The following is a 71,874-nucleotide window of genomic DNA, read 5'->3' on the forward strand; positions in this document are numbered from 1 at the left end:
AATCCAGCAACCTGGAAACACCAAGGAAATGGACAAAAAGCCCCTCAAAAGCCTGCTTTCTCTAGCCAGAGGATCAGAAAAGGGGCATCTTAGCAAGACAGAAATCTTCTAAATAATGATTGCTCTATTTTAGTCAAACAACACAGAAAAGACCATAGCCAAATCCCCACCCAGGTCAGCAGAGGCCAAGTGGGGTGCCTAAACTTCCACTTTAATGAGGGTATAACAATATTCCCACTAAACCCTTGCCAGGGACGTGTCTGAGATGGGTAAGAGGCCAGGAATTTTATCCCCTCTGGCTCATAACAGGTCCCCCACTCTGTGGTGTCAGTGAAGACCATGGGGGGAGTTTGGACTCCACCCTGCCAGGAAATAACTCTATCTGCCTCCCTGTTCAGTAATGTAAGAGGAAGCCTAGTAGAAAGTTAAGACTTTCACTACTATCCAATGGTAATGAGGCCATCCCCACTGCAATGTCAGTGGAGACTGATGGAGCCTTACCCCTCCCAGCAGTCATGAGAAACACCCCCTCCCCACACTGGGTGTCAGTGGAGGCCCTGGGGAGAATTTGGACTTCCACATCTACCAGGCAGTAATGAGGTGGTAGCCCTCCTCTTCCTGCTGGAGTTGAATGATGTCAGAGACACACGGCAAAAAGAGAAGGTTTGAATAAGATGGAGTCTCAGAATCTGATATGAAAATGTACGTTTCAATAGAAAACCACTTGTCATACCAAGAACTAAGAAGATCTGAAAGTGAATGAAAAAAGACAGTGAATAGATGCCAATGCCAAAATGACAGAGATGCTCCAACAAGCAAAAAAGAACACACTTAAAACAAATGAAAACATAAAAAGTCTCAGGGAAGAAATAAAAGAGATAAAGAAAAACCAAATAATCTTAGAACTGGGAAATATAATAATTGAAAGAAAAAGCTTAGTGGGTTGGGATTAGCAGTAGGATGGAGGAGACAAACGAAAGACTGAGTGACCTTGAAGATAGAATAATATAAATCTGAACAACAGAGAGAAAATAGATTGGAAAAAAAAATGAACAAAGCCTCAGGAACTTGTGGTACTATAACAAAAGATCTAAAATTTGTGTCATTGGAGTTCCAGAAGGAGAGAAGACAAAGGGCAGGGCTGAAAAGCTTTAGAAGAAATAATGGCTGAAAACCTCCCAAATATGGAGAAAGACAAATTTATGGATTCAAGAAGCTGAGCAAATTCCCAACAGGATAAACCCAAAGTTATTCATACTAAGACACATCAAAGTTAAACTCTGAAATTACTAAGAAGTACCTTAAAAACAACCAGAAAGAACACCTTACCTATAAGAGGAAAATAATTTGAAGGAGAGTGGATTTTGTATCAGAAACCATGGACCAGGAGAAGATAGTGCTGAAACAAAAGAATCGTCAACCCAGAATCCAATACCCAATGGAAACGTCCTTCAGGGATGAAGAGGACATCAAAACATTCTTAGATGAAGGAAAAGGAAGAGAATTCATCACTAGCAGACTTACCCTAAAAGAATTGCTAAAGAGAGTTCTCTAAAAGAAAGGTAACAATAAAAAAAGGAACCTTGGAACATCAGGAAGTAGGAAAGAGCATGGTAAGCAGACATATGGACAAATACAATTGGCTTTCATTTTTGTGAGCTTTCTAAATTGTGTTTGATGGTTGAAAAAAAATACATCAGATGTGGTTCTAAATGTAGGTAGAGGAAATAGTTAAGATAATATAAATGGGAGAGATTAAAGGGATAGATAGGTAGGGAGGTAAAGTTGCTGCACTTCACTTTAACTGGTAAAATGATGACACCAGTAGACTATGATAAGATATATAAAAGGGGTCTTTGAAAAGTTTATGCAAAAATTCATTTTATCTTTCAATTCCATTTTTCCATAAACTTTTTGAAGTATCCTCATATAATGTAATACCTAGAGCAACCAATCAAAAAGACAGACAAAGCAATATACTCAAAAATACTATAGATGGATAAAAATGGAACTCTAAAATATGTTTAAATAACTCATAAAAGATAGAAAAAATGAAATACAGAAAAAAGAGAAGAGAAAAAGATGCAGGCTCAAGTCCTAACCTATTAATAATTATAATGATATAAATATACTGATTAAAAACAGAGGTTGGTAGAGTAGATTAAAAAGACAATACAAAAAAAGTAAACTACAGACAAATTTCTTTTGTAAATATAGTTGCAAAGATCTTTAACAAAGTATGAGGAAATAGAATTCAGCAGTATATAAAAAGAATTATACAACATGACTAGGTGGAGCTTATTCCAGGGATGCAAAGCTGGTTCAAAATTTGATTTGGAAATCAATCAATGTCTAGTATATTGACAGTCTAAAGAAGAAAAATCACATAATCATGTCAATCAATGCAGAAAAAGCATTTGAAAATATTCAACATCCATTTATACAGAAATATAGAAATAGGAGAGAACTTCTGCAACTTGATAAAGAGCATCTACAAAAACATCTACAGCTAACGTAACACTTAACGGTGAAAGAATAATGTTTCCCCCCTAAGATTAGGAATAAGGTGAGAATGTCTGCACTCACTGCTCTTATCACTCTTATTTGATCTTGTACTAGAAATTCTAGCCAGTGCAATAAGACAAGAAAAGGAAAGAAAGGCATGCAAATTGTAAATGAAGAAATAAAACTGTCCCTATTTGTGGATTACATGATTGTCAACACAGAAAATTCTAAGGAATCTACAAAAAACTCCTAGAATAAGTGAGTTTAGCAAGTTCACAGTATACAAGATGAGCATACTAAAATCAATTGTATTTATATATGCTAGCAACAAACATGTGACACAAAAATTAAGAATACAGTATCATTTACATCTCTCAAAACCAGAAATAATTAGTTGTGAATCTAACAAAACTTGTAAAGAATTTGTATGCTAAAAACTATACAACATTGGTAAAAGAAATCAAAGATCTAAATAAATTGAGAGATGTACTGTGTTATGGATTGAAAGATTCAGCATAGGAGATTTGTCAATTTTTCCCAAGTTGATATACAGGTTTAACACAATTCCTATCAAAATACCAGCAAGATTTTTTTTGTGTGTAGATATGGACAAGATTATTCTAAAATTTATATGGAAAGGTAAAGGACTAGAAGGGGTAAAACAATTTTGAAAAAGAATAAAGACAGAGGAACCAGTGTATTCAATTTCAAGATTTATTACATAGCTACAGTAATGAAGGTTCTGTAGTATTGGTGGAGGGATAGACATATAGATCAACAGAACAGAACATAGAACTCAAAAATGGTCCAACACAAATATGTCCAAATTTTTGAGAAAGGTATAAAGGCAATTGAATGGAGGAAAGATAGTCTTTTTAGCAAATGGTGCTGGGGCAATTAGGCATTCATAGGCAAATTATAAATCTTGACCTATGTATTATATCTTAAACAAAACTTAATATTAAGTTACTCATGGACTTAAGTGTAGAATGCAAAACTATAAAACTTCCAGAAAAAAAAAAAAAAACAGGAGAAAATATTGGGATCTGTGGGTAGGCAAAGAATCTTAGACTTGACACCAAAAGCGAGATCCATAAAAGGGACAAGAATAAATTGAATTTTATCAAATTAATAACTACTGCTTTGCAAAAACCCTGTTAGGAGGATGAAAAGACAAGCTATAGCATAGGGGAAAATATTTCTGATCCATATATTTGTGGAAGGACTAGTATGTATAGTATATAAAGAACTGTCAAAACTCAATAATAAAAAAGCAAACAGTTCAATTAGAACATGGCCAAAAGAGATTAAAGAAATGTTGTTGAAGAAGATATACAGATGGCAAATAAGCACATGAAAAGATATTCCTTGTTAGGTACTAGGGAAATGCAAATTAAAACCACAAGGAGATATCACTACACACTTATCATGATGGCTAAAATTAAATGTTTTGATGACGCCAAATATTGATGAGGATGCAAAGGAACTGGATCATGGGTATATTGCTGGCAGGACTGTAAAATAGGCAGCCACTGTGGAAAACATCTTGACAATTTATTTAAAAACTGAACGTGTAACCCAGCCATTGCAATCCTGAGCATTCATTTCAGAGAGATGAGGAGTTGTGTTCATACAGAAACCTGTATTAAAATATTTATAGCATCATTATTCATAATAGGCACAGACTGGAACCAACTCAGATGTTTGTCAGTAGGTGAGTGATTAGAGAAACCATGACACAGCCATACATGGAACAGTACTCAGTAATAAAAAGTAACAAGCTATTGATACACGCAATGACTTGATGGATCTCAAAAGGCTTATGCTGAGTAAACAGAGCCAGTGCTAAAAGGTTACATACTGCATGATTCCATTTATACAAAGTATTGAAAGGACAAGATTACAAAAATGCAGAACAGATAGTGGTTGCCAGGGGTTGAGGACGAGGTAAGAGTGGGAAGGATGTGGGTATGGCTATAAAAGGGCAACAAGAGTGATCCATGTGTTTTGGGAAATGTTGCATATCTTGACTGTGTCAGTGTCAGTACCCTGGTTGTGACAGTGTACTATAATTTTGCCAGATGTTCCCATTGGAGAAAACTGGATAAAGGGTACGTGGGATCTCTTTATGTTTTTTCTCACATCTATGTATGAATATATGACTATGTCCAAATAAAAAGTTTAGTCAACAAAACCATAATCTATTCCAAAAATTTTAATTTCAAATGGCTGTAACTAAACAGTGAGTGTTTGTAGCCTTATGGGAGGTGACTCTGGAGAGGTGTTCTGAGGAGCAGATCACAAAAGATTGGGGATTCCAGACCTTTTGCCTGGATATCCCAGCAACTGGTGCTGGATATAAGTGTCCAAGGGACACTGAAAGTTTTTTAGCACCAGTGTTTTTGGATGCTCACTCTAGCAGTGCTGTGGAGAGGGAATGAGTGGGTGGTTCTGTTGGAGTGAGCAGGACTGAAGCCATCTTGGGACCTAAAACCGCATGGCTATAGGCAAATTTTAAAAAGACACTTTTTTTTTTTTTGCCTCTTGGCATGCATTTCTCTGAGTTCCCTCTTTTCACATGGTTATTTGATATTTTGGACCTTGGTTATGGGGCAAGATGACATTATTTACATGAATGTAAAGTTGTTTTCCAACCAGCCTGAAGTTGCTAACTTGCACGTTCTATCTAGACCCTGAGATAAGGATGGGAGTAGAAACCAGACGAGGCCTCGGCGAGACCTTGTACCTGACACACAGACACAGACCCTTTGCTGTTCACGTGTCCCTCCTCCATGCTTTTCATTTTCCCAAGTTCCATTCCCTCAACCCCCTTTTTAAAAACCCTTTAGTAAACCTGAGGCTTTGAGATGGCTTAACCTGGCCTTTCCCCTTCAGGTTTACCGGAGATATGGGTTAGTCCAACATCTCTCCTCAGGTCACTGGTATTCCTGAATGAAAGCTGACTTCCATTTTCACTAACATTTGACTTTTCTTCTGTTTGGTTTTTTTGTCTGGGGGCAAGCAGCTGGACCTGTGAGTTTGGTATCAATTTTGGGGAGCTTCAGCTGGAGCTGAGTGTGCTCTGGAACAGTTCTGGAAGCAGAGGACTGGCTGTGAAGCTGGAGATGATGAACGCTGAAGCCAGGTGGGGGCAGATGTCCAGGAAGGAAGTCCTTCCAGGTGGCACACACAGGTTCTTTTCTTTTAAAGGCCTCTCTCCAAAAATCTTCACTGGGATCCACCTTAGAAGAAAGGAGATTGACAATCCTTTTCTCTTCCAGTGCAGCGGAGCAAAGAGGAGGGACCCTCTGGATGTAGCAGGAGGCACCCTCTGTGAGCTCCGTGTGCCAGCTCCTTCAGAGACCAACTGCAGAGATGGAAACGGCTTTGTCCTTCCCCTGGGGCACACTTGGGGAGAGCACAGGGTCACCGTGCTTGGTGCTTGCGGTGTGGGGTTGAGGAGTGAGAGAGAGATGGTAACTTTACCTGTCCACAGCACCTCTGCAGTCTCTGCAGCGAACACATGGTCCTTTCGTCATATAAAAAATTTCAATAGAATAAATAAAAGGAGACAGGGGTGGGGAGGGGAGGATTTTATTCTAGTCCTTCTGACACCACCGTGTGACCCTGAGCTGGGCCCTGTGCGCTTCTCTCTCCTCTTCCTCCGTAAATCAAGGAGTCTGCACGAGGGGTCTGTAAGGGCAATTATTCCCCATAGCATCATTCATCAAAGTGCTCCTGGAGCGTGCTGAGTCCCAGGAGTGCCCTGGAGGAGGCAGGGCTCACATGTATCACCCCTTTGTGCGATCTTGTCCAGCTTTCCTCACCTGGCCGGTATGACCATGAGCCAGAGGGACCCTGAAGGAGATGCCTGTGAGGAGGGCTAAGGCTTCCTGCAAGGGTCAGCGCCTGTGGTTGAACATAGCCCTAGGCCTCCTGCACCTCTTGGCCCTGTTGGCTGAGGGCGCCTGGACATCCTGCCCTGAGGGAAGGGGTCCTTTTCACAAGCGATTGACAGCTGTGGCAAGCCATGCCAAGAGGCTGTGGGCTCTGATCCTGAGTGGGACCACCTGTCTGACCAAGCAAAGCCAGAAATGACACCAGGCAGCACCACTTGTAGGCGGAACCTCCCTGGGGAGTCATTCATAGAGTGGTTTTGATGTGATACACAAGGCCTCAAGAGAGGGACTATCCAATCTTCCCTTCTCATTCTACAAATGGGGACACAGAGGGCCAGGGCCACGGGAGCCTCTGTCCAGAATGCATTCAGCAGGTGAGAAAAGCGCAAACTAGAATCCAGAATCTCCCCATTGCTAGCCCAGGGTCCCCTTGACTCTGCCTGGGATGCATCTTCTCAGAGGGCTTTGGAAACAGCTGGAGACTGAGCTGGGGATGGTAACACAGCAAAGTGACTAAGCGGTTGTCCCCACATGCGACCTGAAACGTGTGACTGTCCTGCCCCTAGTGTGCATCAAAGCGGTAAAACATCACCCAAAATTTCCTTGGAGGACAGTGTGCTGGAAGATCCGGGTGGGATGATTTAGGGAGGATGGGCTCATCGCATGTGGTGGGACAATCGTTCATTCTGCTTTTAAACTCATCGGAAGTGTTCTTGAGCAGCATTTCCCGCTGCTATGGAAGGGAATATGATCGCATCTCCAGAAAATGGTCCACATCAGAGGAGTCTGTGAGCTGTGCTCACCGCTGCTGGGGAGCTCTGCTGATGCAGCCGACCCTGGCTCTGGGTGTGCTTTTTCAGCATGTCAGCGCTGGAGGGGCTACAGAAGCCTCCCTCTGACGGGCTGCAAAGAGATGAGTTTACCGTGCTCTTCCAAAAGGTGGGCGAGCAGAGGAACTCTGGGGAAAATTAGCTCCAGAGGTCATGCCGTGGGCGGTGGCTAGCACAGGGCTACTGTAATTTCTTCCAGCATGAAGGAGGCTGGCATGGAGGCAGGGCAGAAGAGCTGGGAGATGCTGGGCCTGCGGTTGAGCCACAGAGATAGGTAAAGGGCTTCGGTGGTCTCCAGGGACTGGAAGCCACCAGTGAGGAGGAACAGGCCTGTAGGGTGGGGCTCTTACCTTCTTCAAACTATGGCATTTTTTGGCAGTGTGGTGAAAATGATGGGCCCTTTCTCTGAATGATGCTTTTTAAACTGATGAAATAAAAGTCAGCAGATTTCAAAGGTAACCAATTCTATTGAAATTCAGCTATCAAAATAAAAAACATTTGTAATACTGTAGCACAAGTGGGTTTTTATTAACACAGAAAATATTTTGAGATATCTGCAACCACTGTAAAGAGAGGAAGATATCTGCAGTGACAAAGGCATAGGTACCCGTAAGACTACCGTGTAATTTGTTGTCTGCATTCACAGTGGAAGAAAATGGTGTGTGGAAATACAAATGCACACGCCTAAGGCTTGTGGGTGTATAATAAGGAAATAGTCGAATCCAAAAGCTCCAAACAGGTTAGTGCTTTGAATAAATTGATTGCAGTGAAGGTTAAATGAAAAGGTATTAAATAATACCTTTGTTTACTTTACAAATCTTTTTTTTTCTTTTTTCTGAATGCTTTTCTAACATTTTTAACATAGTAAATGTGTTAAATATATGTTTTATAATGAAGATAACTTTTTTTTTCAACATAGGAGGAAGTATATACTTATTTCTCCCTCTGTTAAGCCACAGTTAAGGTATAAGGATACTCTGGTTCTCAGGACCAGGCCGAGGCATATTAAACCTGGGCATATTATATGCCAGGTGCAAGCAACACCCCTAGAAGGAAATGATGTCTTGGAGGTTAGATGCCCTGTCCCCCCGGGCCCCTGAGGGAAGAAAAGCCCTTTGGAATATGAAGCTCTGCCATTTACTATGGTGACCATAGACTTTTACTTGAGTCTCATTATTCACATTCTATACAGTGGGGATTACAATCCACCTCCTCGTGACATGATGAGGGTGAAAGGAGTAGGGTGAACTCAACAGCAGCTCCCTCAAGTTCTGTAGGTAGTGCATGGCCCGTAGGCGATGGCCCCATCTACTCTTCTCCATTGATTGCAAGACTCCATTATTTCATGCTTTGGAGGTAGGGTCTGTACATCAGGCCATTGATTCGATTGTACAATTCCCTGTGGAGACTCTACAAATTGGGAGCTCTGAAAGTGGGGCTGGGAGAGAGCACAAAGAGTGCAGAGAATATTTTATTTACCTCTCCTAGGAACATGTTGATCTAAGCATACAGCAGCTGTGATGTATGTAGCATCGACTATGTAATAGACATGTCACGTGACTCTCTGTGCCTCAGTTTCCCATCTACGAATTAGGACTACTGATAGTATTCCTAATATCCTGGGGCTGCTCAGAGGATTCAATGAGCACTATTTATAAAGTGCTTAGAATGGCACATAATGCTGCACCTGGGCTTGCCACATAAGTGGTAAGTATATGGTCACTTATCCATGCAGCATCTTTGCAGAGTAGACTTATGACTTCCTATTGTCAGATGAGGAAACTGAGGCCTGAGCCTAAGACTGTTGGTGATATTATTTCTCAAGGAAAAGGGACTCTGCGATCTTATCCAGCTCAGCCAAGGGAGTCACTCTTGGAACAATAAAAGGCCATTCTTCAAACATGCCGTAATTATCAACATTTCAGAGGCGCTGCCGTGGCTGAACCGTATGCCTGGGGCACTGCCCGAGATCTTCTCAGGGCTGTCTTCTTCCTATCACTTAGGTATGCCTTGACCTCACAGAGGCTTTGCTTGGACACTATAACTAATTAGACCCTTTCCCATCACTCACATCTTTAAAAATCTTTATAGTTCTCTGAAATTATTGTGTTTATTTTTGTGTATCTGGTTCTTGTCTATTTCTTTCTCCTCCCCACCCGAATATAAGCTCCAGTACAGCAGAGACTTTCTCTGAATGGCCGTCACTGTTTTTCTACCTTCATCTTGTGCTTCGAACAATATAGATTCCCAAATACTTACTAAATGACTGAATACTACACTCCTAAGTGGCTGTTCAGCTTTGGCTCATGCACACGTACTGTCAGGGAGCTCGTTACCTCCTAAGGCCATCTGTTCCACTGTCTGCTGCTTTGACTGTTAGAAATTCTCTTCTATTACTAGAACAATTCTGCCCCTTTGATGCCCACAGAAAAAATTTCTTCCCATCACCTTTGGAGGTGAGCGTCATCTCTTCATCCATTGGTGGCCCCATTTCTGGTTTGCCAAAAGATTCTCTTTTGGAAGCCATTTCTGCCTTCCTTGGTCCTCTCAGATCAGACATAAAAATAAGGGTCATCCCTCTTATCTTCCAAAGGTACCCACAGATGATGGGAGACTACCCACAGATGGGAGACTACCCACCACTGGGTGCAAATACCCGCCCTAACCAGGGGCACATATTGTCATGAAACAGAAACCCACCCAGTCTAGCTTCAGCCAAGAGCAGAAAGAAATCGTAAGAAACAGACCCTCATTTCCCAGGCTTTGTGGTGCTATTAGTAGTTTTCTTGTGGGAATGAAAAGGCTCAGTGGTCAAAGTCTGAGGCGCACTGGGTTTCTCTGAGCTCAACTTTCCTGTGGAGCCTGGATTCTTTCCTGTGGACCTTCCCAGAACCTTGGACACGCGATGGGCTTGGAGATTCTGTAAGAAGAGCCATGGTTTCCGCATTTCCCAAACTGATTCAGCCTCAGAACACTTTTCACCAAACACCTATGAACATCGCACATCCACAGATGTCCAGGGGTACTAATCTGAGAAATGTTGGAGGAGATGTTCCTTCAGCCTTTCTAGTTCTGAGATTCTGTGATTCTGGAGAGGAACTTCATAGGGATCGGACATTTTTCTCCTACTGAATCTGCAGCGAGGGGCCTGCCTCGTCCACGTTTGATGAAGGAAGCAGGAAAATGTCTCCTCTTCCCCATCCCTGTGGGCAGCCGTGTTTCTTCCTTGTCTTCTCTGCCTATTTCCCACTCCCAAGTAGGTTCCCAGTTTATGACCCCTTCAAATTACATCTCAGGGTAATTGTTTGGGAGCCGTAAATGACTTAAATTGGTTAGGATTCTAATTACCTCAAAATGACTTTATTGCTGCCTGGTGATAACAGGGCTGTAACCTTCCTGCCCTGGGGAATACAGGTCCCCACCCCCAAGGGTCACACAGCGGTCAGGGCCCTGGCAGCTGGGGAAGAGGTGAGAAGCCTTCCTCTCCCAAACCTTGGGAGCACCTGGAAGCAGCCTGGGCTGGTGGAGGCGACCACACTGGAGAGCTCCCAGGCTCCGCTCCCCCATCACTCCATCTAATTCCTGGTGACCCTCGCAGGCCCTTGCTGCTCTCTGTCTCGACACCCGCCTTTGGGACTGCTCTGCCATCCCTGTGGAATCCTGGAGCCTAGTCCCATTTGTCTATTCTAGCTGTTCAGAGGTTTATAGTAGTGGGGGGGGGGAGTGTGGGGGGAGGCATGAAGATAAGTGGTCAGTTATGGAGTTATTTATTCATCTAATGTTATTGAGCATTTACCAGTGCTGGACAGTGTGCTAGAAAGGAGAACAGACACAGTGAGTAAGGGGAGACCATCTGTACATGTGCATGTGCACACACAGACACATACATACATACCCGTACCATATATACCTTTGTGTTTCACATATATGAGGGGACTGCAAAAAGTTCATGGGAAAATTGAATTAAAAGATAGTGCAAATCATTCTGTGAACTTTTTGCAGACCCCTCGTGTGTGTATATGTGTATATATATGTATGGTGGTCAAAAGCCTTGGTGGCAGGCAAACCTGAATTCAAATTAGAACTCTGCAGTGTGACACTGGGTAAGTTGCAGCCCCTCTCTGACACTTAGGATGCCTATGTCATAGGATTGGTGTGGAAATTAAAGCATTTGGCACATGGTAGGACCTCAACACATGGGGGCCACCGTTACTATCTTAAAGGTACACAGTGCTGTGGGAGTGAAAGGGAAAAATCATTGCAAAAAAAATACATAACTTATCTACAGTATCTACAAAGAGAATATAATACTTTTTCTAGGCTATGAAGTCATATGGTGTATAACAGCACCAGCACATTTGAAGCCCTTGCGTTATATAAAGGATATTCTTATTTCAAAGGAGAGATAGAGGACAGTGGGGGGAGGGGGAGGGGTGGAGAACAGCCTTTGAGTTGGGCCTTGAAGGCTCGTGAATTATAATAGCTGGGAGACTGGAGGGTATTCCTGGCCCAGGAAAGTGCAGGGCAAAGGGCGTGAAATAGGAGTGTGTCTGATGTGTTCCATGTGTTCCGGGAGCCTCAAAGGATTTAGACTGGTTGGATCAGGGCTCAGGGAGGGCTGTGGCAGAGGAGGGGTTGGACAGGTGGAGGGAGCAGGGATCTTTGGGAAACCTCGTCTGCTAGTTCTTTGTATTGAACTTAAACATGTCTTCCTATACTTTCCATATTGCTTCTGATTTTTCCCCGTGGGGCTGCACAGAGCCAGGCTTCCCTTTTCCTCCAGACAAGCCATTTTGACATTTGAACGTGGGGCTGTATCTCGGAATCCCTCCCCTGCATCCTGCACACCCCAGGTTCATTCATGTGACCCTCAGGAGACCAGGCTTTGAGAACGTGTGCTTTCCAGATTATTATTTTCTGTTCTTTTCTTCTTCTTCTTCTTTGAAATCAATGATTTCTGGCTTAAAATTTTTTTATTATGGCAAATTTCTAGCATATACAAAAGTAGAGAGAATTGCTTAATGAACCCCCATATGCCCATCAGCAAGTTTCAACAACTACTAATATTTGTTTGTCATGTTTTCTCCATTTCCTCCACCCCTCTTTCTTGTGTGTGTGTGTTTGCTCGCATATGTTAAAGTAAATCCCAAACATTTTGTTCTCTTGCCCATGAGATTTTAGTATATGTCTCTAACAAAGAGGGACATTAAAAAGCCAGACCGTGTTATCAGGACAATTAACACAATTAACAGAAAATTTTAATATCCTCGGTTACCCAGTTCATATGCAGAGTTCCTTGATTGCATCTAAGAGGTTTTCTCTCAGTGGTTGTCTTTTAAAAATCAGGATTCCTCCCCCACACCCCGCAAAAATCCACATATTTATTGCATTTGCTTGCTAGGTCTCCAAAGTTTCTTTTATTCTGTAACAGTTCATCTCCATTTTTCCATGCCATGGATTTGTTGGCAAAACAGAATCATTTGTCCTGTTTGAGTATCCCATATTCTGAATATGGTTGATTGCTTCTTCACGGTGTTTAATTTGTTCTATCCTCTATACTTCATGTAAATAGGTAGTTCAGTCTAGAGAATGATTAGAGTCAAGGTCAATTTTTTTCAGTTAAGAACCCTTTGCAGGTGGTCCTGTATATTCCCCACTGCCTTACACCAGAATTCACATAATGGCAGCCTATTGAAATCTTGGTGAGACTAAGACTGCTTGGGGGTTCAGATGGTGCCATAGCACATCTGAATGTGTCCCCCAAAATTCATGTGTTGGAAACTTAATCCCTAATGCAAGAGTTTTGGAGGTGGGGCCTGATGGGAGGTATTTAGGTCATCAGGGTTCCACCCTAATGAATGGATTAATGCTGCTACAAAAAGGGCTTCAAGAGTGGGTCTTCTACCTTCTGCCAGGTGAGTATGCAGCAAAAAAGTCCCTCATCAGATGCTGGCACCCTGATCTTGGACTCTTCAGCATCTGGAACTGGGAGAATTAAATTTCTGTTCATAAATTGCCCATTCTCAGGTATTCTGTTATAGCAGCACAGAATAGACTAAGACGGATGGTGTCAGCCTCATCTCTCCACAGATCATCTCTTTTGAACACAATCCAGTTTGTCTACACTTCTTTCTTAAGAGGAATCACCAAGAAGGAAATGCATCACTCCAGCTGGGTTGGCATTGTAAGAGCATCACCTCCCTTAGTCTATATCTAATGCTTCTGTTCATGTAGCTGATAGAGTTTGGATGTGTTGTCCCCCCAAAACTCATATGGAAATCTGATCCCTAATGTGGCAGCAATGGGAGCTGTTTGAGTCATGGGGGCGGATCCCTCATGAATTGATTAATGCTCTCCCTGGGGGAGGAGGGGTAGTGAGTGAGTTCTCGCTCTGTTACTTCCCGCAAGAGCTGGTTGCTTAAAAGACCCTGGCACCTCCTCTCTCTCTCTTGCTTCCTCTCACCATGTGATCTGCTTGTACACGTTGGCTGCCTGCTGCTTTCCACCATGAGTAGAAGCAGCCTGAGGCCTGTACCATATGCAGCTGTCCCAGAATCATAAGCCAAATAAACCTCTGTTATTTATAAATTACCCAGTCTCAGGTATTCTGTTATAGCAACACAAAAACAGACTACTACTGTAGCTGAAGGCCCCATTAACTCATTCAGGTGCTACAGCACACTGCTAACTTCCACTAAGCTCACCTTTGAATAGATCACTTAAGCCTTTTTCCCATGGGCTATTGCTAAGCCATCACTCTTTGCTCATGAACTTTCCTGGTTGGTTTTCTAATCCCAAGTGAAGGGCCTTGTATCTATCAAAGTGAAGTTTCATCTTGTTTCAGCCAACTCTTTAAGTTTCATTTCCATTGTGATTTTGGCAGTACAGGAAGGCTGGTAGGAGAAGGGACCTCAGGGAGCATTGATTTTAGCCCCCTCATTTTGTATATGAGGAAAATGAAGTTCAGACAGATTGCCTGTTTTGAACTAAGTTGCTCAAGGTCATGCACCATGTGGTAGACTGTTGTGCTGGTAACCCCCAGTGAACCACACTTCTGGGTCTTCACCTGCTTGTGTAGGCCCCTCCCACATGGACTCTGGTTGTGTCCATGTGACATTCATTGGCCAATGGGACCTTAGCAATCAATGTAAGCAGAGGCGTTACATACCAGGGCTTGTCTCCTTGGAACACTCAGTCTGAGTCACCACACTGAGAAAAAGGCCAGGTTAGACTACATGGACAGAGGCCTGCCTGGAATCTGAGAGGTCTCAGCCAGGTTGTCCCAGTCCCTGCTGCATGAGTGACCTCACCTCACACTATGTGAGCAGAAGAACAGCCAGCCACAGAGTCATAAGAGATAGTCATTTCTGGCTAAGCTGCTACTTTTGGGGTGGTTTGTTATATAGCGATAGATAACTGAAACAAAGCAGTCTATGGAGGCTGATAAGAATCCATACCTGACTCAGAATGCCACCCAATCTCTACTAGGCCAGTCTGCCTCCTGCAGCCATGCCTCTTTAAGGTGGGCCTTCACATTTTAGTCTTTGCTCAAGTTGAAGCTTCTCTACGAGGCTTCCCTGGCTGCCCCATTCAATATGGAAACCTGCAGCCCACCTGCAGTGATCCTCATCCTCTTGCCCCAGCTACATATTTTCTTTTATTCTATGTCCCTTATTGCCTCTTACCATCATATATGATTTACTTGTTTATTATAATTTTGTTTTGTCTTCCCCTCCTACAGGGGAAGGATCTGGGATTTGATCTGTTTTCACTGCATATCCTGGCACTTGGAACAGCACCTGGCACATAGTAGGGACTCATTATTGGTTGGATAGGTGAATGAAGCCACCCTTTCTCTTAGTTCTTGGTTCTTCTCCAATGTTTGAGTCATTTCTTCCATACCCTTATCTGAGTAAGTAAAAGTATTGAACATAATTGCCAGATGCCTTTCTTAAGGCTGACAACCATCTGTTAATGAATTCAGTCATTTCACAAATATTTATTGAGTTATCACTGTGTGCCAGGCACCATTCTAGATGCTTGGGACACAGCAGTGAACAAAGCGGTGAAGAATCTGGAAGCTTCCTTGTGGAGCTTGCATTCTACAGAAGATACAGGGAGTCAACAAATAGATATGCAAGTCATAGGATGTTTTGGGTGTTCTGGAGGACAAGAGAGCAGAGAAGGGGACTAGGGGCTTTGAAGAGGCAGGGGTCAGGGAGTTTCAATTTTGAACAGTCTAGTCAGGGAAGGTCTCCCTGAGGAAGTGATGCTAGAACAAAGACTTGAGAAGGTGAAGGAGGGAGCCATGTGGGATTGTGGGGAAAGGGTGTTGCAGGCAGAGGAAACAGCCAGCACAAAGCCCCTCAGGCAAGAGTGTGTCTTTTGAACACAGTCCTTTAGTCTCTTTAACTCATCCACTTGGACCTGCATCTAGCAATATCTCCCTGATTTTTCCATGAAAATAAAAGGCTGTCAAATGCCTCAGTGGAACTCCTTTGTCAGTTACAGTTAGTGTGACCAAGTTCCTAGTTTGTCTGGGATAGTCCTGGTTTATGTCTGTTGTCCTAATCTGATTACTAGTAGCAAAAGAGCAAAAGTACATTCTCAGAGGTGTCCTGAGATTTTATTTACCTCATTAATTAATGATGGGAACCTCAAGATGTTACAACTGTTTTAAATGAGAATTGGACTTAGGGGAGATTTATATTCTCTACCAGACAAAATTTGTTGGTGCTGCCATGGACAGAAACAACTTGCAGTGCTGTGAACAGGGAACATCTGGATTTTGGGAGCCCTCTACAAGCTAACTCCTGTCTCTATGGAGCTGCAGAAGAGTCCAGCCCAAACAATCCCTGGTGCAGACACTACAGAGTCAGCTTGCCCCTGAAAGGTCCCCTGTGGGGCCAGCACCATGGGCACGTGGTCACCCAGGGCTGCGTGCTTAGAAGGGCTTGGTGCATGGTTAAATGCTCTGCTGTTGCTGTCTTGTAATTCTTCATCATTTTTTAACAGGGGCCCCTCATTTTCATCTGCACTGGGTCCTAAAAAGTGGATAGCCAGTACTGGCACCCAGTCATCTCCTTTGCCTGATGTTCACTAACTTTCCTTACTTGGCTCCTGATTACAGCCCCTTCTACCCTTTCTTGGTGTTTAGCTCCAGATCAAGACACCAAACAATTGAAGAATGAGTCAGCCCTGAGGGGTCCATTTTGTGAACCCTGACCCTAGAGAAAGATTAGTAATAGATTCCATTTAGAACCTTTCCTCACAGACTCTGAAACTCTTGGCAAACCACACTCATTAATCTTGATCTCCACATTTCTGGGGAGGAGTCAGTGCTAATCAAAGTTTCCAACAGGACCTTGCAGCCTAGAGAGAACTTAATGTCTCCTAGGAACTCAGGCAATGAGTCTGGGCTCAGACCCTGGCTTTCTGCAGAATGAAGGGAGTTCTAGAATATCAGAACTGGAAGAGATCTCAGAGGTTGTCTTGACCAGTGGTATTTTACAGATGAGGAAACTGAGTTGCAGAGAGGGGGGAAATTGGCCACTGCTATGCAGGGTGGAGATGTGACCAGAACTCAGGCTTTGTGAATCCCAGGTCAGAAGTTTATTTTATACCAGTCTGCATAAAGGTCACCTAGAGACCCATTGTGGAAGAGTTTACATCTGACCAGGGCCCTGGGAGGGGAGAAGCAGGGATTGGAGCTGGAACTGGAAGTAGACTCTGATTTGAGTAGGTGGAGATAGGATGGGCATGGTGTGAACAGCAGAAACAGAGACTAGAGGGTGGGAAAGTCATGGATGGTGGCCAAATGGTGAGGGATCTAGTGCATTTCAACACAACATATGTGGGTAGAGGTAGTGGGATCTGGGATGGAGGCTTTGGACTGAGTGTACACAAGCAATTCATTCATTCACTCATCAGTTCATCCATGCATCTGTTTATTTGTTCATTCATTTGCAAATTTGTTTGTTCCTTCATCCAACAAACATTTCCTTTAAGTATTGGAACAATGGAACACAGGTCCTGGACCTGAGGAGGGATCACTCTAGCTACTTTCCTTCAAAGGCCACCCACAATGACTTCTGGAGTGGACCACACTCCCAGGACAGGCAACCTTAAATGGCCACAGGGTCCAAGCATGTTCGTAGCTGCTTGGGGTGTTGAAGGTGAGCAAGACAGGGCATGCGGGAGATTGCAGCTGGCAGGGGGCACCACCGCTCAGCTCTAAACAATTATTGCCAGGCAAGATGTGATGCTGGCTTGCCAAGCCTGATTTTTTAAGAGAAGAAGAAATATGTATTTTTTAAACACGCAATCTATTTATTTTGGAATGTGGGTTTGACATTTTTACAACACACAGTATACCAAATCTGTTTGATGGTCAAATGGGGCTCATGAGCTGCCTGTTTGCAACGTCTGTAAATCAGTGTCTAGGAGGAAAGCTCTTGCCTTTCTCATTCTCCTTCCCCTGGTCAGAGAGCTCCCAGGAATGGATGATGGAGTCACAGGGTCTTCTCTCTTTCCTACCCCTCCCCCACAACTCAGTGGAGGGAGAGATGCTGGTAGGAGGGAACCAGGGCAGGAAGGAAGGGTCTGCTCTGGTCTTGGAAGGGTTCTCATGCAATTCCCAAATGTGTTTAACTAACCATGCAGCCTACTGGTAGGCGTCTGCTGCAGGAACACGAATGCTGAGCCTGCAGAAGCAGCACAGCAGGCAGTTCCACGTGGCAAGGTCCTGTGGCAGGTGCCCTGCCACTTGTCATCTGCATCTTCTTGGGGATTGTTATCTTTCAGTTAAGGATTCTCCTCCTTTGTGTAAGAGAAAAAGAGTTTGCTTATTTGGTTGCCCTTGGTTCCCAGCCTGGGCTTTGAAGAGAGCCTGGCAAAGGAGAGAAAGCTGTGGTTGTATTGTGGATTCAGAAGGCCTGAGTTCAGGATCCAGCTCTGTGCTTTCTCAGCATGTCACTGCCCTCGCTGGGCTTCAGTGTCCTCAGCTATACATTGAGAATAGTAATAATTTTACTGCTCACATTTAGAAAGGCACATGGTAGAATGCAGAGTGCTATGCAGTAGGGCCTGAGGGTTAAGACCCCTGGCTTTGTAGCCACACAGATCTGAGTTTGAATCCAAAATGGAGATTAGAAGCTGCTGAGAGCAATAAATTAGACAGAACATGTAAACTGTCTGGCTTCTAGAAAGTGCTTAGTAAACATTCACTGTTGCTGTTACTATCATTACTGCTAGCGTAGTGGACATCGTGGTTGGGTTGGTTCCCCAACATCCACTCCCTCCACAAGGATGTGTCCAAGCCAGTCATTTAATCCTCTTCCCCTTTCTAGTGACTGGTTAGGAATATGTAGCACTATTTTGACCAATGTGAAGGGAAGAGATGTGAAGGGAAGTCTGCTGAGGGCCTTTCTGGGAAGATTTCTTCATTCCCAGATCAGTCCTTGCTCTTTCTTCCTCTGGACATTGCCATGTTTGGACACACCTGAAACTGCCATCACCTTGCTGCTAGTCTGAGGACGAGGCCAGCCCTGAGGACAGCAGAGCAACCTACCCCTCAGGACTGGATTCATGTGATGCCATTGAACCTCTGAATCAACCAACCCTGCAGCCACCTCTAAATCTGGATGTACAGTGAAATACATTTGCTTGTTAGCTAAGCCAGTTTAGGTTGCGTTTTCTGTTATTGGCAGCTAAGCATCAGAAATATAGGATCCATGCAAGAGGGATACTTTTTCTCTAAGTTTTCTATCTCTTGTGGTCCCTTGCACTGTATGTGGTGATATGCAGAGTACTTGATAAACGTTGGTTGAATTAACACTGATAGTTCATGATATCTCTGTCTCTGGTGTTCTTTAAGAGTCCGTTAGATGTCTGAGGTCCAGAGAGCTAAAGTGACTGCCCCAAGTCAAGTAGCCAGTGATTTCACTCAGATTAGAGCTCAGCCATCTTGACTCTCAATCCAGTGACTTTTCCACTATGCATACTAGCTGTACGGTCATAAAAGGGCCAAGAGGGTGTGGTAGACACAGTTGTTTTGGACAACCCAATGCCCATCCCAGTGTCCTCTCCATTACCAGCCACCACTACAGAGGCTCAGAAAATCTAAGTATAGTGTTCTTCTTTTCTCACCTTCCCTTGCATCTAGGAGTGGCTTTACCTCCAAATTCCAGATAAAGAATCCTAAGTGGAATTCTGCTGGGAGATTTCTGGGAGAGTTTTGTTTTTCCTTATAAAAGAGACACATGTGGCTGACACTTTCTTTTTTCTTCCCAACTTGAATGCAGATGTAATGGCTGGAGCTGAAGCAGCCACTCTGTGACCATGTGGGAAAGGTAGAAATAATCACAGTCATTCTGGCCCTACTTCCTGGTTCCTTATTATGTGAGAGATTTAAATCCATATTTGTGTAAGTCACTGTTTGGTCTTCTGTTTCTTACAGCTGAAAGCACTCCTATGTGGTACAAATGGAAAACATTTCAGGTTCTGTAATGAACACATTGTTAACACAGCATTCATTTCTTTTCCTTCTGATACCTGCATCCCAGTTTTCCGAGGGGACTCCTATTTCTCCCCTCTCAATCCACATGGTTTTGGTGTAGCTCACTCTATGTCTTGCTACACTCTGTGGGTATCTGCAACCCAGCCTGGGTCAGAGCATTGCACTCTCCCACCCGAAGACTTAGGAATAGGTAGACAGAGGGATGGCATGTGCCTCAGGCACGGCCAATGGCACTCAATCCCAGGGCCTTTGTGGTAGTAACCCTTGAAAACAGAGAGTGTCTTTCCTTTGGTGTGGAGTTGGGAAGATGTGAGCCTGAGAGTGTGGCTGATGCAGAGAAAAGCAGAGTGGAGAGATGGGGACTGAGGCCTGGACGTGTAACTGGGTTTTGGATCCAGCCCCACCTGGAATTTTCAGTTACTTGAGTTCGTATTGTGTGGCTGAAGCCAGAGCTTAAGCTAGTTTTCATTACAACCAAAAGAGACCCTTCCTTTTCAGGAGTCTAGACTTGGTGATTAAGTGGTGCCAGATAACCCTAATTGAAAGTTCTGAGCACAGAGCAGGGGCTCAAAGCCTTGTCAGAGTGAATCCTGTGTTTTGCCGAATTCTGCAGATGATATGCTTATAAGACATAAAAATCGGACACTGGAATCCAGTCCTCGGGCTCCTCATCCTGGATTCTCCACTAATATCCTGCTCAGACCTCTATTAGAGGCTTTTAGCTCAAGGTGTTGCCTTGGTTCGTATGTGGATCTGCCCTCTTGCTAGATCAGGAAGCAGTGAACCAGCTCCGTGGCCTAGTCACCATAGAAGGTGTTTTCTACCTACCTGTCCTCTGCATCTATTCCCCTGAGGTCACTTTAAAAATCCATCCTATGTCCAGGCAGGCTTCTCTTTCTTAATTCTGGGCCTGCCCGCCTGGTGCGGAGTTTTCCTCTGTGCATGGACCTCATCTCTCCTTGCTTGTAGTCCCTGAGCTCTCTGTCCACTTCTTGTTCCCTGTGTCCTGTCTCCTTGCCTCCAAATAACCCTTTCCAGCCCTTCATTCTTCCTCTTGTGATTTTCAGGAGAAGCTCATTGGGTGACCCCTGTCCTCCCCATCCCCATGGGGGATCCCTCCAGGACCAGAAGAGGCAGAGGACATTTTTTTGATAGCAGAATGTAAACTTGTAAAGCGTGAAAGAAGTGAGAAAAACCATTAATTGTTCTCTTATTTATTAACATTTTATTTTATAAAATTACATGCTTATGGCAAAAGTTCAAACACTGCAGGACGGTGGTGAAAATAACCATTTCTCTCTCTACCATATGACACTGCCAGCTCACTCCCTACAAGTCATTGCTGTCACTATTTTGTGTATTCACCTAGGGATTTGCTATGGGTTGAATGTTCCTCAAAAGTTCATGTGTTGGAAATGACCCCCATTGTAGCAGTGTTAAGAGGGTGGGAAATCCAATCATGGGAATTGAAAGGTGAGGCTTTTAAGAGGTGATTGGATCCTTAGGACTTTGTCCTCCTGAATGGATTAATCCATTGATGGTTTAATGGGAGGTCAAGGGCATGGCTATGATGCCTTTATAAGGACAGGGGGGAAGAATGTTAACTCTCTCTCTTTATGAGCTCATTCTCACCATGTGACACCTTGGTTGACACAGGACTCTGCAGAATTCCCGCCAAGAAGAAAGCTCTCACCAGATGTGTTCCCAGCCTCCAAAACTGTAAGAAATAAATTTTATTTCTTTATAAATTACCTAGTTTCGGGTATTCTGTGATAAGCAACAGAAACAGACTACAACAGGATTTCCTATGCATTTACTGCATAGACGTGCACATCTGAGGGAGTGCCACACAGGCACATGACAAATAAGCCTAGTATGTGTCAGGCCCTGTGTGGTTACCGGGAATATAGCAAGTGTACAAATCAGATACATTCCTTGGCCTCACAGGGCTTTCATTCTAGTGTTGGGAGATAGACAATTAGTAAATAAATAAATGTATAATATGTTGGGTGTTGATAAGTTCCATAAGAATAATAAAGTGGGGTTTGGGGCTAGCAAGTGACAGATGTGTATGTTGGGTACTATTTTAGATACGATGATCTGTGGGGGTGGATTTGCGGGTGCTATTTGAGGGGAGACTGGAAGGAAGTGAGGGGTGAGACAGGCAAATAGCTGGAGGAGGAGTGTTTGGGCAAAGTGAGTGGTAAGAGCAAAGGCCCTGGGGTAAGATTGCACTTTGTGCCTTGGATCAGCAGGTGGGAGGAGGCCAGCATGGCTGGGGCAGAGAGCACTGGGGAAAGTGACAGGAGACCAGGGCTTTCCATGTCGGCCATGGGAAGGACTTTGATTTTATTCCCATGCAGACAGAAAAGAACCTGGGGGTTTTGAGGGGCATGATCTGACTCACATCCCGCCAAGATCACTGGCTGACAAGTGAGGAATAGAGCCCAGTGGGGTGAGGTGAAGGCGGAAGGAGGCAGGTTGTAGGCCCCAGGTGACCCCGATGGAGTCTGGCACCAGGGAGGTGGGTTGAATGCTGGAGGGACCACTCCACTGAAAAAGACGGTAATCAGGAACACTCTCAGGGTTGAGCACGACCCACTAGAAGAAAGGCATTGCTATTTGCCAGGAGGGGGAAGGCTGAGGAAGAAGCAGGTTTGTGGGGGGCAAAAAATAGAGTTTGTAAATAACATGGTAAGCTTGAGATGCCTAGGAGACATTCAAGTGGAGGTGTGTGGAGAGTTCAGGGAAGAGGTCTGGAGGAGATGTCTCTATTTGTAATTTATGTCAGCATTCCTCATGGATTATATGTGCATCTGCTCTTTCATATGTGTGTTCTCCTTTGAACTGGTTATGACATCTTAGTGGTTCCTTCATTAATTAATGAGTTAAATAAAACTTTGCCACTTATCATTTTTTTTCATCTTAAATTTGTCTTAGTCCATTTTGTGCTTCTATAATAGAATACCACAGACCGGGTAATTTATAATGAGCTGAAATTTATTGCCTCACAGTTCTGGAGGCTGCAAAGTTCAAGATCAAGGTGCCGGCATCTGGTGAGGACCTTCTCGTTTCGTCATCCCATGGTGGAAGGGCAAAGAGAGGGGCGGGGAGGGAGAGGGAGAGAGAAAAGTGGACTGAACTCTTCCTTTTATAAGGAATCTGCTCCTGTGATAAGGACATGCATATATTCACGAGAACACAGCCCTCACGGCCTCATCACCTCTAGAAGGTCTTGTCTCTTTATATCGTTACAATGGCAGTTAAATTTCCAACACATGCTTTTGGGGGGGCACATTCAAACCAAAGCAATATTTATGTAATTTTACCTTTTAAAAACAGTTATTCTTGAACTTCTTTCAAGTCTCTAGCCCTAACAGCTGGAATATGAACCTGTCAAGATATGACTCACGTATGTCTGGCAGGGGTTCTGTATTATTATTATTATTTTTAAGTCTCAGAGCTCTTTGAAAAGCTGACGAAAGCAGCGAACTCTTTCCTTGGGGAAAATAAACACACAAGACACACACAGTTGCGTGCTTTCTTGGCAGTTCCTTGATTTAAGAACTCCTGGGACAGAGGTTGGGATCAGGATTGCTGTTCGAGATCAGAAGTAGAAAGGGGAAGAAGGTGTATTTGGGAAAATGACTTTTTTCTTAACACGTGTTAAGTGCTTGCCATGTGCCAAAATGTATTAACTCATTTAATTGTCACAGAAACCCTAAGAGGCAAGAAACTGTTATTATCCAGGGAACAGGTACACAGAGGGGATATGTCACTTGCCCAAGGTCACACAGCTGGCAAGAGTTTTAAAGTGATTCCTTTGTCCTACAGATATTAAATAAAGGGAATAAAATATCTTGAGGAAAAAAAACTCCCTAGGGAGGAAGAGATAACCCCACAACATCAACATTTACCTCATAGAGAGACTGAGACATCTGGTCACCTGAACTTCTTATGGTTGGGAAAACCCTGGAGGAAGGAAGTTGTGTGACAGGGAAAGGGGGTGGGGGCCCCAAAGCAGAGGGGACCTGCGTCTCTCCCCTTCCACTTGGAAGTTTGGAGATCTGCAGGCTCATCTGTGACCTTCCTGTCAACAGGTCATGAGGAATGGCCACCAGAGGTCTAGAATGAGTGAGACCTGCTGCAGCGCAGGGCTCCCATGGCCCCAGAGGGGTGTGGGGGGACTGTCATCTTTTGCACTTGCTCATGAGAGGGAGGAACCAGGGAGGATTCACAACTGGGGTGGGGAGGCTGCAGCAGAGGAGATGGAGGGAATCCCCCAAAAGGGACCGAATGAGGTATTACATCAGCTGGGCAGAGGGGTCCCACCCAAGGCCAGGCCAGAGGAGACGCACCTCAGTGGATGCCAGCAGGGGACTGAGAAAGCTGGGGACCCGGAAGTGGACATCCCCTCCCTCCAGGGACTGCAGTGGCATTTGCATAAACACTTCCCCAGCCTCCACCCCAAGTTAGCAAAGATCCCTGTGGGAAGGAGGGAATCAGAGGGGGGCAATCTCAGACGTGACTGTCTAAACCTGATGTATCTGAAAAATCAGTAACCTAGGAGCCACTAGAATAAATTTCCTGCCCACAACATAGAAAGTAAACTCAGTTATAGCAAAATGATAAAAATTATATTTTATATATTTGAGTTTAGGGTCGTAAAATGGGTACCTGCTACCCAAGTTATGAGCTACCTGCCTTTATTTGTTAATTGGCTGTTTTCTCTCTCAGCCCTGGCCTTCTCCTTTCATCTAGGGTTGTCCAGAGACCAGGTGGCAATAATGGCATTCATGGGCTCTGAGTGATTTGGAACTTGTGAGTTTGCAAAGTGCATTCATAGCTGTGGGCTGTAGTCAGTGGGTCTAGCATATTGCATGCCTGAAGGCAGAGCTAGTATTGCTACCTCCAGTTTACAGAGGAGGAAACTGAGGCCCAGAGAGATTAAATGATGAGGTCATACAGCACATTAGAGGGTGCGCAGGATCAGAGCTAGGCTTTCCAACTCCCGGTCCAACACCTGGGTGGGTCAGGGGCCCAGGCAGATTGCAGAGGTTCTGGTATTTGGGGAAGATTACTTCAGACTTGCACATAGAGGTCAGTCCAGACTGCCCAGCTTCGGGGAGCAGGCCCTGTCCTCCCCCAGTAAGAACGGGTCTCAGAAATACTCATGTAGAAGGGAAGCTCAGTGGATGGCTTCCCTGTGAGGAGGAGTTAGTCACTCATCCCAGGGCTGGAATCTGGAGCAGTCCCTTTCCCAGTGAGATCTGGGAATAACATCACTCCAGAATGGGTCCAGTCCTCGCACTTTGCAAAGTCCTCTCACCTCCTCTTAGGACCTCTTGACTGCTCTGCAAGGCGGGCCTGCTGGTGGTTACTACTTCCATTTTACAGATAGGAAAACTGAGGCTCAGACAGGGCATGTGGTTTGCCCAAGGTGTTGTTGCAAGGAAATAGAGAGTTGAAAGAAAACTCAGCCTTTTCTGGACAGAGAATGGCTGGTTTTTTAGCTGGGTCCCTTGCATATGTCCTGGAAAGAGAAACTCCGAAAAGAGCTCACATCTTTCTCTTCATTCATGCCAGGAATGTCAGCATCCCTTCCCAATCCAGCAGAATGACCAAAGACACTAAATTTGGTTTTAAAATTCAAAGAAGAAATTTCCTAAATTTCTCTCTTATTCTGGGATGTTCACATCAAAGCCACAAAGACCGTGTTAGACAAGGGCCAACTACAAGGTTATAGAGCAAGCATTCTTGCAGCGTGAGTCAGCACCACCCTTCCGTCATCCCGGATGGAACCCAAGTTGTTCATCTCTATATCAGATCCATTTATGGAGTGCTCAGTAGGTGCTCAATAAATGTGTCATACATGAGTGCATGAACAGACAGCCTCTCCTTGGCCTCTTCTGTGCCTCAGTGCTCACCAAAGTACGGGCCAGAAGGGTCCTCAGAAACCTTCTTGTCCATGCCTCATGTTACAGATGAGGTCCAGAGGGGGTAAGTGACCAGCCAGAGGTCACACAGCCAATTAGAGGAAGCACAGGTGCAAAAGGATGACTTCCCTGTTCCAGAGCTCATCCTGAGATATCCAGCCTGACCCTTGATTCAGGAGAGCAACTGTGGGCAGGTGAGACGAGGGCCATCCTTTAGTGTTCATCCTGCTGCTGAGTCCAGTGTGGCCTCCCACGGCATGCACAGCATAGCTTCCTGGCTTGTGAGCCATCTTTTGACTGTGAGATTGATTCCCCACCCCCAGCGGCCCAAGGCACCATCTACCACCTGCCTTCACCTGGGGAGGAGAGTGGCTTGTTTGGGGAGAGGACGTCCGGTCCCTATGTTGGAGTGGCACAGACACTGCCCCATTTGGGGTGCGGAGGTGGAAGGAAGTGGAGGGCAGGGACACAGGTCTGCTGGATGACAGGGCCCCAGTGAGGCTGCATGTCCAATGGGTACTGGGGGAGGAGGGTGATCCAGGCAGGGAACCAGGCAGAGGCCAGCTGACCTTGAGCAGGAGGATAATAGCCCATGGAGGGAGCCAGCCTGTGCAGAGCAGTGGGCATCAGCATGGGGCCCTGTCATATGAGAGGTCAGGAGAGAGAAGTGAGTCCTAGGCTTTACCCTGGGCTGTCCCTGCAGCTTTCCAGCCTTCCCCCCAGGATGTGGGCAGTTGAGGGTGGGTAGCGTGACCAACTTGTCCTGCTTTGCCCAGGACTTTCTGGGTTTAGCATTGAAAGTCCTGTGTGGACTCATGCAAACCTGGATGGTTGGTCACCGTAGGTGGGGAGAAGTGCATGGCGTGGGGGCCAGGACACTTGGTCCTAATCCCAGCACTTGCAGCAATCATTTCACGTGGCAAAGTCACTTTGCTTCTCAGAGCCCATTTTCTGCATTAGCAAAAAATTCCAGAGCCTATGTGTTCCATCTGCGTGTACTGAACTTCACTCTGTGACCCCGTTTTGTAAACTGTGAAGTTTTGCACAAACAATCCAAACCACTCTCTGGTGAAAGGAGAGGCACTATGATTGTCACAGAGGGGAGGAGGACATGGGGATGGAGAGAGACCAGACCCTTGTCCCAGGCCCTACTGTTTTCCAGGCTCCTCCTTGCCCCCATGCTGTCTCTAAGCTTCCCTCGCACTTTCTACTGTAGACTGAGCCTCCAAGATGTGTCCGCACCTCTGGGTCTGGCTGGGATGTTCCCAGACAACGGAACCCTCCTGCCCCCTTGATGACTCAGCCACCACTTACAGCCACATCCAGATTTGAGGGCTGGGCCAAGTCAGCCTCACTCAGCTGCTGCAGAGCGCCGAGGCTACCCATCTTCTCCTGCTTCCGCCACTTGGCTCGCTGATTCTGGAACCAGATCTGTGGTTAGGGAGTAAGGATGGAGATAAATAAGAGGTTTTCTCCTTCTAGTACTTCTCCCCAAATGCATAATAATGACACTTCCCAAGGGACTGGCACTTTATAGTTTATAAAGCTCCACACCATCCAGAATTTCTTTGGATTTGGAGGTCAGCCTTCTGAGAGGGGACCACGGTTGCAACCTTCAACACCTACAGGGCAGGGGAATATGCGTGAGTGAGCAGCTGGGTGCCCTATAATCTGGGGGTGGGGGATTGTGGGGGGGGTGTGGGGGGAAGTTGGTGGTGAACAGAGTCTAACAGGGCAGCTTCTCAGCTCTTGACAACAGCCACCATGTGGAAATGTGAGCACAGTGTTGCAGGTTTATCCAGTTTCCAAGGTGGAAATCCTGATTTTTATATGAAAGCTTCTGAGTTTTAAAGTACTGTGCAGACCAAATAAAACCCATTTGTGGGCTGTTTCTCACCAGCAGAACACCAGTTTGCAATCCCTGAGGGCCCCTTGGCATCTACAGGTTGAACACTGGCAGCTCCCTGTATTTATGAGTGCCCTGATGGTCCCTGACATGCAGCCATCTGTGCTTGGTAATTCTGCTGAGGAGCTGGTGAATTCTGGGCTTTACAGCAGAAGCAGGTGCTACACACTTAGCTGGTGCCATATTCCAAATGGGAAGAAAAAAGGGAGAAGTCTAGGATGGGTGGCCTTTTGCCAAAGAAAAAAAGGTTGGATAAAATAAAGAGCAATGCTGACCTGGGCCCTGGTTCAGATTTTGAATTAGAATAAGTCCATGGATTTGTTTAAAATATATATATGAAAAATAAAAGAATGATTTAGAAAACTGTTTTAGAGAGAGTGCCAACAGGGCCACAATTAGATTTGGTAGAACTTCATGTGCTTGAGTGCTACTGACAAAATTGGGGATGTGTGGACAGCACAGGATGTACCCCTGGTGAGTGACCAGGAGCTACTGTATTTCTAACCATAGATGAAGCAATAGACAGTCTGGGGTGAAGAGATTACAGATGATTGATTAGGCTGTTGGTGTTTAAACCAGGTCTCTCACCATGGATCCAGGCTTCCTTCTTCTTCTCTGTGCTTCCTCCAAAAGTGATACCCATGTGGTCTAGATCAGGGCTGGCAAATGTGGGGGAGTTAAATCTGCAGGCTAAATTTGACCTTCCACCTGCTTTTGAATGGGCCATGAGCTAAAAGTGGTTTCCACATTTTTAAATGATTGGGGAAAAACATAAAAAAAAAAGAATAATATTTTGTGACTCTGGCAGATTATACAAAATTCGACTTGCTGTGTTCATAGTTAAAGTTTTATTGGAACACCACCATGCTCATTTGTTTACATATTGTCTGTGGCTGCTCTTGTGTTACCATGGCAGCACTGAATGGTTTCTGTGACAGTGACCGTGTACTCCGCAAAGCCTAAAGTTGCTACCATCTGCCCCTTTACAGAAAAAGTATGTTGACCCCTGGTCTAGATTGCCAAGGAACTATTTTGTGAATGAGGCTGCGTGGTGAATGATGTTCTGGAACGTGACCAAGCAGGGAGTAAGGGCACAGAAGCAGAGATCAATGGCGATCCCCGATGGAGCTCCATTTTCCCGCTTAAAGGAGAGAAACCATCTTGCAACTAAGGTGACCTCATTTCCTAGAAAATATATTTGGCCAGTACAACTGTGCTCATGGGATAAAGCCAATGGAAAGTTTCAGATGGGGCAGCCAAGAGGGGCCCAGGCTGCATATTGTGCCTCACCCTGGTCCCCAGTGCATCGAGGCTGAGGGATGAGGGCAGGGACAGCTGTACCTGCACCCGAGCTTCTGGGAGGTTGATCCTGGCTGCCAGCTGGCTGCGAATGTGGACATCTGGGTAGTGGGTAAAGTGGAAGATCTTCTCCAGCTCATGCAGCTGCTCCGTGGTGAAGGTGGTTCGAACCCTCCGCTTGCTCTTTCTCTCTTCTGCATGGAAGAGGGTCCAAGTTGGGCCAGTGGCCCTGGTGTCAGCACCTCAGTGAGGCTTTTGTGTTGCCTTGTTCTATCTTTTCAACCCCTGCTGCCACTACTGAATCTTGGCCCTTGGCTCCTCTGGCTTGGAGCTTCAAAATATTTTCTTTCCTAAAACCCCTGCCTCTAGGCTGATCCCTCCCCTCCCCCTGGACAGTGAGGCCAAGTGAGCTTCTTAAAAAATCCTCTGGGATTGTGCCTTTCTGCTGCTCAGATGCCTTCAGCCACTGCCCTTCATGTACAACAGGTGACAGCAAACTAGTTTCTGTTTTTAAGTAAAGTTTTTTTTTTAAAAAGGTGACCAGTAAGGGGATCTTAACCCTTGACTTGGTGTTGTCAGCACCACACTCTCCCAAGGGAGCCACGGGCCGGCCCTCAGTAAAGTTTTATTAGAAGAATCAACCAGCATTGCCCTCAGCTCCTGGATGGAGCCAAGTGACAGTGGACGTTGGAGGAAGGACCAAAGCACATGCTGGTAGGTTAGTTCTCCTGACCATGGACTTCTGAGGACAGGGTTGCAATTCTAGTCTCACTTGGAACAGACAGTCTACACGATGTGATGGTAGGAGTTGTCGAATAGACACAACTCCCCTCCCCAAACCACCTTTGCTTTTGGGGAAAATGGAATCCCCACCATTCTAGTTGACTACCATGCCTCTCCTAATTTCTTCCTCATTCCTATAAGAAAAATCTAGTCTCAGAAAATGATGGAGAACCTAGGTATCTCCTGTCCCAGGGACACTCACACTTGCTCCAAGGACTCAAAGCCTTCAATGCAAGGGGACCCATGCTTGCCTGCTGTCCTCTGTCTACACTGTGAACTCCTGGAGGACAGAGATTGTGTCTTAGACTGGTTGAGTAACTGGCACCTAGTGGGAGCTTAATAAATATTTGCTCTAAATGAGTAAATGTGAAATTGAGGCTCTGTATTCACTTTTACATGATTTGTCAGAAATTTTGTACAATGTCAGAGGTCACATGTCAGATAGGATAGTGGAATCTGAGCTCCACCTGAGGTCTCCTAATTCCCAGCCCACTTTCTTTTTTCCTAAATAAGAGAGGTAAAACCACCACAAACTATGAATTGGAGTAGACACTCAGTGAAAAACGGATTGCATTTGTGATTGTTTAATAACTAAAGAGATTAACTATGTGTGTGAACTTATTATCGATCCTGCTATCATTGGACGGTAGAAAACCCACTGAGCTGGACATCAGAAGACCTGAGCTCTGTTCCTGGATTCACTTTACAACTTGGGCCACATTTTATTCACCCTCTGGGCCTCAGTCTCCCCATCTGTAGAATGGCGGAAAAAGAGGGGTTGAATGATCAAGTCACCAAGGCCAAATCCACCCTGATATTCCACAATCCTCTTTCGTTTCAGGTGGAGGCTGAATGGTGTAAAAGACCTTGCCTCAGGCTTGCCTGAGATTTCCTCTACTGGAATCCACCAGGCCCAGCTGCCTCTGTTACAGAAATGAGCATTCATGGTTTGCTTTCAGTCTTGCTCCTCCCTACCACACTTCACATTGGTTGTTAATCCTTTTTTATACCTTCAAAGTTCTTTTGCTCACGTTTGCTGACTGTTGGAAGCTTCTTGGAGTAGGACAGCAAGGTTTTAAACATTCTTGCCCACTAGAGTAAGCTATTGGCTTGTGAACCACCTTTGGTAGGAGTCTGATTTCTATCTCTCCTCTACCCCCTCCTCCTCCCCAAGTCACACTGCTTTTTAAATCTTTTTTGTTTTTAAAGAGATATTTATTCTATGATTAGAGCTGGTGGTGTGTTTAAGAGATAGAGCTGAAGCCAATCAGATTGATGTAGAGATAAAAGGCAGTGTTAATCCATTGCCAATAATTTAGTGAATGTCTTCTGTGCACCCAGCATTTAACAGGCAAGAGGACCTGTCTGCAGGAGTGCGAGATGAATAAGCCATGCTTGATGGTATCGCATTAACCCATTCATTCATCATTTGGTCTGCATTTTAGATGATAGTAAATGGTTTAATGTGGTTCTATAGGAAGTTGCAAAAAAGTTGACAGAAGGGAAGATTCCAGGTTGGCTGGGCAAACAGCATAGAGTTGAGATTTTCCTGAGAATATGGAACTGTGGAGTGAATGTACTAGAGTGAATGTAGGATATAGAACCAGGATACAGGACACAAAAGTACCTGGAGAACAGAGGTTTAGGAATAGAAGGTAGATTATAACCAAAACAAGCCACTCCTCCATTTCCTTCAGAAGGAAACTCAGGAAAAGAAGGATTTATAACTAAGAATAGACTCCTTAATAAAATAATTATTTCAAACCTTCCACTTGTGTAACTAAGGGAACAGCTATTAAGGTATATATAGCTTTTCCATATTCTGAGCAGGACTGGAAGAACATGATTTGGAGGTAGGGTTGCAGAAGCAAAAGATCTAAAGCCCATTCTGCATAATAACTTGACGGCTGACTTCATGGAGAGGGGGCTGCCTGGCAAATTACAGTCTGCTTAGAAAAATATTTTTTTCTCATTAGCTATGAGCTATACATTCTCAGGATAAGTGTTTGTCCTTGAGAGATGGTGATGATGATGGTGCTTGGTGTGTGTGTCTAACAGCTCTAGTGACTTCTCCAAGAATAAACAGGGCTGCCTAAAATTCACACTGATGGGAAATGGAGGCTGAGCTCCAAATGGACTAGCCTGTGGGACTCAGGTTGCCAAAACCCCTCACCTCAGATTGACTGTAGGTTCTTGGGATGTCAACAGTCAGCACTGTCCTCATACAGCCTTTCTCTGGATGTTATTTCAGACTGAAGAAGAAGGATCTCAGAGCCGAGATCATTCCCAGTGGTTGAGGCTCCCTGACTTATGACTGGAGACACCCAAGCAGAAGGCCGAGAGCAATTTTGGGAGAGACAAATAGACTTGAACCTGGAGTCAGGGAAACGAGGTTAGGATCTAAGCTGTAACTTTTGAAAGGTTTAACTCTTTAGAGCTGCACTGTCTGACTACATGTGGCTATTTAAATTAAACAAAATAAAGCATATTCTGTTTCTAACTTAAAGTTTCTCCCTGCATTGCAATTTCCTCTAATTTTCAGAAGTCTCTAGGAACAAAAGTATCTGACAGATATAGCACCGACTTTGATGGTCTTGGGGGACACTGAAAGTGTAAGGAAGGCAAGAGGAAGGCCGGGCTGCCCTACACTCACCTTACTGCTGAAGCCTGGGAGATGGAGGATGTCCTGGGAGGGAATGGTGCCCAGGAGCTTAGGTGGTGACTCAGAGCAGAGTCAACCTGACCGTGGGTCACAGGGCAGGGTGGGGTAGGGAAGAGAAGTGTCTGAAGGGATGGCTCAGGAAGGATAAAGGTCAACCCTTCAGCTTTCCCACCATATGCAGGAGGAGGCTGCGAGGGGGCCAGGAAGGCTGACGCTTGGGTTACAGGCCACAGCCGGTTACGAGAGCGAGAAGCAGAACAACGCAAGTGGGATGTGGAGCAGAGAAGGTGGCAGAAGGAACCTCATTAGACAAGAGGCTGGAAACACGAGCTCATCGATGGACATGCCCGTGCACAGGATGGGATTGTCAGTCACCAGGAAGAGCCGGGATATTCTGAGCCCCTGCCCAGAAAGGACAATGGGTACATTAGGCCCCATTTTCTGAGGCAGGATGGGTCATTCTAGAAGGAGCATTGGATTGGGAGTGAAAAAATCCTTGAGTTCCCTCCAGGCCCAGCATCTCCCTAGCAGGTTCTTGGCAGAGAAGCCAAGAAGCAGGTGGTCACAGCCCAGCCCACCCAGTGTGGCCAGCCAAGGGCACCCTGGGAGTGGGCACGTGGGGGCGGCGGGGAGAGGGGGATGGAGGTGGCAAGGAAGTGCCACCCCTTTCAAGTTGCTCCTCTCCCTGTTATTAATTGTGCGAGCTGTGAATCACACTTCAGTAGGTCTTCAAAGAGAACGAGTCAGCAGAACTTAATTAAACCTGAGCCGTTTAGCACATCGATCATAAGAAATACACAATTTACACAGGTGATTAGGCTTCCTAATTATAGACCGTTGTTTTTCTGAGCTCGGCTCCCTCCTTCTTTGCCTTCTGCTAATTGGCCCGGGCTGTGCAGCTAAAGGCCAGGGGTGGGGGTGGGGTGGTGGGGGGTTGTCACTGGGGAAGTCTCTGGAAATGGGCCTTTTCCTTGTCTTCCGAATGCAGTGGGTTCCTCAAGGAGGAGCTCCAGGACACCCTTTGGAGCCCTCCTGCAGGCTGAGGACGCCTCCTGTCACACGAAGGTGGGGTGCTGCCAGGAATCTCCCCAGGCTGACCTGCGCTGGCCACTCTCTTTGGTCAGGCCATAGACTTCCTATAGCTCCCTCGTGCTATTTCTTAATTTCCTCTAAGGCAATACATTTCCCTCTCTATTTTAGCCAACCTATGACAGTTTTTATCAATTGGAACCAAAGGGTTCTTACTAATATTGGCCATTGTACCCTTTCCTGCCTGAAGCCCTAACATGTTTCTTCATTCCTCTTGAAATGAAAAAGCAAAAATAAAAATCTCTACTGTGACCTACAAGGCTCAGTGTGGGTTGGCCCCTTTCTATCTCCCAGACCTTGTAGTGGATTGAATTATTCCCCCCGCCAAACTCCGTGAAGCTTGAATTGTGTCCCCCAAGTTTTATGCATTAGAAACTTGACCTCCACTTTGACTGTCAAGAGGGTGGGAAATCCTATTATGGTAATTGAGAGGTGGAGCCTTGAAGAGGTGATTGGATTGTAGGACTGTGCAGTAGTGAATGGGTTAATAATGGTGGTCAGGGGCATGGTTCTGAGGGCTTTAGAAAGAGTGAATGAGAAGCTTGCTTTCTCTGCCTCCACTGTCTTGCAATGTGAGACCCCTGGGTCACTGTTGCTACCACCAGATGGACTTTAAATTTCCCAGCCTCAGAAACTGTGAGCAATAAATTTTGTCTTCTTTATAAATCGCCCAATTCTGTGTCTTTTGTTATAAGCAACAGAAATGGGCTAGTACAGACCTCCTCTGAGAACATCTCTGTCTACCAGTCGGTCCATGCCCTTGGGCTTCCCCTGTGTGGGCTGCCCTCCCCCTCTCACCATGCTCAGGCCATCATATTGCAGCTCAACCATCCCCTTCCCTGGGAAGCTATCCCCAACCTCCCTGACAGACCAACTCTCCCCTGGAATAGGCCCTCAGAGCATCATGTTCCCCTGTCCCCAGCACTCATCTCCGTTGTGACTGTATTTCCATTCCTGGTTCTCGGATGGCTATCTGTCTCCCCTGCTAGACTACAGAGGGCAGGGCTGTGCTCATGTGGGCCCAGCTTAGTGACTCATCTCTACTAAGTGGATTGCAGTGCAAGTGACACGATGTGATTTCTGAGGCAAGGTCATGAAAGGACGCAGCTTCCTCTGGCTCTCTCCCTCTTGGTCACACTCTGAGAGAAGCCATCTGCCATTTTGTGAGGACTCCCAAGCTGCACGTGGAGACCCCTGCACGGGGAGGAACTGAGGCCTCCCACCAGCAGCTGCACCATGTACCAGCACGTGAGCCACGTGGGAAGCGGATCTTTTATTCCAGTCCCGCCTTCGCATGACTGCAGCCCTACACAGTTCCTTTACTGCAATCTTATGAGGGCCCTGAACCTGAACTACCCAGTTAAGTCACTCTCAAATTCCTAATCCACAGAAACTGAGTGGGATAATAAATATTTATTGTTATTTGAAATCACTAAGTTTTGGGATGATTGTCATGCAATAGATATGCCTGGCACTCAGTAGATATTCAGTAGCTATTTGTTGTATGCCTGGATAAAGAATACAATGGATAAATCAAATTTAAGTTAGAGCTGACACTTGCAGCCTCCTCCTCTGCACGTTCAGACTTGTCCTAGCTCTGACATTCTGGGTCCTATGATCACAGCAGATGTTGCCAGTGCCTGGCTCGCATCCCCCAGACATTTCCGTGCTCCAGCTCAACTTCGTACCTCCAGGATTTGTCTTTATGGGCCAAGCCCTGGATATTTCTGAGGAATATACGTGCTCCATTTCCCAAAGGATTTGAGCTTCAGTTACCCACAGGGTCACTGGCTTAATGACACACGTTTATCTGTTGCCTTCCTGCTGGTGTTCCTTGCGCATCCCAAATCAGCTACTTGTGCTCACATCCTTTCCCCAGGGTCTGCTTTTTTGGGGGGAATCCACACTGATATAGTGTTTTTGTATTGGGAGACGTGATGCCTCTACTTTCTTGTACTTCCACAGCGCCTAAGATTGAGCCATTTTCTCTGTTCTAGAATCAGCCGCCAGGTGCCCCCGAGCCAGGTTACAGGTCAGTTTGTGGCTCTGGTGGCAGGGATTGAGAGACAGGGTCCATTGGAAGGAAACCAAACCACATTTATCCTGGGAGAAGTACAAGCTTTGAGCTCCACGTTTTCATACCCTGCTCCTGTCTACTCTGATGGGAGCCCTGGGTCTACCTGGCTGAGAGCCAGAGCTGTTAATCCCAGGGTGATGGGATACGTCACAGGCTGGGCTGCAGCCTGAGTCAGGGCAGCCTCTGCCCGTGCCCGGAGCAGAGCAGAGCAATGCAGGGGAGGAGGAGGAGAGGGGCAGGGAAGAGAAAGGAGCAAGAGGAAGGAGTAGTGGGTAGAACGGTGCTCCCCCAACCCCCAGATATGTCCAAATCCTAACCCCGGGAACTGCTATGAATGTGACCTTATTTGAAAATAGGGTGTTTGTAGATATAATTAAGTTAAGGCTTTTGAGATGAGATCATCCTGAATTTAGGGTGGGTCCCAAATCTCATGACTGGTGTCCTTATAAATGAAAGGAGAGAGGGATTTGACACGCACACACAGACCCGGAGGGGAAGGCCATGTGTGTGAAGATGGGGACAGTCACTGGAGTGATGCGTCCACGTGCCAAAGAAGGCCTCGGAGTGAGAAGCCAGGCGAGGGGCCCAGAGCCCACGCTCCCTTGGAACCTGCAGACGGAACCGATCTCGCTCATGTCTGGATTTTGGGCTTCTGGCCTCCAGAATGAACTGTAAGAGAATAGATGGCTGTGTTTTAAGCCACTCAGTTTGTGGTGATTTGTTATGACAACTATGGGAAACAAATGCAGGGAAAAGAGGAGGAAGAGGAGAAAGAAGGGGCAGGAGGAGCCGTGGCCGCTGACCAGCAAGGGTGCGGCGGCCTCTGAAGAGCAGGAAGGGTTTGGAGGTTGGAGGGTAGCTTCATGCGCCTCGAGGGCCGACAGTGTGTGATGGGAGAGGAGCCTGGGGACGAGAAAGTCAGTGCGTGAAGGACTTTGAATGCCACACTAATGAGTTAGGGGCACGGGTTGATGAACTACAGCATGAGGGCCAAATCTAGCCTGCCGCCTGCCGTTTTAAATAAAGCTTTATGGGCACATAAATATACCTATTCCTTTACACATCATCTGCAGATGATCTTCAGCCCTGACCGTAGAGTTGAGTAATTGTGACAGAGACCATCTGGCCATCAGAGCTTAAAACGACCATGTGGCACTTGGCAGAAAAACTTTGCTGACCCCTGCTATAGGATATTCCTCAAATGCCAAGGATTCCGTGGTCCCGCTGATCAGCTCCACCAGACATGATGGGCGAAGTCAATGACACCCCAAGATGGTGGTGCCAGGGACTGTTACTGCTGCTGACCATGCCCACTGCAGGTGGACGGTCACTATGCTGGTCTCACGCACCTTTCCCTCCCCAGCCTCCAGCCTGGCCTAAGTGAGAACTCGGCAGTTACCCACTGAATGAATGTAATGGCTCTTGAACACACAAGAAAATAGGGTTTCAGGGGTCTTGCCTTTCCTGGGAAGAGAGAGAGGGCAGCTGGGCTCAGCATCCTTCCAGCTAGGGAGACCCTCTTGGATTTGCCATTCACTCAAGACTGGGGAGGGTCCAACCCATAGATCACGAGGGTCCCCACAAGAGTAGGATGTGGGGAGCAGTCTTGGTCCCCGCCATGAAACAAAGCAGGCAGAGCACTGCACTGGCCTTGGAGCCTGGGCAACTGGCCTGGTCCTAGCTCTTGCACGAGCTGGCTCTGTAGCTTGGAACAAGCCACCTTCCCTCCCTGAGCTTCAGACTTTCCCAAGAGTGGTCATTGGACCACCAACCTCAGAATCATTTGGGAGAGCTTGTTAGAATGCAGATTCCTGGGCTCTCCCCTAGACCTAGAGTCTTGGATGCCAGGCCTGGCTTGCTGCATTTTAACACACTCCTCAGGTGACTGACGTGTGGAGGTGATGCCAGTCAGCCACTCCACGCAGCCCTTTACATGTCAAGTGGAGACGAAGAGGAATTTATTCCTCCATTGCTATTGTTGGGCCAGGAAAGGCATTGCTTTTTCTGGTTTTGTTGCCCTTTCCTGCTGAGGGTCCTGAATGAGGGAAGGGACAGAGGACAGGCATCATCAGCAGCAACACGACAGGGCTGGGCTGGGGGCTCCTGTGAGGGCAGGGAGAGGTGTGGGGTGGGGAGAGGGTCCGCCTCCCAGTCACGCTGCTCCTGCCAGACCTGGCATGGCGACTGCTCGTTCCTCAGGGAGGAAGATTCTGCCATGGAGAATGACTATGAGGCAGTCCTCCAAGGTTTCCCAGCAACTAGTTTGCTGTTGAATCAGTCATGGCGTGTCAGAGCTGGGAGGGACCTAAGAATGCTCTGGCTCTGCTCTTTCATGTTACAGGTGGGGAAACTGCGACCCAGAGAGGGAAGTGACTCGCCTGGGGACCTCCTGTGAATAGGTGCCAGATCTGGGCTCAGAGGGCAGGTTTCTTAAATCCCTGCGCTCTTTACGCAGCATGTTTCATGGACTCCAGCTCGCATGCAATTTCCGCAGGTGACCTCTGTGGTTTCTGACAGGTGACCTCGCATCTGTGTTATGATTTGCTTAGAACTGCCGAAATAGACTTTTTTTTGTCTTTCTCATGTAAAAACGTTTATTTTAAAAGAAAATTTCATATGATGACCATAAATGGATTACTAGTATCTTTCATCATAAATGGAAGGCTAGTGTAGAAGTTAATTACTGAACTATTGACATAAATAATCGCTGTCTGCGTGCCCCCCAAAAAGCTATCTTGAAAACTGTCAGTAGGACCTTCGCTGAGCTTTTGGAAATGCTGAATTGCAGGAGAGTGGGAGATGTATGGATTTAAACTTTAAACTGTGTGCAGGAATAATCTAGGGTTCGATTCTAGTGCTAACGACTCACGTAGTTCTTGCGAGTGATTTCTCTTCTCTTCTTGGGTTCATTGTCTATAAGATGGGGCTCACGGATGTGACCATGCAGTGAGAAAATGGCCATGAAAGTATTGTGAGAGCCACAGGGCACGACCCAACGTTATGACCGCTATGTGGCTAGTTCATGCTGGAGTCTGCTCTGGGGGCCAGCAGGTTAGCTGACATGGGACATGCCAGTATCTTCAGTGGAGGCCTAGAAAGCGTGACCTTCTTTCTGCCACCAGCCACTGTCAGGCCAGAGGAAGGAAAGCTGCTCTGAGGTCACATGGCAGAGCAGCGCAGAGCTGAGACCCACACTCTGGGTTCCTGCCTGTCAGCAGGGGGTGCGTGTCCACCGCAGTCCCCTAACGCTGCCTCTCCTCTCCTCGTGCTGACTCTCCAGAAGGGCCCTGAAATCTGTCTGGTCACTGGTATTCAAGGACATGCCTTGGGGTGGCCACCAGCTTGGGGAGGGCGATCAGGGTGGGCAGACCCCGGGCAAAGCTTCAGCCACTAGAAGCTGTGCAGACTGAACTCAGCTTAGGAAGGGAAGAATGTGCAGACTCAGCAGGGGTTTGGGGCAGCCAGTGGCAGGTCCTGATCTTGGTTGTGGCTTACTAGCTACGTAACACTGTTCACCTCTTCTCTTTCTCAGATGAGTTTCCTCATCTGTCCAGTTATGGTAATCATGCCTTTCTACTGAAATTAAAGTACCATGCCGAGTCCATCATCAGTGCTGAATGGAAGGTCACTAGCATTCTTAGCTGTGGCCTAGTTACAGGAACAAGCCCCGGCCTCTGCCTTCTGCAACTAATTGAGCTTTGGTGTTCGCATCTGGAAAACCACAGTTCTGGGCTAGATTGAAAGGTGTCTAAGGCAACCCAGAGCCTGGCATCTCTCTGAATTTTATAACCCTCTGTTCTGTTGGTATGGACGGCACAGCCATCTCTCTGCCTGGGCCCAGCTGGAGTCCAGGGAGTGGAAAGAAAAGATCAGGAGACACTTACCCTGGGGCTGGTCCTGTGGGGGCTTTTCCAGCCGGGAGCCTGTGGCTGTGGCTTGCCTAGTGCCCACTCCACCTGTGCCTTCTGGCTTGACTACGGCAGTCCTCTTAGTGGGCCTCTTCAGGATCTCCTCGATGGAAAAGGACAGGCGCGGCTCCTTTGGGGCCTCGCAGCATCCCAGGCTCTTCCTCTCTACATCCTGTGGACAGCAGGGCTCACTGTGGCACATGCTGTGGGTGGCTGTGAGGAGGGCCACTGTGGGGGGCTCCATGTGTGCCCAGGAAAAGGCCAGTGGATGGCAGCGTACTTCCTCCTGGGGACCTCTGGGGATCAAGAGAGCACACAGAGGTGGAGAACAGGGAACTTCCTGTCAGATTATCCAAGCATGATTCCGTCTCCACAGGGATTTCCATGGGCCACTTCAAAACCTCCTGGATCAAGGAGGCAGATCCCAATGGAAGAGCTGGAAGGTGCCGGATCCTATGCCCACAGGCTCACAGTCCTCTCCAGCTTGACGTCAAAGGAACCCCCATTGCCAAGTTGGGGTTCAGTCTTCCAGAGAAGGGTCTTCTCGGAGGCAACTGCTTTCACAATCACCAGCCTAGGCCAGGGTCCTGAAGGTAACCGCCCAGTTGGGAACAAAGAAAATAGGGAAAAACGGTCAGGGGTGGAAGAAAGAAGGCGTCTGCCTCTGAGGAGCTCTGGAGGCAGTGTGTCCACCTTTGCCCTTTTTCTCTGCCTTGTGGCCCTTTCCTGCTGGCTCTGGCCAGCCTCTGGGAGGTTGGAATGCCACCCTTGGGCCCTAGGTGGCTAAGTCAGTCCTGGGCCACACTGCAGCTTGAGAGGTCTTCCCAGAAGCCCCTCTGGACTTCCTTCAAGTCTGCTGCTGGCAGACTCCAGAATGTGCCTTCTAGAGTGTCAGTGCTTCTGCTGTCCTGCAGGTGGAGGCTGAGGAAGGGGCTCGTTGGGTCACTGCCAGGCCTGTCTCTTCTCTGGGTTGGGGCTGTGGGGTCTGATCCTTCTCAGGCATCTCTGGACCAGCCCTGGCTTTCTTCTGTCCTTGTCTCCCAGACCACACTTCGCATGTCCAGTCCTCTCTCCTCGGCCACCTGGCCGGGGGTACCTTCCCCTCCCTCTTGTAGTCCTTTCACTTCTTTCCTGCCTGCACCCTCTTACCTGTCTCTGAGATAGCACCGAAGGGACCTTTTCTCTCTGTCCCATAAACTGTTGGCTGGGAGCTGACAGTCTGTTCTTGCCAGGAATTCTGCTCCAAATTACTGTGTAACCAAGGAGGAGGGGGCAGTAAAATGGCTGATAAGAGAAGAAACTCTCCACCCTGCTTAAGGCCTAGACGCAGGTGTCAGGGTGGAAAAGGGGCCGGAGGCAGTGGGGGTCTGAAGGACGGATATGGGACGCTCTGGGGAGGGGTGTGCTGGGAAATTGGCCAGATCCAAGCAGGAGAAGGGAAGGTGGGAGCAGGACGTCCGGGAAGTGTGCTCAGGCTCAATAACATGCGTTTACTCAGCGATGGCAGTTCACGGTCATGAATAAGTGGAGGCTGGGCAGGTGCAGTGGGCTGGATGTTGGCTGCACCACCCCTTTCAGATGTGCTTTCATTAGCTTGCAGATATCAGAGCAGGAAAGGCCTTCTTAGGCCCTTATGGTATGTGTGGGGAAACTGAGGCACAGACCAAGGGGATGCAGTGGACGTGATGGCAGGGTCTGATCTAAGCACTCCCCTGGGGAGTTCCATGCTGGCCACAAGGAACCAACTTGTACAAGAGCGATGGATACCCTGGCAGAGACTGTGAATGTGAATCTGGGTGTTAGAATCCAGACCTTCTCACAAGGAGGTGGGGATGGAGAAGGCTGGTCCCCGCTCCCTGAGGAGGGTGAGTCAGGAGAGAGAGGGACTCACTCTGGGATGGGAAATAGGTAAAGATGTCCTGTCTTAGGAACTGTGCCCCTTGGAAATGTCAGGATCTTCAGTTTAGTTAGGGGACACTAGGCTCTGCTGCAGTAACAAGTAAACCCTCAAATCTCAGAGCTTAACTGCTCACCCCTGTCATAGTCTAATGCAGTTGGACATTCATTCGGGGACATGGGTCCCTTCTAAACTGTGATGCCGCCATCCTCCAAGAACAGGCTCCAAGTTGTCTGTGGAAGAGGGGAGAGCGAGAGAGGGAATTTTAATGAGTCAGAGTGGACGTGGCTAACAGAGCTTCTGTTTGTATCCTGTGGCTGGGAGGAGCATATGACCTGCCTAGATGCAAGAGGCTGGAAAATGGCATTTCTCTCTGTGCCAGGAGGAAAATGAGCCAGTTTGGTGACCAGTTTAGTGACCTTCATGGTCAGAAGGCCAGAGTCCCGCAGGAGTCAGGCCCACCGTCAGCTGGCTGAAGGAGCAGTTGCTTGGGAGGCCAAGTTTCTTTCCACTGGGGCAGAAGCAGCTCTGGCAGATGCAGCGGTGCATGGTGAAGGATGAGGACAGGGACTCAGGGTGGAAGTAGCAGCGGCAGTAAAGGACAGAGGTAAAGAGAGAAAGGGATGGAGCCCTTTCTGTGTCCGGGCCTTGTGCCAGGGGCTTTGTACTCATTTAATCCACTCAACAGCCCTATCAATGAAGTGTCCTTAATGCCATTTTACAGCTGAGGAGACACACCCAGAAAGGTGGAGTGGCGGGTGTGAGGTTACACAGCTAACCAGTAGAGGAAGCAGGGTTCAAACCCAGGTGAGTTCTAAAACCCACATCCTGCCCCCACCCCCGCCCTGCCCTTGTCCCCAGCGACTGTCTGGTCCCACCCTCTCACTGTACCGATGAGGGACTGAGCCACCCACAGAGAAGTTGCCAGAATGACACCTATTGTTTCTAGCACCTCATTGATTTCCTTTTATTTTGCTTCTCTCTAGATGAGCTTGCTTATGGGCAGGTTAAGAAAAAGCCCCTGTGGTGCAGACCTGGACACTCACTGTCCTTCCAAACCATCTCTCTGTGCTTAGCCACAGACCTGACATTCTTGGCTTCAATTCTTTCGTCATTCACATGTGTTTCCATTCCACAAGTGTTTCTTGAGCATCTACTCTGTGTCCCAAACTAGGGAGATGCAGGTGAATGAGACACAGTCCCCGTCCTGAAGGACTCATATTCTGGGGTGGTGTAGAGCTCTTAATCCTGTTCATGATGCCAATTGTCTAGCTACAGGACCATGCCAGTTGTTGGGCTCTTTTACCTGCCTGTAATCCCACACCAACTGGGCTGGGTCTGGAGCTCACAGACCCCTCAAGCGCCAGGCTGGGTCACCAGAACCCTCACACGCAGGTCTATGAGCTAGCTAACTGGCAAACAGGTCCTTGGAAGCCATAGGTTGGAAGGAATGTCTGTGCGGGGCAGCAGCTGCAGGAAGCTCTTGCCAGCTAAGGTGGCAGCACCATGCATGCGCAACAACTCCACCCCCCCCACGCACAATTTGCTTACTGAACCACCCCCAACCGGCCCTGAGGTGAGGCACCTGACTAAACTATTCTATTTTCCCAACAGGTGGGGTGGGGAGGGTTGGGGGGGAGGGTGGGAGGAAGTGGGAGGTGACTGCACACATACCAGTGACACTGGTGGAAAGTGGTCAGGGGTCAGGATGGGATCCATGGGTGTTCAGAGGAGTAAGAAATTGTGTGACGGTTTGGATCAAAGAAAGCTTTGAAGAGGAGGGATGACAAAGGAAGGAGGGGACATCACGTGCAAGTCCCCTTTCCAAATTGTCTCATATAATCTATTTCTAAAACATGCAAGCAAATAAACAAACCCTACTAAGGTAGATCTCCTAGCCCCGTTTAATAGTGGAACAACTAAGTTTCAGAGGTTTAGAGTAACTTGCCCAGGGTTCCACAGCTAGGGAGTGGTAGAGCTGAGTTCGAATGCCTGGCTCTTTCTAGTTACCCCAACAACCCTCAGAAGCAGAGTTTGAATGGGGTGTGGAGAAGGGCTAGGTCATGTAGTGACAATAGTAGGAACAAAGACCTGGGGCAGGGACCTGTTGAGAAATGTCACTGAGTTTCACTGATGGGAGAGGGATTTCATTTTCTGAAGAGGTATTTAGGAAAAGCATGCTGGAAAGGAAGGTTGGAACTGTCCATTCATTTAGGCGTCCACAGGTATTTTTTAAGCACCTACCACGATGTGCCAGATCTCAGTGCTTGGGAGACAGTTGTGATCAAAATAGACAAATTCTCTATTCTCAAGGGGCTTGCATGGAGAATAGACAGAAAATAAACAGATAATAAATAAATGCCCAATATAATTTCCATTCATGATGTTAAAAGATAAACTGAGGCACAGCAAAACGTTAGAGTTTATTTGAGTAAACAGAGATACATGAATTGGGTGGCTCCAATTTAGAAGTGGTTTGAGGGCTCTGCTGAAGAAGTGTAAGGAACAGGCTTTTGCAGTGTGGATACTGAAGCAATTCAAAGAAAATATTTGACTGTTTACGGTTATAAAGTTGCATTATTTCATCTATCCTGTTGGAAAGTCCCCTGCTACATAATTATAAGTTTGTTGACTGCTTCTTTTTGGTTGAGCTTAAGTTCTGTTTTTCTTTAATAGAGGCATTTACAAGAAATAGCTCAAGTTTAGTTTTGCTTATGTTTGCAAATCAAGCAACATTAAGGTCACTTAACTAACTGGCTTTGTCTGCTCAGGGCCTGGTCTTCATTTTAATTTACTTTAGCAGTGATAATGTTATAAATAAAGCAAAACAGGATAATGAGCTACAGAGTGGCCAGGTGAGGGAAGGTGCTTTAGTTTTTTCAGATTTGCATTTTATCCCACAGACAACACAGAACTCTTGGTGGTTTTGTGAACGATGGCTCCACCATCAACCAACCTGCAGGTTAAGGGATGCTTCAGGAACCCCGGTGAGATGGAGATAAGTTACAGGCTGTGTGTGCATCGGGATGATGTCATTGCAAGCGATCAGATACCTAACTCGCAGAGGCTTAAACCATGGGGATTTGTTAATTCACATGATAACATGTGTAAACAGGAGGACTCGGTGCTGGTTAATCCAGGCACAATAGCAATGTTAAGGACCAGACACTTTTTATCTTCCTTCTCTGCCATCCCCAAAGCAGTGGTTTATTATATCTTATTTTATGTAAAAATTTTTTGAAAATTTTAATTGACAAAACTGTGTATATTTATTGTGTACCGTATGCTTTGAAATATGTATATATTGCGGAATAGCTAAATTGAGCTAATTAACAGCACATCACGTACTTATTTTTTTTTTTTGTGGTGAGAACACTTTAAGTTTACTTGCTTAGCGATTTTTGAAGAATATAATCCATTGTTATTAACTAAGTCTCCATGTTGTATAGTAGATCTCTTGAACCTATTCCTCCTGTCTAGCTGAAACTTTGTACCCTTTGGCCAACATTTCTCCTTTTCCCAACCCCCTTGGCCCCTGGTGATCACCATTCTACTCTGTTTCTATGAATTCAACCTTTTTAGATTTCACGTATGAGTGGGATCATGTAGTATTTGTCTTTCTGTGCCTGGCTTATGTCACTTAACATAGTGTCCTCCAGGTTTATCCAGGTTGTTGCAAATGACAAGATTTTCTTTCTTTCTTTTTTTATGGCTGAAGAGTATTCCATTGTGTACATAAAACATTTTCTTTATCCATCATCCGTGGATGGACACGTCCATATCTTGACTATTGTGAATAATGCGACCGTAAGCCAATGCGCTGCTGGTATCTTCAGGCTTGTCCCCGCGTGGCTGGTACGTGGTTGCTGCAGCTCCAGACCTCACATAAACCTGTCCAAAGGCTGGAGGGAAAGACCCAGCATTTCTCCCTCTTTTTATCATAGAAGAAAACCTTTGCCAGAGATCTCCTAGCAGACTCCCTTTATTTCCCACGTAATTCACATAGGACGGTGTTACATGCTCCCACTTAAACTAATCGCTGGCAGAAAGCATGAAATTTCCGTGAGTTGAATTATTCAGCATTTATCGCTGGGACTGTGCCATGGGACAGCGTTTCTCAGCATTTTCCTGCTTAGTTCCTGAGCAAAATTGGGGGGGTCTGTTGGCCAGCACAAAGGCAAGTAACTGTGGTTTGGGGGGACAGCCAACAATGTCTGCTTCAAGGTGTGTGTGACAGATAAAGTGGGCTTTGGTTTGAGAAGATGGTGCCAGAAAAGGCATGTGACCATGTGTGCGGGGACAGTAGTACTTCCTGAGTATTGGGGGACACTGACTAATCACCCTGCTGTGGTATGTGGGCAGAAGCCAGAGAGGAAGAAGTAAAGGAGGGGACAACCACTCCGCGAGTGCCACCCCTCTTGGATCATCCTATAAGGCGATTGCTTACAGCTGGGCCATTTCCGAGGCCACCACCACATTCTTGCATTTGGTGCTCACAGCTTCCGTGAGAAGTGGGAATTATTATCCCTGTTGTATAGGTGAAAGAATGGAGGCCAGTGAGGCAAATGACCTGCTCAGGGTCTCTCTTTTATTTGCCATCAGGAGGCAGAGTCCCAGCTTGACCTCAGTCTTTCTATGGACCCCAATCCCAAGCTCTTTGCACCGCTGCACTTCTTCTCTTTGAATTATTTTTACATTCTGAATTTTGAGAAGGAGCTCTCAAAGAAGCATCTGTATGGAGACCTAGTGGGTTGATTGCTGAGGGATTTGAGGTCTGTGGGGCATCCACTCCCTATTTTCCTCCAGAACATTTTTTTTCAAGGACTAACCCTCTGTGCACATCTGGGATTCTGTGGTGCTGGCTTCCTGAGCAGAAGAGGGCCCTTGTTCTGTAGGCGAGGTCAGACGGGCTGAAGGATCAGGGACAATGACATGAAGATGGCCGATCATGGGGATGGCCCAGTGAGAGGATCAGGAGTTCTCCGTGGACTCCAAGTCCTTGTATTATTTGCTGTTGAGAATTGCATTTGACATGGCTTCCTGGGGGAGCCAAGATGCCTTGACCTGCCATCTGAGCTCATGTTTGACTAATTCTTTTCCACCTCAGATTCTGTTAAGAGCATTCAAAGCCCTCCCATAGTCTACCAGGTTCTTAAGTCCCCTTACTTGAGAATGAGATCTTGTCCCTTCAAGCAGACAGGGCAGATCCTAGAGGTGCCCCAAAAGGGAGAGTGGCAATACCCATAGCACAGGACAGAACACAGAGCAAAAGCCTTATGGGGCTTGGTAACCAGAGAGTCTGGCCTTGACTCAAAGCAAACTCATGGGCACGTTCAGTCTGCTTGGACCTTGGGTTGTGTGTAATGGTTAAAATCCTCCATTTATATCACCTGTTTCAAGTTAGTCATAAGAATCTATGAAGACCAGAATGTCGGGACTGGTGTAGGATTTTCAGGATACTACTTGAACAGCTCTTATTTTCCTACAGATCATCTCCCGTGAACAGGTGTATCAAGCTGAGAGCAAAATCCCTCACCAATGGATTTATAAAGCACTGGGTTTAGTATGTGGCATGAATGTAGGGAAATTTTCCATTCAATCCTTCATTCAGCAAACATTCATTTGGTGCCTGCTATGTGTCAGACACTAGACCAAATAGGGGAGATATATTGAATGACACCTACATGGCTCCTGCCCTGATGTGGTTATAGATCAGAGACGAGACCAGCAATAAACAAACAAGTAGGTAAAATAATTGCAAATTATGGTAAGTAGTTTGAAAGAGTCAGTGTTGTCAGCTGTGTTACAGTTAGCCTTTCTTACTTATTGCTGTATTAAGGAAGGCAGTTTTCAGCTGGGGACAAAGTGATATCCCTCCCATCTTCACTGTTGATGTTACTGTGCTTGTGGTTAACTCATGGTTACATCTAAAAGGATAGGGAAGTTGAGAAAAGGGGACTGGAACTTTCAAATTGCTGGAAATTGCTTTTTTGAGAATCTCTTGTATTACCGAGAGACACCTTGGGTTTACCCTCTCATCTATTATCAACTGGGTTGTTGGCAAATTAAAATTGGCTTGTTAGCTTATTTTGACTTGGGTAAATGTGAATATTGTCATTGTAGTCCTTTGTTCAAAAAAGAACGTCAGAAAGTAAAAGCAAAACAAAGAAACAAAAGGACGTAAAACAATTCTTCAACTATGAGGGGGCAGTGAGCTCATGTGTGAGCAGGGGCTTGGGGGCGGCACAGTAGTTCCTATAAAATATAAATCTTGCTGCACAGCGGCGTTACATCTTGTTGCAGCTTAGTTCTCAAGGGTGAGACTCACGTGATAATTACAGAACGTCAGGATTACTCTTGGAAATACCTCACGAAAGTGCCTTGTGGAGTTGTATGCATCGGCTCTAGGAAAGTCCCACGCGGCAAGTTTTCTCTCTCTAGAGTTGGAAGAAATTGCTATTTCTTTAGGCTTATACAGTTCATGTTTAATCTCTTGACTCTCAGTAGTTGTGGTGAGATGAGAGACTCAGGGGAAGAACTGACCGAGGGCAGCTGATGGTCTCCTGTATCTCATGCTCATTCAGGGTGGTGTCTCTCAAAGTCCACAGTCACCCCCCACCCACGTGGTTCTGCAGCCTAGAAGCACCTGGGGGAGAACTTGCACAAAATTCTCTGTGGCTGGGTCTCACCCACATCAAGGATATCAGAATCCCTTGGGAAGGGAGCTCACAAAACTTCAAGACTAATAAATCCTTAGGGGATATGGTTACCCTTAGCAGGAATCTGGAATGTGAGATTTCTGAGGTCTAGTTCCAAATTGATACCCTAAATCAGTGCTTCTCAAACTTCAGTGTACATCCAAATTCCCTAGGGTTTTATTAAAACAGATTCTGATTCTGCACACCTGGGTTGGGGCCTGAGACTCTGCATTTCTAACAAGATTCTGGGTGATTTGGTTGCACAGTTTGAGTGGCAAAGCCCTAGATGATATGTGGAATTAAGCACTGTGATATTTGAGAAGCGTTTTCTCCTCGGGCATGGTCTTGACCCTGGCTGTACGTTAACATCACCTGGGTAACTTCTAAAAAATACCAATGCTATGGTTTGTGTCCCCACCAAAACTCATATTAAAATTTAATTGCCACTGTAACAGTGTTGAGAAGTGAGGTCTTTAAGATGTGATTAGGTCATGAGAACTCTGCTTTCATGAGTGGCTTGATGCCATTATCGTGGGAGTGGGTTAGTTATCTTGGGAGTTTGGCCCCCTTTTTCTCTTTGTCTCCTATGCTTGCTTCTACCTTCTGCTCTTCTGCCATGGGATGACCCTCACCAGAAGCTGGCACCAAGCTCTTAGAGTTTCCTGCCTCTAGAGCTGTGAGAAATAAATTGTTTTTCTTTATAAATTACCCAGTCTGAGGTACTCTGTTACAGCACCAGAAAAATGGACTAAGACAATGGATGGCCAGGGCTCTCCTCCCAGAGTCCCTGATTCAGTTGATTTGGGGTGGGGTCCAGGCATCAGTAATTTAAAAATAGTTCCTTAGGTGATTCTAAAGTGCAGCCAGGGTCAAGAAACTCTGTTCTAGAAGCTTGCTTTATTTTAGCTTGAGATCAGTGCTCTTCAATAGAAATATAACGTATGTGAATTAGTTGCTCTGTTATAAATTACCGGAGACTTAATATTTATTATTTCACACAGTTTCTGAGGATCAGGAATCCAGAAATGGCTTACCTTGATGGTTCTGGCTCATGATCTCTCATGAGGTTATAGTCAAGATGTAGGCTGGGCTGCAGTCATCTGAAGGCTGATCTGGGGCCCGAGGATCAGTGATCAGCTTTTCAGAAGGCTCACTCACGTGGCTGTTGGATAGATGCCTTACTTAGTTCCTCCCCACATAGGCCTCTTCACAGGGATGCTCACAACATAGCAGCTAACTTTTTCTGGGATGAGTAATGAGAGAGAGAGAGAGAGAGAGACAGAGAGAGAGAGAGAGAGGTTGTAGTGGCTTTCATAACCTAATCTTGTGTTCACATACTGTATTAGTCAAGGTTCTTCAGAGAAACAGAGCCAATAGGATATATATAGATAGATAAGAGGAGATTTATTATGGGAATTGGTGCATACAATTATGGAGCAGAGAAGTCTCATAATCTGCCACCTGCAAGCTGGAGAACCAGGAAAGCCAGCTGTGTAATTCAGTTTGAGGTCCGGGGTGAAGCCTGAGAACTGGCTGGGGGTGGAGGTGGGGCATGGGATGCTAGTGTAAGTCCTGGACTCAGAAGGCCCAAGAACCAGGAGCTCTGGTGTCTAAGGAAGGGCAGGGGAAGATGGGTATTCCAGCTCAAGGAGAGAAAGAAAAAAAAAGATTGCCATTCTTCCACCTTTTTGTTCTGTCTGGCCCCTTAATAGATTGGATGGTGCCTGCCCACATTGGTGAGAGCAAATCTTTTTTACTCAGTCTGCTGATTCAAATGCTAATCTCTTCCAGAAACACCCTCACATACCACACACACACACACACACACACACACACACACACACACACACACACACACACACACACACACACACACACACACACACACACACACACACACACACACGCTTACCCAGAAATAATGTTTTACCAGCTAACTGGGCATCCCTTAGGCCAGTCAAGCTAATACATAAAATTGACCATCGCTTATGTCATCATTTCTGATGTATCCTATTGGTCACACAGAGCAACACATACAGTGTGGGAAGGGACTAAACAAAGCTGTGAACACCAGGAGGAGGGGATCGTTGGGGGGTCATCTTGGAGGTGATACCAGTGTACATGCAAGTAACAACTTCAAATTCTCTAGTAGTCACATTAAAAAAAAAAAAGATGACAATTTTAACAATATATTTTATTTATCCCAAATAAATTTTAATAATATATTTTACTTATCGCAAATATCCAAAAATTATCATTTTGACACGTAATCAATATAAAATTATGAATGAGATTTTCCTCATTCTTTTTATTTTGTATTATGTTTGAAATGTGGTGTGTATTTTGCACACATCCCAATTTGGAATTGCCACATTTCAAGTATTTAATAGCCAAGTTGTTTATTCTCCTTAACTCTATATATGCAATCTGGTCTGCATGGACTGAATGGGTAGATTATCACACTTTTTAAAAGGCCCATCCTCTATTTCTCCCCAAATGATAGGCCCATTGGTTTACCTAACATTCCAACTAAACTTCCCACCAATTTTCTTCTTTTGTAAATTGCATGTTTGGGTTTCTCAGGCTGGTATTTTGTATGAGGAGCCCCTGGGTTTTCGGCACATTTATTCCACACTGTTGACCTTTTTATACCACTTGTGCAAAAATTTGTCAGGAACAATAGAAGAATTACAACAGTAATGACTGACTTTGGCCTTTGACTCAGTAGAGAGAAACTAATTATGTGGAGAGAAACCGATTATGGGCTAAACTACAGAAGCTCAATATTAATCCCCACCTTGCCACAGGAACTTATACAGAACTTGCACCTTAACACAGTGTGAGGGCCAGTTTGGTAGAAATAGTATCCTGATGAACCAGATAACAATTCTAATCACAGCTAAAGAGTGATGGTCTTTGGTCCCTGCTCCCCTTAACAGGTATTTTATCACTTGAAAGATTTTGGATGAGCTGAATGCATTACCCTTTGCTATGGGGAACAGAAAGTTAGAAGCCTTTTCTATGCAGATGACATGGTTTTATTGTCATGAACCAGGAATGACCTCATTACTGTCAGAAAAAGATGGCTCAGGATGAACTGCTCCAATCCCCCAATTGCCATTTTTGGCAGATGCCTCCAACATTGATTTGGCTTTTATTCAACAACCTGTGAATTGCATTCACTCATTTAGTCACTTAGGGCTACATTTTTCTACTAAACCATTTGGGGAACTCACCAGGAGGTTATATTTGCTTAACATTAGGTATCTTATGGTTGCAGTATTAGGGTTTTTTAAAGTCCTTCTTGGGAGATTAGTAAAATGAACTTTGAAAGATATTTAAGCTAAAATTATTATGGCTTAGCTTGATGGACTATGACATTGTTTCTTGGTGTGGGGGCAGATCCATAGCATTTTTCTCAAGGAAAACAGTTTCCCATGGATATTTCCACAGACATTCCATCGGTATTCTCACAGATATTGTCACAGGCATTCCCACAAATATTCCCCCAGTCATTCCCACAGGTATCACCACAGGCATTGTCACAGATATCTCCACAGGTGTTTCCACAGGTATTTCTACAAATAATCATTTTCTAACAGGTATTTCCACAGGTATTCCCACACGCTTTTCCAGAGGCAGTCTCACAGTTATTCCCACAGGTATTTCTACAAGTATTCCTACACAAGTATTTCACAGGTATTCCCACAGATATTTTCAGAGATATTCCAGAAGACATTCCCATAGGTATTTTCACAGGTATTCTCAGGTATTCCTACAAGTATTCCCACAGGTATTCTCACAGGTATTTTCATAGGTATTCTCATAGGTATTCCCAGGGGCATTCTGATAGGTATTCTCACAGGTATTCCCACAGGTATTCCTACACAAGTATTTCACAGGTATTCCCACAGGTCTTTTCATAGGTATTCTCACAGGCATTCCAACAAGTATTCCCACAGGTATTCCTCTGGCCTCTCTTTGTGCAGCGGTGCACTTGATGGATTGTTAATGCGCATACATCTCCTCTTAGCTGGTGACATGGAACGTCTGTGCCAGTTCTTACTATAGACTATAACTTCAAACCGTTTGCTCTCCACATTACATCTTTACGGAGATGGAGAGAAATACACTCCCCAGAATTCCTCTTAGGAAGGGATTTGGGCCCTGCTGAGGCTCACATGATGCTCCTTTTATGAGACCCTACAGCTAAATTCTCCTTAGATTACCAGGCTGGGAAAAGCCCACTTCTGAGCAACTGAGCCATTTCTACCTTTTAGAATCAATGCCATCCTGACCACTTGTGGGTGGTTGTGTTTCAGTTTCTTCCACCTTCCCCTGTGGCTACTAGGAAGCTAAGCTGAAAAAGTTCATTTGGCCTCTTGGATCTCAGAATGTGCTGGGCTTGTCTTATTACCTGTCCCTCCTTTTCCTCACTCTGGTTTATTTATCTATTCCTTCCTTTAAAAAATGTGCTGGGTTTATGTACTCAAATAAACCTGCTCAAGCCTTTTCCAAGATGCGTCAGAGATGTAAATAAATACCAGTATGAAGAACAAAAACAATCCATTAATCATCTTAAAACAGCTAACGAGTACCGAGGGCGACTGGGACCCAGGTCTCCTGCCTGCTTACCTAGTGTTTTCCTGTCAGACCATGAACCAGGCACAGGAGTTTAACAAGAAGAGTTTAGCTATCTTGGAGGCAACACAGTTTTGCTCCAAAAGATAGAAATCCTGGATAAAATGTAACCACAGATTTTTTGGTGCAAGGACAAATTCCAAACTCAAGCTGCTGAAACCTTAGGGACCTCAGCAGGGGCCAAGAAGAAATTGCCTGTAGTGTATGTGCATGTGTACATGTGTGTACATGTGTGTGCATGTGTGTATGTGGTGTGTATGTGTGAATGTATTCTGGAGTGTGGACTGGGGCAGTCCAAATCTTTCAGCCTGGCAAATAAAATCTCCATTATCCGCCCTCTGCCTCTGCCTGTCTCTCTGCACCCAAGTGACTCCCTGTCCTTGAACAGGCAGCATGTCCTCTGGGTGTCTTTCTCTGCCTCCCTGGCCTTGTTAGGTCCCCTTCCATACACAATCTTACTCTTCTGTGTCCTGCAGTTCTCTGAACTTTCCAGTGTTATAGTGTATATAAGCTGGCATGGTGATTATTCACTTCTGGACTCCCCCTGCACTGTGAGCACGTGAAAGTGCACGACGTCATTGTCTTTCATACCACACACTCAATGCCGAGGCTTGCACACAGCATGTGCTCAGTGAGGGTCTACCAAGTAAAAACACGTGTTTTAGCATATTAGTTAGCATTATGTTTGGCTATATAATACAGAAAAAAATGTCTTAAAAATAGAAACTTAAAAAATATAAATGGAACCATGTAAGTGGAGGGCTGTCAGCCAGGCTGGGTGGTCAGATCCACTGTTGTCAGAGTCTACCTACTTTAGTGCCAGCTTCTATCCTTGAGGCTGCCTCATGGTCTAAGATGGCTGCTGAGGCTACAGACATCAGGTTTGCATTCCAGGTAGAAGGGAGAAAAGACCAGTTTCTCAGCTGGGTGAGCCCCTGTCAAGAGCCTTTCTACCCTGTGACTCCCTCTTTCATCTCATTGATCCCTTCCTCCTCACATTAGCTAAAAGTGGGGGTAGGAAATGTGGTCTTTAACCTGTGAACATTGCCACTCTGAATAAACTGGAGTTCTATTGGTGACAAGAGGAAACGTGAATATTGGATATACACCCAACAGCCTAGACTGGAGTCAGGAGCCATAATGAGAAAGTCCCCCAGAAACCTGGAGAAAAGAAGTTAGATGATTCTTTCAGTGACAAGGTAATAATGAACACATACTACTCTGAAGCAGAGATGTGCTAAGGCTACTTAATGAGCCACGCGGCCTGTAATCTGTCAAGAATGCGTCAGTGTGAAAGGGATCCCTCAGCAGGGGCAAACCCAGGCAGCGTCTCTTCCTACCCTCGAGGTCAGGGACTTTGGCCAAGGAAAGAATTTTAGCAAGTGGACTGTTTTGGCTCCCCTGGGAAGACCATACCCTTGAGATGTGTGTGTAACAAACTGTATATGAATCCAAGTCTGCTCCACCATCTGGGGGTGTCAATAGCTATAAAATGAAAATAGCTCAAACCCTCGGCTCGCTAGTGTGAGCATGCTGGGGTTCAGACAAAAATATGTAACATGGCAGGTAACAAGTGCTATGAAGGAAAATAAAAGCAGAGTAAGGAGAAGAGAATGGGAGGGAAGACGCCAGATGGGGAATGGCAGTGTCAGGGAAGCATCCTAGAAAGGACGCAGGGATAGACATCAGGATGCCAGAATCCTCGTCCCAGCTCCGAAGTTGACTTCTCATGTGCGGATGGATCACTGGGTCTCAGTTTCAACCTCTGTGGGATGGCAGTGTTGGACCTGGTGGCCAGAAGAGTGAAGTGATTAATAGCATGGACTGTTGAGTGGGTGCCCCTGCGTTGGAACCCCAGCTCAACTGTTAACTGCAATAACTGAGCAAGACTCAATCTCTGAGCCTTGGTTGGCTCGTCCGTAAAATGGGAATGAGAGCAGCTACCGCACAGGTGCGCTTCATGGCGGCTAAAACTAGGCAGTGCAATGAAGGGCTACACAGCGCAGGTGCACAGATGACAGCTGTTTTCCCTGCAAACCCTTCCTGCACCAGGAAGGGCCACCCTGTTTGGGCAATCTGCTTCCAGCTGTCACTGCTGCAGGCTCCAGACTCCCTTTTGCAGCCTGTCTCTGTGGTGACAGTTGCTTGAAAGTTCAATGGCTACCACCCACAGCATGGAAGGCCCCAAGAGCTACTGTTTGGAGTCCTTTTAACCCATGATTGATTAGGTTTGTTGTCCCCAATGACTTCTCAAATGAGCCCATAAGTTAGAAATATTAATAAAGCATCCCTGGAATTTTAAACTGATAACTTGTGCTTTGGGGCCCATTTATGGACCAATCAATCGACATTTCCATTGGCATCACCATGCATCAGGATGCAAATGGATCTTGGACTAGTGCTCTGGGGTTTGAAGAGAGACGCCAGCTGAGGGGTGGAGGATCACATGGCTACGGTGATGTAGGTCCTCATTTCCTCTGCACCCACAGGTTCCCTCTATCCTCAGGTCTATAATGTAAATATACTTCACACCCCTTCATCCCCTTCTGCCCTCCAGAGCTTCCCCTGGGCAAATGATGCATGCATGCATTCATTCATCCATTCACTGATTCTTTCCTTCTTGCCCACCTTTCCTCCCTCCTCTGTTGAATGCTTACTGAGTATCTCTTAAACTTTTTGGGAAAGTCTGCAATTGTATAAGCAGTGATGATAAAGGTGATCACGATTTAAAAATTACCCTATCTGTTTTGAGTATTAATAATGCCAGAAACTCCTTTTCCACAGAAGGAAACCAGAGCCCACAAGCAGTAAAATAACTTGTACAATATCAGAAAGGTTAAGTGACTTGCTCAGAGCCACACAGCAAAGGAGAGGAGCCTGAGAACTTTGGGCAAGTTACTTTAACACTTTGTGTCTCAGTCTCTTCATCTGTAAAATGTGTTTATTGATAGAATGGATGTCACAGGGCTGCTGCAAGAATTGAACATACTTAGAAGAGTGCCTGGCCCTCAGAAAGCACTCAGAATACAGTAGCTGCTGCTATCAGCATTATACCTAAAATTGATCAGTTAGTTGAAATTGTCTCAAAAGTCCAACAGCTAAGTTCCCAAAAGCTCCAATGAGAAACAAAAGTCTAGAGAGGCAAGTAACTTGCCCAAGGCCACACAGCTAAGAAATGGCAGAGGTGGGATTTGAACCCAGGTCATCTTGCTCCAGAGTCTATACACTTAGAAACCACTTTAACTTCTAGTTCTCATTTGAAAAACTGAAGCCAAAAGCAGCTATCAGAAACTGCTAGGGGGTTTCTGAGGAAGGTTAGGTTCCTTCCCTTTGGGTCACCAGGGAGGACTTCCTGGAGGAGGTAGCACTTAGCAGTCTCTGAGAGGATGGGGAGGAAGATGCAGTGTGGAGATGGGAACAAAGTCCCTGGGAAGGGACTCACTGGAGAAAGCTGTGGTGTTTGCCCAGAGCAGGGAAGGGATTGGAGAGAGGCCAAATGTTCCTGCCAAAGGTGCTGGGCTCTGGGCCCAGGGACGGCCCAAAGTGGAAGAGTGGCCTGGACCACCCTCCTGTGCCCGCTCTCAACACACCTATGTCCAGTTTTTTGAGATCTGACAGAGCTGGGGATAGAACAGTTCCTTCCTGGCTGGCTGTTGAGAGGGTGGGATGAGATGAGGCATGTGAATGTCTCAGGTACACAGTGAATGGTGACTTAGTGACATGCATTTATGCACCCGGTGGTGGTGAGAGCAAACCTGACTTTGGGACAGCTCCTTTGTTGATGAAGGGACAGTGGAAGAAGAAAGTGAGTGCAAGTGGGAGGTGCAGGTGTAGGAGGGGGCGGTGTGGACCCCGGGAGCCCAGCACCGGGCACGTTCGTCACTGCTGTGGAGAGGCGGTCAGCCAGTGCAGGCTTCCCGGTGGCCTGACAGGGCTGCTCTGAGAGGCTTTCTGCGTAGAGAGTAGCTCAATCCATCGCTCACTCTGGAAGGGTTCAGTGGCGCTGCCAGAACGTTCTGGAATGGCAGCATTCACACAGAGGGTTTTTGAGCAAAAAGGCTGGGAAGGCCCACCTAGACCCGATGGGAGACTGCAGCCCACGAGGGGAAGCCACTTCTTAAGGCCACAGGGTCAGTTAGTGGAAAAGCCAAGATGGAAGGCGGCTGGGTCTCTTGTCTCCTGATTTCATTGCACAGAAAATGCCAGAGCTTGGGAGACCCCTAGAGGATGTCTGTCCCATGTGACAGATGGTCAGAGGGGAAACAACCTGCCTGGCCGAGCAGGCTGGGGCAGCTTCACCCAGTGGCTAAGGACACGAGCTGTCCAGGTAGGACAGTTCCTGCTTCACCTTTTCATTCCGCCCCTTGCTAGCTGTGGGAGCTTTGTCTAGTTCCTTCTGGGGGCTCAGTTTCCCTCATCGCTTCCTCAGGACTAATAATGCCTATGTCTGAGGCTTTTTGTGAGCATTAAATCAGATCATATGAGGATAGCACAGTGCGCGGTGCACAGTAGGTCCCTGCTCAATGCACGGTGGGTGGCAGCATTGTGGGGGATGCCATGACGCTTTTCTTGTTGGTTCCAGACCTGGGTCCACAGTGGCCTAAATCAAAGACCTTCAAATTATATCTGACTCCTTTTCTTCTTACCCCACTCTCAATCCATCAGCAAATCCTGCTGGTTAGACCTTTCAGGCATGTCTGGAATCCCACTACTTCTCACTGCCACCACCTTGGTGGCCCCTGGGGGTGAGCCAGGTGTGCCCCTCTGGGACAACGGCACTCAGGTGCCTGCATTTTCCTTTCCCCTCCAGTCTGTGCTCCATGCAGCTGCCCTATCCAGCCACTGCTGCTCAAGAACCTGCCCTGAACCCCCATGAACCCAGACGAGAACCAATAGCCTACGAGGCTCTGTGGAATCTGATCCCTGTGGCTTCTGTGTGCTCCAGCCTCAGAGGCCTCCTGGCTGATCCTTGGAACTCATCAGACACCTTATATCTTTGTACTTGCTGTTCCCTCGGTCTGGAATGCTTTCTCATTCTTTCATTCCTTCCAGTCTGCCCAAACACCACCTTCTCACGCAGGCCACCCCACTTCCCCTGATCTGACACCCCTGCTCCTCCTTTTCTTTCTCTATAGCACCTATCCCCTTCTAAAATGCTATTTAGTTCATTTATTTAGTATGTCCATGTCATGATCTTATCCCCTGTCCCTCCCACCAATTGGATTGTAAGCCCATGAGGGTCAGAATTTAAAAAATATTTGTTCACTGCTGTATTCCAAGCATCTGGCACAGCATCTGGCACAATAAATACGCATTGATCAAAAGAAGGAAAGAAATCCTCCTGCTTCAAGTTTTCCTGGCCTGGGCCACCTCTCTGGTCATATAAATATTTATGTATCTATGTCACAAGCTTCAAATCACTCAGTTGAGTATTGGTGTCATCTCTGTCCAATGTCAGCTTTATGTGTCTCTCACCTTGTTGGACGAGAACAGCCTGCCACTGAAATGCAAAATCAAACATAATGAAAGCAAGTTAATTGCATCTTTAACGCTATTTTTTTTTATAATTAAAATTGTGCACTATGTTTTAGCGTGAACACTAAGGAATGAGTCACATTTTCCTCTTTTTGGTGGGATTTTTCTGACCAGATGGTATAATGGCATGTTCGGACAGCTTTCACTTCCTATCAGATTTTCATAGCACCACTCTGAAGAGGGTCATTTTTGTAAAAATGCTTGAGGGCTTCGTAAGTTTTCCTAAGGGCCTCTCTTAATCCTTTGATATTGAAATTATTCTCTTTTGAGGTACTTATTCATTATCTTCATTGATTTTTCTCTTTGTTAATTATTAACAGGTCTAACCCTTCCCCATAGCTACTAAACACTAGCATTTTTTGAGTGCTTACCGTGTGACCATCTCTTCATGTGTATTAATGGATTTATTTTTACTGTAACCCTACATGGTAGGTCATATTATTGTGCGTGTGTTATAAGCAAATGGAGGCATAGACAGGTTAAGTAACTTGTTCATGGTTGTGCAACTAGCAATTGGGGAGGAGGGATGGGAACCGCAGGGGCTGCTGCTTGACCCATTATTTGTCAAAGACTGTGTGTGTTTTGAGCCAGACACTAATACCCCTTTCCCTGACCTCATGAGATCCTGCCTTGTTTGTGAGATTTACATTTTCAAATGAAATCAATGTGTATTTCATGTGCACAGCATCATGGAATGTTAATGTCCCACGGTCTGTGAGACCGATTGATGGCTAATGCAACTGCATGACGGGCCACAATAGACACAGCGTTATATAGGGTGGGACATATGAGTGAGCTGGCTAGTTCATTAATGACTTTTATGTTTGGCCATGGAAAGGATTGCATGAGAACTTCTCTAGGGATAAGCAGATTCGTAGTTGTGTGTTTAGAGTGAAGAGCCCAGTCCTCACCCCAGCCTATATCTTGGATTCATTCTTTGACATCATGAAAAGCCAGTCATGACAGTTTGTTGGGGCAGGACCAGGGCTGGGGGTTGGGGTCAGGGTGCAGGGGGAGATATCAAATTAACATCTGTTGAACACAAACTCTGTGCTAGACCTTCTGGGAGATTTAATTAGTCTTCACCACATGCCAGGGAGAAAGGTATTGTCATGCCCATTTTATAGATGTAGAAACTGAGGCATAAGGAGTTGAAGTCACTTGGCCTAGGCACTCCTATCTGGATTCAAATTTGGGTTGGTAGGTCTCCAAAATCCAGGCATTCTGCATTGTCATGCATTGCCTCCTTACAGTGCAGCCAAGGAGGACTGTGTCAAGGGCTGGCAGAGTTGGGTAGTGGCAGAAAGTGAGAAGCTGGACCTACAGGAGGTGACATAGCCCTGGATAAATGTGGCTGGGCCAACTGGCCAGCATCTACTCCCACTGGCTGCTGCCTGGGCTCTCCAATTCCTTATATTTGGAAACAGACTCATTCTCTAGGATTGAAAAGAGAGGACAGTCCTCAAATGATATGATCCCTGCCACTTACAAAACCCTGAGAATATGTCACTCCCCCATTTAGGGGCTGCAACAAAGTATCTTCTCTGCCAGTTCCAGGAATGTCAGGTTGACCAGATGGAGGAAGGCCAGAGCACGGCAGAGGGACACAGCGAGGCTTCCGGCGGAGCCTCACAGAACGTTAAGGGAGTATGCTGCTTGATTCATGTACCAATTACACACAGTGTACTACATCACGAGGCTAATAGGAAATAAACCAGAGGAGCATCTGTCTGCACCCGAGCCCACGCACGCCTCTGGACTGCTCAGCCCTGGCTGGCCACCTCCTGGCCTGATCCCTGGAGGCTGATGAAGTGGGTCATATGTTTGGCTCATCCAGGAATCATCTGAAAGGAGGCCGTGTGCATTTCACAGTTTGTCTGACTAGGCCAGGAGCCCCTTTTTCTCTTTCATGATGTTGGTTGGGGGCAAATATTGTCTTTTGGTTCAGGTCATGGCATTGGGGCTTGGCTGAAGAAATGAAAGACGAGTCCCTGTACCTCTTCTCCTTTTGTGCTTCCAGAACTACTGCCATCCATACAGGGCCTGTGGCCAGCCAGGAGAAAGCTATCCTGGCGGATGCAGCCCTGAGGGTGCAGAGCTTGGTAAGCACAGTGAGAGCTGGATTTTAGCTGGCCCTCTCAGCTGGTGCTCTTGTGTAGGGCACAGCCTGCATGATCGCGGGCAATCTGGGGGAGGAAGGAAGATGTGGACTGGGGTGGGGGGAGCAGCGGGGACACGCTGTGGAGGAAGGGGAGTGGCCGGCTCCAGAGGCTGGGAATTGGGCTTGGGCACCTCCCTCTGCCTCTGCTCCATTCTCGGTCCCCCCTTCCCTTACTGTGCCTTTCTCCTGTTTGCCTTAACATGGACCTCGTCTCCCACGCCATGCTGACATGACTCCATTAGGACTCTGGGAAATAGTGCTGGGTTCAAATGGGCCTGGAGGAAATGGAAATGATTATTAACATAAGAAAAAGTGCTCAGTACCATCAGTAACCCAGGCAATGGGAATTTAAATAACAATGGGATGCTTGGGAATTGTTTTATAGGAGGGAGGGATGTGGTCAGAATGCTTTCTGAGGGAGTCGCCTTTGATCATTTTGAGTTTTTTATTCAGCTCTTTTTTATGTAACTCTCTGGATATGTCTCAAGATGTAAATAATTCAAATTTTGTAATACTGAAAATGGGCTTTCCAATCCTGTCTGGTGCTGGGCTCCTCTGGGGCAGGAGGGCAGAGTTGAAGAAGAGCTGAGTCACAGTCTGGGGCAAGGACATACATGGGAACGTGTGTGCAGGCCAGCACACCTGGGAAGGACCAGGTACGACCCTCCCTGAAGGGCAACCTTGGCCAGGGCCAGGTGGGCACCAGGATCTGTCACAAGATGACATCCCTGAAATGGGAGTGGCGGAGCCCCTCGTGAGAGTGAGGGGAGAGTGCTGGAATTCCAGCTCTACCCTTCACTGGCTGAGTGACCTTGTTCAGTTCACCTTACCCTCTAAACCTCAGGTTTTTTTGTCTGTGAAATGGGGCTATTTGTACTTCCTCAGCAGGGTCACTATACAAGATGAAAAGAGACAATGTATGAAGAGGGCTTGGTCCAGTGAATGGAACATAGTAGGTACTTGAGATGTACCTTTAGACATGATGGAGGTTTTACTAGGAGGAGGGGTAAGGTATTCCACACTGTGGGTATAGCTTGAGCAGGGGGAAACACGACACAGTTTGTCTTTTTTGCGGGAATTGTAAGGAAGGGGGTGGAGAGAAACGGGACTGAAGAGGTAAGAGGGGGCCGAACTGTGGAGGGCACTGCCCATCGTGCTGTGGAATAATCTGTTTTCTCTGACTGGGGGTGTGCCAGGTATCAACCAATTGTCTTTCAGCTCCAAACCCATCCTCCTTTGCCCTGCTTTGTGATAGTGGAGCTGGACCCTGCAAACATTTCTCATCAGCTGGCACAATGCTAGGCCTTGTCAGTAGAGGGTGCTGGAGGGAAAGTCTTCTTTTCCTGGCTCCCATGCTTTTTTTTTTTCTTGCTCCTGGAGCATGGCTGTAAGCAGGTGGCTTGCATATGAGCAGATGGCTTTCCTGCCAGTGACATGTGGGAGATGCAGTGGTACCCATCCTCCAGTAAGAAACCACCAGTGGGTGGCTTCCTTCCTGCTGTGGTCTGAATGTGTCCCCTGAAATTCATATGTTGAAATAATTGCCAATGTGATTGTATTAAGAGGTGGGGATTTTAGGAGGTGATTAAGTCACAAAGGTCGACCCCTCATGAATGAAATCAGTGACTTTAACAAGCACCGGAGGAAACTAGCTACACCCTTTTGCCCTTTTAATATGTGAGGACACAGTGTTCAAGGCACCATCTTTGAAGCAGAGATCGGGCCCAAGCCAGACACTGAAACTGGAGGCACCTTGACATTGGACTTCTCAGCCTCCAGAACTGTGAAAAATAAATTTCTATTGTTTATAAATTACCCAGCCTGTGGTATTTTATTATAGCAGCACAAATGGACTAAGATACTGCCCATTAGCCCTGGCCTGTGACACCCTAGCAAATCCACCACCACCCAGTGGGCTTTGACCACACCCTTTCCAGTGAGGTCTAGATCTCAGTCTTGCAACTGGGTAGGACACTTCTTTCAAGTGTATTTCTCTCTTGGGTGTCCTCCTTCAGCCCGAGAGGTAGAGTCCGTTCTTTACATCTGCTTTCTGTTCTCTTTATTCTCTTTAGTAGTTAATTCCCTGCTACTAGTTAGTTGGCAATTCTTTATGTTAAATTTTCCCTGGTTTGTTCTCCTGACTGGACCCTGACTGATACATGGGGTGGCTGTGGTTCAGAGGAAAGAACATCTGATTTCTGGGTCAGGAGACCCAGGTCTCTCAGGTTGTGTGACATTGGCTAAGCTGTCCTCCTTCTCTGGGCCTCACTTTTCTTATCTATGAATGAATGATTTGGACAGGTGACCTCAGATGCCCCTTCTACCTTGTCTGGCTCTAAGGATTGAATGTATCCTTTAGGTATTTAAGAACCCACCCCCTGGTGGCACTAAGGGGGAGGCCACACTCAGGAAGGGGTCACAGGGATCAAGAAGGACACTCGTGTGGAGTCACAGGGCCGAGGTCCTAGTGTGGCTCTGCCTCTGAGGTACTGTGTGACGGTAGGTGATGCCCTTAGCTTCTCTGAAACTCGGTTTCCTCATTAGTGACGTGAGGGTCTTCATGCTTACCTCGTGGGCTGTGGGAGCACTGAACCAGGAAGAGAGCAGAAGACTCTTCATAGCTATAGCCACTGCTCAAAAGTGAAGGATTTATGTCAAGGAACATGAAAGAGGCAAGCTTATAGGCTGGAGAGAGGACTCAGGCAGGAATCCAAAGGTCAGGGAGGAACCTGTCCCTGGCTTTGCCTCCTGGTTGCTGTATGACCTGATCCTCCAGGCAGTTAATGTCCTTGGACCTCAGATTCCTCATTTGCAAAGCAGAACCCATAAAGTTCTTTCTGCCCAAGTTTCCACCTGCCATTGTGTAAAGTGGAGAAAACAGTAGTTCCCACATCCTTGGGTGCTTTGAGGAGCGAGTGTATCAGTGTGCGAGCAGTAAGAGGAGGCACAGCATGGTGACAGTGGGCACAGACAGGCATACAACTGCCTGGGTTCAAATCCCAGCTGTGCAACCTCAGGTGGGTTACCCAACCCCTGTGCCTCAGTTTCCTCAACTGGTCAAATGGGGGTAGTGAAAGCACCCACTTCACAGAGTGTTCAGCAGGATTAAGTGTGTCATGTAAGTGTATTAATTTCCTAGGGCTGCTATAGCAGATGACCACCAATGGGATGGTTTACAACAACAGAAATTAGTTCTCTCATAGTTCTGGAGACTGGAAGTCCAAAATCAAGGTGTCAGCAGGGCATGTTTTCTCTTAAGTCTTGTCCTAGTCAGTTTTCTGCTGCTATAGCAGAATACCTCAGACTAGGTGATTTATACAGAACAGAAATCTATTTTTCACTGTCTGGAGGCTGGGAAGACTGAGATCAAGGTGCTGGCATCTGGCGAGGACCTTCTTGCTGCGTCATCCCATGATGAAAGGCAGAAGGGGCAAGAGAGGAAGAATGCTGAGTCCATATGGCAGAAGAGCAGAGGAGAGAGAGCAAACTCACTCCTGCAAGCCCTTTCTACAGCGGCATTAATCCATTCATGAGGGCAGAGCCCTCTTGACCTAATATCTTCCATTAAGTTCCATCTCCTGACACTGTTGCATTGGGGATTACGTTTCAGCATGAGTTTTAGAGAGGATGAAAACATTCAAACCATAGCAAGGTGGTAGGAGTGGAACTGCTTTGTGCCTTTCTCTCAGCTTCTGGTGTTGCCAGCAACACTTGGTGTTCCTTGGCTTGTAGACACATCACCCCAGTCCCTGCATCTGTCATTACATGGCCTTCTTTCTGTGTCTGTCCCTATGTCTCTTTTCTTCCTATGAGTGATGGATCTTGGACATGACCAGTGCCATTGTGCACACAATGAGCACAAAATAGCCACCGGTCTTGTCTTCTACTCCAGCACCAAACCTCTCCCCCCTTCCCTTTACGAGACTTCTGCAAAACAGAAACCCTTTTGCTGCTGTAAGGGCAGAATTCTCCACCCTTGTCGCATAGCTTCTGCATTAGCATAATGCCCCTCCTTGATTGTATCGGCCAGCCCTTGGTGCCCTATATAAGCTCTACCACCCCCACACATGGGGCTGTCCTCCATCCTGAGGGCAGCCCCAGCTGCCCTCCACTTTGAGCACAGCCCGGCAGATTTTCCTCCTTTCATAAAGCTTGATCAGTACCTGGTGTCTCGGCTCACTTTCTTTCAATGAGAACACCAGTCATATTGGATTAGGGCCCACACTAATGACCTCATCTTAACTCGATTACATCTGCAAGAATCCTATTTCCAAATAAGATCACATTCACAGGTACTAGCGGTTAGAATTTCAACATATCTTTTTTGGGGGACACAGTTTAACTTATCACAGTAAGTAAAGCACTTGGGTTGGTGCTGGTGCCTTGTAAGCACTTGTAAGCACTCAACAAATATTTGCTATTATTATTACTTCTGGGGCTCAAAGGAGAGGTGAAGTACACAAAGTCCCTTTGCAAATGACAGAACACTGGGCAGAACTATGGCTTGTGGTTGGTATATTTTTAGTTTGTACTAATAAATAGGAGGTGCCTCCCGACAGAGGTGAAGGCCACAGAAATCCCCAGGGAAGAGACAGCATGGTGATAACGAATAACTGCACATGCAGGTGTTAGCTATAGAAGGCAGGGAGGGGAGGACAAAACAAGCCAGGGCAGTGCCCGTCCACCCACAATTGGCGGTCGGCTGTGGGACAAGTGGCAGACATACCTGCAGCAGGGCTCCTAGTGTGTGCAGCTCAGGCACAGCCAACCCAAGGGAAAGCTGGAAAGAAAATAGCCACCCCTCAGGCCTCCCAGCGGGGCCATTTAATTACCTCTATATGCTCAAAAAGTCCTGTTGGCTCTGCTTCCAAAATATACCCCAATGCACAGTTCCCTTCACCTCCACTGCTGCTGCCCTCGTCCAAGCCACCACTGTCTCTCACCTGGGCAATCACGAGGGCCTCTCACAGGCCTCCTGGCTTCTCCCTTTGCCCCCCACCTTCCATAGTCAGTTCCTAAGACAGCAGCCAGATCACTCCTTTTACAAACAAAAATCAAATCATACTTAAAACTGGTTTAAAACCTCTAAAGGCTTCTTGTTGCACTTGGAATACTTGGCCTATATGTCCCTTCTTGTCCTGGATTCTGCCCCTCTGATCTCACCTCCTACCGTCCTTTCCTCTTGCTCCCCAAACATCCCTCCAACATGCCAAGCTTGGTCCTGCCTCGGGATCTTTGCACTTGCTGCTGGTTCTCTCTGTGTGGAAAGTCCTTCCTTGGGTCCTGGCCTGGCCTCCTCTCCCTCATCAGTCACACCAGTCTCTGTGCAAATGTCTTCCCTGACCAGCCGCTTTAAAGGAACTCCCTGCCCCAGCCACCCCCTGCCCCCTTGCACTCTTCCATTTTCTTCCTAATACTTAGATCTAAAATTATCTCATAGTTTGTTATTTTCTTGTGTCCACCTGGCAACCCTAGAGGCAGGTCTTTCTACCATGCTCACGTGGCACAGAGGGAAACTGATTGAGAGAGCGGTGTGGGGTTTTCTAAGGGGACACGGCTAACATGTGCTGGGGATCGGGCTCTGTATGGCTTCCCCACTCTCTGGCCAGCATATTTCCCTCTCCTGTTGCACTGCACACGGGACATGGCCTGGGGCACTGTCCAGAGTTCTTGCTCCACACTCATTTCTCCCAGTGGGGCCTGCCCTCCTACAAGGGCCACCTCATTCCAGGGAGTCTCAAAGTCTTCCTGGTGGTTACAGCCTGGCTTCTAGGACTCTTTGATGCTGGATTCTCCCAAACCTGGCCTCCCCTATGTTCGAGGCTGTTCTGCTCTGGACCCTATGTCTGGCAGACCTTCCTTGTGATTCTGTTAGGATGCTTTTGACTGCCAGTGACCTGCCTTCAGCAGGAACTTTATTGTCTCTGGAAGCAGGTGTGGAGTCCTGCATCTACCCTGCCTCCCACAGCCGCTGGCCACATCTCGGAACCTGTCTGTCTTTGTCCTCCTCGGACAGAGAGAGCAGCTGCCGAGCCACCCACTGCTGGGAACTGGCCCTCTGCTGTCCCGACATGGCCATTGGAGTGACTGAGGAGGCGACCATGGAGATTCAGGGTCCCAGGAAACACCCCTCTCCCTGGCTCTCACAGCCCGAGAGACCACCAGGATGAACCCCACACTCACAGCTGCCACGAGAAGCCAGCACCCCCTGTCGTGCTGTGGAGACCATAGGGAGGCAGGGTGGTACAGTGGTCCCAAGCATGGACTCTGGGGCTCACCAGCCTTGGGGGGAACCTGCGCTCTGCCACTTGCAAGCTGTGGACCCTGAGGCACATCCCTTACCTCTCGACGTCTCAGTTTCCTCTTCTGCAATGTGGGCTAATTGCAGAGCCTAGCTCGCAGGGTGGTTGTGAGGATTCAGCAAGTTGCTCTGTGTGAAACACTCAGAAGAGGGCGGTGCACTTTGGGGCTAAGCTCTTCTGACCCTCTAAATCTCATCCCTTGCCACTCTCAGTGCATCCCTAACCCGACTCAATTTCACCCACCTCTGAACTCCCCTATAGACATGCCACTGCTCAGATCCTTCTGCTGTGCCCTCTAGAAGTTAGTGGTCACTGTCATCAGGGTTCCCCATATTCTCAGCCCACTCCCTGTGGGTTCCCTTCACCTTTTCACTCTGGGTGACACCCAGATCTGCCCTTAGCCCACAAAGCTCCTTGAAGCCTTTTGAGTACCTTGAAGACTCTTTGCTGCCCAGGGTGAGCTATGACTGTTAGACTAGAACCTTCTGCCGCCCCTTCATCCTTGCAGTCATCTGTAGACCCTGAGTTTGTGCCTCAGAGACCTGAGGCTTTTAGCCCCTGGCTACCTGCCGTTCTCTCTAACACAGACTTCAGGTGCCCTAATGTGGGGGGATTTTAGAATTTGCAGCGGGGATGCCTCTGTCAACCCAGCCTCTTGGTTCCTTGGGCCCTCTCCTCCAATGAACTTGTGCTCACCCCTGCTCAGCCAGCCACTCCTGTAATTATACCCCGGACCTTGTTGTCACCAATATCTGGCAAGGGCCCCTCCCTCACTGACCCACAGTTCCATACTTCCACCACCACCTCCTGTCTTTGCTGGAACCCCCGGGGGTCCTTTGTCTCTGCTGATACTCTGACTTTACCCAGACCTCTGTGCCAGCCCACTACCATCCTTTTAATGCCTCTTACCCCCTCATGCCCTCGAGTCCCTCCTGAGATCCTTGGACCCATCAACAACACCCCTTTCCTGTACACAACCTCATCTCCATACCCCTCTCCCAATGGGTGATGTCTGCTTGACAAAATCCCACCCTTGGCCAATCCACCTTTCGCTCCACTTCCACACCTGTACCCAGGGATTTCTTTAGCAGAAGCTGTCTGCAAGCCAATCTGTTTCCCCAGCCCAGTGTTTTTCACACTGTAGGCTGAGATTCTTTTGTGGGTCAAGAAACCAATTTAGTGGGTCCAACGAGCATTACAAAAATGAAATAACGTAGGTTAGAAAATATCAGAGCCCACTGTGTATAGTAAGGCTAAGTTCTGTTTTGCGAAATGATATGTGTGTTGTGTACTGGGTCTTGATGTAAAATGTATTTTTTATTGCAGGTAGTGGGCAGAGAAGTTTGGAATTCAGAATTGGGCTCATTCATTCCCTCACACTTTCTTAGATGATGGTTTCATACTTGTGAGATGGGAGGCACAGACCCCTGGTTTCCCCCAGCTGTTCCCCTGAACCCTGTCAGAGTAGACCTGGCTGGGGGGAGGGGGAGATAGCTAAAGAAAACCTGCTTGCCCAAGCAGGACAGGCTGGATTCCTAGGAGTAACAAATTCAGTTAATAACAAGATAAAGTAGAGCTGATTACATGTAAACTTCCTTAGGCTACGACTTGATTTAGGGGTCAGGATGTTTATTCCTTAAATAAATGCCTTATGGCTTAGAGTAACATCTGTAATGCCAGTCTCGAGTTGTCTTTGTGGATGACAAACAATTGCAAGCCCGCTCTGAGGTCTGCATGCCTGCAGACGTGTGGGAGCCAAGGAGGACCCTGGGCAGGATGCCGGAAATAATTACGCTGACCTCACTGCTGACCTGTTGGACTCACACACAACTCCTGGGACCCTCCCGCTCATGACCTTGCTCTATAAATACTTTAAGTGGGTGAGGAGTCTAGAGTCTTAAAACTCCTTTGGCTACCACAGGCTCCTTTCAATGGCCATCCAAATACATGCTAATCTTTGACACTGCAAACGTTGGTGTGAGAGATACTTTTAGACATTTGGGCAGCAGAAGATGGACCTTTCCTCGTTTGGTAACACTTGTTCCTCTCTCTTCAACCTCAGAAATGTTCTCCCTCTTCCCTCATCTCAGGGGATGCACTTGCTTCCTATTTTACAGAGAAAGTAGTCATAATAACATGAAAAAATGCTCAATGTCACTCAACATCTGGGACATGCAAATCAAAACCACGCTGAGATATCATTTCACTCCAGTTAGGATGGCTAATATCCAAAAGACTGAGAATGGTAAGTGCTGACGAGGTTGCAGGGAAAAAGGAACTCTCATCCACTGTTGGTGGGGCTGCAAAATGGTGCAGCCTCTATGGAAAATGGTATGGAGGTTCCTCAAACAATTGCAGATAGATCTACCATATGACCCAGCTATCCCACTGCTGGGAATATACCCAGAGGAATGGAAATCATCAAGTCAAAGGGATACCTCTTCTCCAATGTTCATCGCAGCACTCTTTACAATAGCCAAGAGTTGGAACCAGCCCAAATGTCCATCATCGGATGAGTGGATAAGGAAACTGTGGTATATCTACACAATGGAATACTACTCAGCTATAAAAACGAATGAAATACTGCCATTTGCAACAACATGAATGGACTTAGAGAAAATTATATTAAGTGAAACAAGTCAGGCACAGAAAGAGAAATACCACATGTTCTCACTTATTGGTGGGAGTTAAAAATAAATAAATAAATAAACAAACACACAAACAAATAAAGGGTGGGGGAAAGAAGACAGAATAACCACAAAAATTCCTTGAACTATTTAAGTCAAGTGCACAGATATGATGTGTGGGGGGGCTTGGCGAGGGGGTGGAGAGGAACAGGTAAAGGGGCATGAAAATCGAGTACAATGTATTTTGAGAAGTAAAATAAAATTAAATTAAATAAAAAAAAGACACTTATTTCCACATGGCCTGCTCACTCATAGACTGCCCCACACCCCCGGCTGCTTCCACAAATTCTCCCCTTTCTTTCCTGCCTTTTCAACTTTCCACTTCTACAGAATTATTTCATTAGCCTACAGATATGCTACAACAATGAAAACATACCTGCCTTCATTCCATAGTGGCTTCTGTATATTGCTGCATATTTCTGCTCTTCTTTATAGCAAAACCCCTCCAACATGGTCTCTCCTTGCCAGCTCTGTTTTTTCTCTCTCTGCTCGAGCCCACCCAATCAAGCTTTTGTCCTGTCAACCCAGCTTGATAGCAGTTGCTTTTATCAAGGTCACCAGTGCTGGCCACATAAAACGATAAGTCCTTAACACTCATTTAGTTGACCCAGTCAATCGGCCATTCTCTCCTCCTTGAAATATTTCCTTCTGTTGGTTTCTGGGGCTCACGTTCCTCTGGTGTCCTAGCTCGCTGGCTGGGCCAACTTCACAGACATGGGACCTGTGCAGTCATGTAGGGTCCAGTGCCCAGGAAGGCCCTGTGCTGTGTGTGAGACTCTGCTGCCACCATCTTGAAATTCTTTTTACTTATTTATTTGTTTTAATTAATTTATTTATTAATATTATTTTTTTTACATTCTAAGATGCTGCAGAGCAGTTGGGGAGGTGGAGGAGAGGGGAAGGAGGAGAGAAATAGGGTGGGAAGAGGAGGACAAAGAGGGGCATGGTTGAGGCCTGTGCCCCCACTCAGTCCAGCAGGGGAGACTGGGGGCTTCCAGGGGCAGCTTGGTTGTTGCTGGGCTGGATGCAGATGTCAGGGGAGTGTGGCTGAAGCCCTCGGCTCCCCATCATCCTGGCTTGGGAGCCCAGGGTGTTTCTGGCGGTGGCTTGGTGGTCATTGCTGGGCTTGGTGTGGATGTGGGGGTGTGTGTGTGGCTGATGCCCTCAGCCCCCACCACCCCAGCTGGGGAGCCTGGGGCACTATGAGGGGTGGCCTGGTGGTCATCGCTGGGCTGCTTGTGGCTGTCGGGAGATCTTGAAATTCTTAGCCTCACATTTTCATTTTGTGCTGGGCCCCATGGGTGACGTAGCCCGTCCTGCTCACTGGTGGCTGCTTCCCCGTGTTTTTCTTCTTAGCGCCTTCTCCTCTCTCTGAACTCTTGATGGGCCCCAGGGCTCAGCCTTGGGAAGGAGTCTCTTCTCTACTGATACACACTCCCTTTGTGACCTCCCCCACGCTCACGGCCTTGGTCTCCACCTATGACCCAATGTCTCCCCAGGGTCTATCTCTAGCCTGGTTCTTTCCTTTGAAACGCAGGCTGTATGGTCAGCTGCCTCTGTGTGTCTGCACTGGGCTGTCTAGTTTAATAGGAATTTAAAACTGAGCAGGGCCCAAGGGGACCTCCCAACATTTCCATTTGCCATCTCATTGTCATCTTTGGTATCCTTTTTCTCACACCTACTTCCTAGTCATCAGCAATCCCGTTGGCTCTCCTTTTAGAATATATTCAAATTCTGACGACTTCTCATTGTCTCCACCACAACCACCTGGGTCTAAACCCCCTTCGTCTCTCAACTCCCAGCTGGCCCCCTGGCTTCCACTCTTGCCCGGCCCCTACATTCTACACCAGAGCAGCCAGCGCGGTCCTTTAAAATGTCGGAGAATGCCATGCCATGCCTCTGCCCGCAGGGGCTTTCTACAACATTTGAAATAAAATCCAGAATCCTTGCATGCTTGACCTGGCTCCAGGCTGCCTCTCTGACCTCATCGCCCCCACTGCCCCCTTACTGCCACCAAGCTCACACCTGCCATCCCCAGAGCACTCTTCTCCAGGTCTCTCCGTGGCTCCCTCCCTCCCTCCATCAGGTCTCTGTTCAAATACCACCACCTCCAGGAGGCCTTCCCTGATCGTACTCTAGCTCGATAGCACCCTCCTGTCATCTTCCTCCTCTCCCTCCTCCGTCTTCCCCTCCCCTGCTTATTTTACTTCAAAGCTCTGGCCACCTGCTGACACAATGCATATTTGTCTACCGTCTTCTCAACGCACTAGACTAGCTCCTTGAGGACAGAACTTTCTGTCCTGTTTTGTTCCCTGCTATATTGGAGCCAGATGACAATGGTTTCAATTTTGAAGAAGTTTATTTCTCATGTCATTTCCCGAAGAAGTTTATTTCTCATGTCATTTCCCCTCCACATTTTAACATCTCTGAAATTGGGATGTTTGCTAAAATCACCACTGGCCAGGCAGCAGTCGTGACGTAGTTGTCACAGCCTGTACCTTAGAATCAGAACTTCCAGAACAGGTGTCAGCAGCTGGGAAGA

General features: G+C 46.7%; 1 protein-coding gene across 1 annotated transcript; it reads right to left on the reverse strand.

Annotated features, from left to right (window-relative positions):
* Positions 1-26,086: 26,086 nt before the first annotated feature.
* Positions 26,087-39,655, reverse strand: ISX (intestine specific homeobox). Its single transcript, XM_063115633.1, has 4 exons — positions 39,388-39,655; positions 28,935-29,086; positions 27,002-27,118; positions 26,087-26,326 (listed from the first exon to the last, which is right to left on the reverse strand). Exons 1-4 carry the CDS (start codon positions 39,653-39,655, stop codon positions 26,087-26,089), a joined length of 777 nt encoding a protein of 258 aa, XP_062971703.1.
* Between the last annotated feature and the right edge of the window lie 32,219 nt (positions 39,656-71,874).

This window comes from Cynocephalus volans, chromosome 12, assembly GCF_027409185.1.
Source record: "Cynocephalus volans isolate mCynVol1 chromosome 12, mCynVol1.pri, whole genome shotgun sequence".
In the NCBI taxonomy this organism is placed as follows: Eukaryota; Metazoa; Chordata; class Mammalia; order Dermoptera; family Cynocephalidae; genus Cynocephalus; species Cynocephalus volans.

Excerpts from the sequence above, each read along its gene's own strand:
- ISX (XM_063115633.1), bottom strand. The coding sequence starts at position 39,655 with ATGGAGCCCCCCACAGTGGCCCTCCTCACAGCCACCCACAGCATGTGC. Across the intron at positions 29,087-39,387 it reads CCCACAGGACCAGCCCCAGG|AAGAGAGAAAGAGCAAGCGG; the intron begins GTAAGTGTCTCC and ends TCTTCCATGCAG. Across the intron at positions 27,119-28,934 it reads TCCCAGAAGCTCGGGTGCAG|ATCTGGTTCCAGAATCAGCG; the intron begins GTACAGCTGTCC and ends CCCTAACCACAG.